Source organism: Denticeps clupeoides, chromosome 13, assembly GCF_900700375.1.
Source record: "Denticeps clupeoides chromosome 13, fDenClu1.1, whole genome shotgun sequence".
NCBI classification, from domain to species: domain Eukaryota; kingdom Metazoa; phylum Chordata; class Actinopteri; order Clupeiformes; family Denticipitidae; genus Denticeps; species Denticeps clupeoides.
The window spans coordinates 5,374,006-5,445,816 of record NC_041719.1 but is presented as its reverse complement, the minus strand read 5'-3'; the positions used below and the strand labels follow the sequence as shown (position 1 = coordinate 5,445,816).

General features: G+C 43.1%; 4 protein-coding genes across 10 annotated transcripts in view; 2 read left to right on the top strand and 2 right to left on the bottom strand.

The window, feature by feature from the left end:
- Positions 1–2,591: 2,591 nt before the first annotated feature.
- kcnj5 (potassium inwardly rectifying channel subfamily J member 5) lies at positions 2,592–21,973 on the top strand. Of its 2 annotated transcripts, XM_029001048.1 has the most exons (5): positions 2,592–2,853; positions 12,031–12,113; positions 16,271–16,946; positions 17,057–17,144; positions 20,421–20,556. In XM_029001048.1, exons 2-4 carry the CDS (start codon positions 12,051–12,053, stop codon positions 17,104–17,106), a joined length of 789 nt encoding a protein of 262 aa, XP_028856881.1. In that variant the 5' UTR covers positions 2,592–2,853; positions 12,031–12,050; the 3' UTR covers positions 17,107–17,144; positions 20,421–20,556. The 2 variants fall into 2 exon arrangements, with proteins under 2 accessions (XP_028856881.1, XP_028856880.1); XM_029001047.1 differs by having other exon boundaries at positions 2,595–2,853; positions 16,271–17,144; positions 20,421–21,973.
- An 18,966-nt stretch (positions 21,974–40,939) lies between these two features.
- On the bottom strand, positions 40,940–63,568 carry st3gal4 (ST3 beta-galactoside alpha-2,3-sialyltransferase 4). Of its 4 annotated transcripts, none has more exons than XM_029001879.1 (11): positions 63,251–63,563; positions 51,775–51,843; positions 50,889–50,961; positions 50,547–50,636; positions 47,938–48,035; positions 47,750–47,813; positions 45,953–46,048; positions 44,844–45,033; positions 44,104–44,241; positions 41,457–41,609; positions 40,940–41,344 (listed from the first exon to the last, which is right to left on the bottom strand). In XM_029001879.1, the coding sequence occupies exons 2-11, from the start codon at positions 51,800–51,802 to the stop codon at positions 41,255–41,257; spliced, it is 1,020 nt and encodes a 339-aa protein (XP_028857712.1). In that variant the 5' UTR covers positions 51,803–51,843; positions 63,251–63,563; the 3' UTR covers positions 40,940–41,254. The 4 variants fall into 4 exon arrangements, with proteins under 4 accessions (XP_028857712.1, XP_028857715.1, XP_028857713.1 ...); XM_029001882.1 differs by having other exon boundaries at positions 47,938–48,040; positions 63,251–63,562; XM_029001880.1 differs by lacking the exon at positions 63,251–63,563 and adding an exon at positions 52,090–52,125.
- Positions 63,569–66,313: 2,745 nt separating this feature from the next.
- Positions 66,314–69,167, bottom strand: tirap (toll-interleukin 1 receptor (TIR) domain containing adaptor protein). 2 transcript variants are annotated; one of them, XM_029001543.1, is made up of 3 exons: positions 68,782–69,167; positions 67,885–68,532; positions 66,314–67,070 (listed from the first exon to the last, which is right to left on the bottom strand). In XM_029001543.1, the coding sequence occupies exons 1-3, from the start codon at positions 68,786–68,788 to the stop codon at positions 66,985–66,987; spliced, it is 741 nt and encodes a 246-aa protein (XP_028857376.1). In that variant the 5' UTR covers positions 68,789–69,167; the 3' UTR covers positions 66,314–66,984. The 2 variants fall into 2 exon arrangements, with proteins under 2 accessions (XP_028857376.1, XP_028857377.1); XM_029001544.1 differs by having other exon boundaries at positions 67,885–68,397.
- A 1,400-nt stretch (positions 69,168–70,567) lies between these two features.
- The window catches only part of bcas3 (BCAS3 microtubule associated cell migration factor), a 180,301-nt gene continuing 179,057 nt past the window's right edge, over positions 70,568–71,811 (top strand). For both annotated transcript variants that reach the window (XM_029000655.1, XM_029000656.1), the window contains exon 1: positions 70,568–70,703. The gene's annotated coding sequence lies outside the window, so the exon portion shown is untranslated. The remainder of the gene's footprint in view (positions 70,704–71,811) is intronic.

Sequence of the window (71,811 nt, the reverse complement as noted above, 5' to 3'; positions counted from 1 at the left end):
CATAAGGAGACTTTTCCTAAAGCTTCAATTGTCTGCATTTTTTTTTGTTGTTGAGAAATTGGAGCTATACATTTCAGTGAGCCAAAAGGTGGTCCCTAACCAGTAAACAAACGTGATCCACTTCTCCACAATTGCAGATCTACAGTATGGTCCAGCACAACATTATCTATGTATTATACATTGGTTTAAAATAAAAGCATTTACAATGTTTTTTTACAATATTTATTTAATTTTACAATATTTACAATATATTGTGTATTAAAAATATCACAATAGTATTTCTAGGCTATATCGCCCAGCCGTAGTATCAGGTGCCATTAAGTCCCCATTAGGCAGTTTTTAAAGATCTGTGCTGAACACTTGACGATCAATGTTAAAATCATAGAGGTATCACATCAAAAGTGTGATGCTTCTCCCTAAAGCCTGTTCACATGACACTACTCACTATGACAATGTGCAGTCATTGCTTGTCATGCTTTTTTTTTTTTTAATGGAAAAAATAAATAATTAGTTAAATAATTAATGTTGTGGTCCGTTTACAATGCAACATTGATTTTGTTGAAGTGACGAATTGTTTAATGTGGAAATAATTATTGCTTTAGGGGGAAAATAACTCCTTTATTCACAAACTTCCCTTTGGCAGTGGAGTGAGTTAAAAGGGTTTTTTTTTTCCTTTGCACAGAATGTACCCTTTAGTGGGAGTATAAAAATTGCCCATTGGCTGTGATGAAGTCTCTGATCAATAATGCTGCCTTGGTTCTTGATGATGCATCTCTTCTGAGGATACTGCCATCACCCAGGCACTGCAGCTATCCTCTGTAACCTGTGGTGGCACATGCTCCACGTTCGGGTGCTAGTGGTGTGGTTACTAAGGTGAGTGTGTAGGATGCACTTGCAACACCAGCTACTACCACTATGTCCCTCATTAACAATCCTGACCCATTCTGGCTGCAACATCATTGTTGATCATTCAGAAAAACTGAGCATGATGCATGCCCGCATGCAACTTGCATCCTCATCCCCATACCCAAGTGTGCTTATCGATTTTAACCCATACCAAAATGTGGTGTTTGTTCTCTCTTTGGTGTATATTAGATCATTTCATCATGCAGGAGTCTTACACCCCCCAGGAGTCTACACTTCCAAGACGATTCATTTAGGCAATTTAGACGCTGTGAAGGTTCAGGTCTTGTGTAAATAACAGAGGTGAGAGGTAAGTTATCCGGGCTGTCAGTCCATCCTTGCAATGAACCTAGCATTATGGACATTGGACAAGGTGGCAAACTATACGAAAGTATAGTTTGTAAAGCATCCATATTGTGCAATGTTGAACATTTAGCATATTAGTGAAGATAATAAATATTGTAAACAGTTACATTCATAGCGTCAGTTGGAATAATGAGGAGTAGCTGCATTAACTATTAAGGTACCATCCAGTGTCATCTGTTGGTTAAACGTAGAATGGCTGGATGTTAATGATTCATTGATATTAATGAATTATTTTACATGCAGGGAAACTAGACTCAGAGGAAACAAGGATTCAAGTGAGGTCATAACTGAGCACATAATTACAGAGAATTGTTTTTTTTTATTCTATGAAAGTTGGCACACCACATCACCAAAAAACTGAGATGAGCACTAAAGCTGCTACAGATTCTCTACTTTTACAACTTCCATCACATGAAATCCTGTCTATTATGCAATGCACCATGGAATGTTCAGGAAAGTTAGAATTCTCACATCAGACCAAGTCGATTTTGTAAGATCCTTGTGGGGGGAAGGGTGGTAGGGGGGCCGCTGTGTCCCTCGCCTCATTCTCACACACACACACACACCCTTCCGTTTCACGGCTCTGCACTGTGGTGCTTTGATCTCGGCATGAGCGTCCGCTGGAGCTCGCTGGCCCTCGTCTCTGCAGACTGAGACCTGTTCACGGACACAGGGGGGTTGCAGAGTCATAAATCACCCCCTTTTATTTCCATGTGAAAGGCGTGGTGACGGAGGCTCGCCGGGGCTGCGCCACTGTCCCGCTCCCCTGCCTGACGGTTAACCTTGCTGCCATGTTCCTCGGCGGCTTGCGGGGAGAGAGTTGGGGAAGGAGGGTGCGCGGGTATAATGACCTTGTTATGGAAAACGGAGGCGGAATACACTTTGTCCTACCTTCACTGATCCTATTAACATGCCACTGTATTTACATATCAGACCGTGGTGCTTTTACTATGCCCCCTCTCTCTCTCTCTCTCTCGCTCACTCGCCCTGTGAAACACACTTCCCTCAGGGCTCTTCCTCAGCTGCAGTATTAGAGTAATTGATTATGCTCTACTCCTCTCCACTGCTTCGCACTGTACCGCTCCCTCTCCCCTGCACCTTTTTCACTCCTCTGAGCTTTTCCCTGCAGAAAGAAATGAGCGATGTGGTGGAGGAAGCCTCGCTCGCCCTGCTTCCCGGCACATGCACACGCATGCAGGAACGGGGGAGCACTTAACAACACGTATGAACCCCCCCCCTCCCACCTAACACTCACTCGCACACACACACACACACACACACACACACAGATAACAAAAAGGACAAATCCTAAGAGACAAGAGCTCTGTGTGGAATTGAGATAGAAAAGGAAGGGGGGGGAGGAAGAGCTTTCCCTCTCTCACTCACTCTCTCTCTCTCTCTTACACACACACACACACACACACACACACATACACACACAGAGAGTGGAGTGAGGAGATAGAGGGGAGGCAGGACAGATATTGAACAAAGCCAGGCAGGCGGTGTTGGAGTACAGACGGCAGCGTTGCAGAGAGTGCCATGCCTGCACTGGCGCTGTCCAGCTGCTACTGTGGCCAGCAGAAGGTAAGCAGGGGATGGGAAGGACGGGAATAAGCCATTTAAGGGTCTGCGCTGCTACTTTTCCGGCTGGAAGCCTCCGTTTCATCTCCGAATGGTGATTTACACCCGAGGCTTTCGTCACCGCGGGCGCAACGTGGGCGCTGTGGATGCATCTGAGAAAGTGACCTCTGTCCCGCCAGAGAACACCCTGTCCGCTCCCTCTTGGCAATTGTCACTGAGTTGGTGATCAGTGATGCGTCCTGAACTAGATGAGCATTTCTCACTCTTGGGTTCTGGCTAGAGCACTGCAGGAGTTTTACGAGTGGCGGTGATGGCCACGCAGCGGTGTGTCTCTCCTCGCTCACGTTCCTGCGAGAGAAAGCCTCCCGCACGCGGGCTCTAAAACACCGGAGACAGCCGAAATAGAAAAGTGCGAGCGGACTGTTCACATCGATTCCCCGGCTCGCGGTGACATGGAGAATAAGCTGTTGTGCCTGGGGGCCATGAGGGGTGTGACGCATGGCCAATACGGCTCCTGTAAAAGTTGCATGATGCTGGACTTCCTAAGCTCCGGTAGGTTTCTATACGAAGGGATTATACTTCAACATATAATGGCTGAATTTCCCGTGAATCTGCCACTTATTTTCCTGTTCTTGAAGCAACCACCGGGCAAAGCCGTCACGGTCTCACTGCGGTACGAAGCATGCTACAGGGCTGTCGTACAATCCCTGTTCCACCACCAGCAGCTCGTACGCCCCCCGAACAGCTGAATCAGTTCGCCTCGGCAACAGCGTGCAGTCGAGAGGTCGAACACTCCAGTCAAGTTATGCCGGTGTGGGCTGCGGAGATGTAACAGCCCGTGATGGGGTTGACCTCTGACCCCACAAAACGTATCAGCCGTTGTTGCTGTTCCAAAAATAATCGCTCCATCTCAACCCCTCTCCTGGCCAACAGGCTCTAGCAAATGCAACCAAATTATATCACAGCATGAATTATTAATTGTGGCCATTTATTTAGCTAAGGCTGAGTTTTGCAGCGCTGTAAACTGTAAATGCTTATCGGACCAAGATGAACCTTATTTTTATAGAGCATTTCCTCTGTGTTGCAACAAGGAGACCTGGACTCAGGTTCCTGCGGTGTGGAGTTTGCATGTGCACCCCAGGTATGAGTGGATTTCCTCCCACAGTCCAGATACCTGCAGGTTAGGTGAATTTGCAGTACTGCATTGGCCCTGCTGTGTGGGTGTGTGGACAAGTGCTGTACGAGCACAGTGCGGTGTGTCAGTGTGAAAGTCTGACTCTTCCCCAAAGTGAAATGTTGTTCTTATAGTTAATTGTAAGCATTCCACTAATCATTTTAAACATGTTAATGCATAATTTTTCAGTTGATTTTAGTGAGTCAACATGGAAGCTGAGGTTACCCTTCCTTAGTGGAGCTACTATTTTAATGTCTATTAATAGTACATGAATTAATAGTGATTGGCTGAAAGATCATGATGATTAAATAAAATCCCACTCCGGTGACCCTAACCAGGATTAGCAGACCGGAAGACTGAAAGAGCATATTGTAACGCAAGGCAATTGATTGCTATGTTCTTTTAAATCCTGGGTCTAAAGCCTCAATGCAGTCTCTCAACTTGTGCGGTTTAGCACTACCGTAGCTGCAATGAGCTGGGAAAGAGGAAACAACCCGTGGTCCTCAACTATAAACGTTTTGAGCACAGCCCAAGTTACGCTACATAAAAACTGACGTCCCATGCATTTTACGGCCCTGAATTAAAGCATCGTGTAACATCATTTTCCTCTGGGATAAATACTACTGAATACAACGCGCAAGGACAATGATGAACGGACAGTGAAAGTGAAGTGATTGTCATTGTGACACACTGCAGCACATGGTGACACAACGAAAAGTGTCCTCTGCTTTTAACCCATCACCCTTGGTGAGCAGTGGGCAGCCATGACAGGCGCTCGGGGAGCAGTGTGTGGGGACGGTGCTTTGCACTGTGGCACCTTAGCGGCTAGGGATTCGAACTCACAACTTTCCAATTACAGGTCCGTTTCCGGACCCCCTATGCCACCGTAGAATACGGTGGAGAATACAATTTATACATTTTCCTCTTTCCTCTCATTTTCCTGTATGTGGAAGAGTTGAGCTTCGCCTTCTGTGTTCAGCTATGCTGCATAATGCGGCCATCTGTCCTCTATATGGCACAGAATTCCAGTAAAGGCAGAAAGAACACTGTCCGGGCTAACGACTAATTACAGACATGGATGCACCATTTTGCCATACCATGGACAATAAAGGGAAAAGAATTGCGGACATATCGAAGTGCAGCTTCAACACACATTTACTTAAAGCTGCAACAGAGAGGGGCACCGAGGAGACATTGCGACAAGACACCAGCGCCCTTAGGAATCCTTCTCGTCCCGATAACGACTCCCCCCCCCCCCCAAAGGTCAGAGTGATCATCGCCCCTCCGGATCAATGCGGCATCAATCTTCCAGCCAGAAATGGAACAGAGTCAGACAAAGGATACTTGAAAAGTTAAAGAGCAGACGTGTTAAAAAAGAAGTGCTGTGAGTCAACGTTTAATGTCACTGACTACTTTACATTGCAAGAAACAATCTGGCAGCGTGGACAATTTCTGTGCTTATCTTCCCATCAGATCCATTAAAAAAGTACTTTAACTTATGTCTTATAAGTTAAATACATTTTGTTGTTAATGTGTAAAATTAAGTATATTGTAACCATGTAGTTTTAAGACATTTATGTATTAAAATTATACACCATTCTGTGCTGTCAGAAATAATTATAATGGACACCCAAAATGAACAAAATAAATTTGTGCATTGTATTCTAATTTAATCAGCAGACTATTCTGACAGTCAGCTCTCTAGGAATCCTGATAGCACCTTGGGTCGTGTGGGGAAGAACACACACAAAAGCTGTCATGAGGGCCGACAAAGGAAGCATAAAATGATAAGGAACATAAACAGACCTGAAGGCGTGTGTGGCGGTTAGGTCAGGCACTGAAACATAAACCTGCACGTCAGGTAAGGAACATCCAGTCCACATCACTGCAGCAGCATCGTCTCGCTGCTCGCCTCTTCCTTTTACAGGGCTCTAATCGTGGATGGCTTGTCAGTGGCTGGCCTATCGGTGCTTATCAGTGTATTTATGCCTAATTATTAAATTGCGAACATTTTTGATTACCAATTCCAGACCTAGACAAAAATTGTTGTTAATATTGACCATCTGGCCTAATGTCCCTAGCACATGGCTTCATTGACGCACATGTTGCACATCATAACTTTCTCTGACCTCTGACCTGGTGACCCCTAAAAAGACAGAGATAGAGAGGGTTAAATGCCTTCACATACAAATTCAGTGGTTCCTGATAGAGTAGGTGGCGGTTGTCTGTCTCCTTCACCAATATGCACTCATCGCTGCTGCAGCAGGGCTCTCCAAAGGCCGTCCCCTTGGCGCCAGGGCACAGGAGGACGTGGCAGCAGCTATTCTTGACAGCAGCCTTTTTTTTTAGGGTTCCTGGCTGGGTGGGAGGGTGTGGATGTGAGCAAAGCCTGGCGTTTCATTAGGGTAATTGTCCTTGGTGAGGATAGGACATCTGGTACAGGCGCCTAGGAGGAGGTGATCAGAGAAATATGATTGGGACTGTGAGAGCTCACGCTCGCTCAGAAATAGTGTCCTCTGGGCCTATGGCCAAGTTGAATGCTGCTGGCCCCAGGGACACTTAAGGACATTTGTCCTGACCGACCTCTGGGTGTGAGGATTGAGGGGAGATAGGGACAGAGTGCTGCATGCAGACACACGTCTCACAGAGCCTGGACACACTCAGAGGAGTAGGTGTGTCCTAAAGTCTCTGAGATCATCTCTGACTTGTTCGCTTGGAGAAGAAAAATAGGAAAGCGCTGCAGGCTCTGAACTCCTGGCTTGGAAATAAATGCCTGCACACACGTTTTAAGGGTCAACCGTGGTTTACTGCAGCGCTGGCGGTTTTTGTACTTATTATTAATCACTAGCAGCGAGGCTGCACGGTATCACCGCGAATAATCGCTTAACTTGTGACACAGCTTGTCAAAAACCCATGATTAACCATCACACAGAAAGAGAAGCAATTATACCAATATTTTCAACACATTCATATAGATGAAAAAAGAAAAGAAAGAAAAACTCCTTGTTGCTCGACCCCTTGTTCCTTTAGATGCAAGGGTCACGGCAAATCGATATAATGTGATTATGAATGATCGCCTTTATCCTGTAATGCAACATTTTTATCCCAATGGGAGTGCTATCCTCCTGAATGCTGACGTCCCCATTCACAGCAGACGGGTGTCACTGAACAGTTGATGAGACTAATAATGTAAACAGCCAGTTGGGTAAATAAGGGCCTCATCTCATGCCCAGAATACCATGTAGAATTCTGAGCTGTCCCAGATGACAGATGACAGCAGTGGTGACATTGAGGTTGAAATCCAACCATAGTCTATTGTCTGGACTCCATAGACGGCAATCATTTTTTTAGGGCAGCGCTAGAAATTTACGATGACGGTGTGTGTGCTGACTAGCCAATAAAAATGCAACCGGAAATGACAAATTTCCTTACGTGACGCAGCACATAAAATGCAAAGCAAAAGAATACTACTGGTGCATGGGACATATCAATAAATAAGAAATGCCTGTCGAGTTCCTATTCTGCCACACTTCTGTGCATTTTGCTTCACACACACTCACAAATCACAAAATATATATATTTTTTAGATTTTTCTTGTTTTGTTCATGCATTTTTTTGTTTTGTAGCCAATGATAAGTTTGTTCATGTCAAACAGCGGGATCTGAAATGACATTTGTAGATAACATTAGACAGCTTCCGCACCTCAAACATCATATTATATAGTGTATATACTATATGTACTAAATATACATACACACTGATATAATTTCATAGTACTGCTACTTGTTCATCTGGTTTGTCTCGACCTGCACTATAATGTCCTTTGTGATAATGTCACTTTGTCTTTTCGCACGCTGTGAATCCCCGTCTTGTGCAATCCTGTCTCTCTTTGTACTTGCATATGGTGAGATGACAGTGCACTTTGACTTTGACTTTGATCAAGACTCCTGATGAGGGTAGAACATTTGGAAGAGCAACACTCCCATCCCTTCAGCTGAAGAATTTGTGTCTGTATCTTTGAGAAAGAAGTTGTTGCAGTAGAAAGTCTGGGACTCATTAGTATGCTGGCACAGCAAACCCTTAACAGCAGTAGTATCTGACTAAGAGGTGAGCTTACACACTTTGCAGAACGTTCTTGCATTTGTGGGCATTTTCTCAGTGTTTTTCCTCTAACTTGTCAGTTTCCACTGGGTGACAGGCTCCAATTTTCTTCCCAGTAGCAAAACACTGTATAGTAACATTGCTGCTTTCCACAAACATAGTGTCTTTTTTAAAGTGTGCAGGTGCTTTGTTCCCCTGCACAAGGCTCCATTTGATTATCCTCAAATGATTATGAAAGAATTAAAGGTGATCCATCAAATGATGGACATCCTGCGATCATGTTTAGCTGACTGTTCTCGAGGAGAGTAATTATTCAGGTCGCCCGTGAGGACTGGGGCTCTTTAAACCATCCCCTGGCTGTGTTAGTGGAAGACTAATCACCACGGATACAAGCACACAACTGGCACAGCCTAAGAGTGTTCATACCCATCAGAAGATAAGCTCCCACAGTGCTCTCTTACATCGCTGAAAGCATTTTACACATAGCCAACACACACCCTATCAATCACTGAAAACCCATTTGCTGAGTAACCATTGATTTGGTCTGGTTAGTTTGGATGCTGAAGTTCTGTTTTCTGGTTGGTCAGCCATGTACAGAACAGGCCAAAAGTTTGGACACGCCTTTGCATTCAATGTGTTTTCTTTATATTCATGACCATGTACATTGGTAGATTCTCACTGAAGGCATCAAAACTATGAATGAACACATGTGGAGTTATTTACTTAACAAAAAGTGGAGACCTGACCTCCACAGTCACCTTACCTGAACCCAATCGAGATGGTTTGGGGTGAGCTGGACCGCAGAGTGAAGGCAAAGGGGCCAACAAGTGCTAAACACCTCTGGGAACTCCTTCAAAACTGTTGGAAAAGCATTTCAGGTGACGACCTCTTGAAGCTCATCGAGAGAATGCCAAGAGTGTGCAAAGCAGTAATCAGAGCAAAGAAACTAGAATATAAAACATGTTTTCAGTTATTTCACCTTTTTTTGTTAAGTACAAAACTCCACATGTGTTCATTCATAGTTTTGATGCCTTCAGTGAGAATCTACCAATGTAAATGGTCATGAAAATAAAGAAAATGAGAAGGTGTGTCCAAACCTTTGGTCTGTACTGTACATCAAGGGCATGGTTTTCAAACTGGCACCAAGCACATCAAAGGTGATGCACATGTTGTAAGGTCAAGAAAGAACCACTTGGTAGTTTTCTGCATCTTGACAAAAAGTTTGTGGTTTTTAATTACCCCCATCACCCTGAACATTTCACCCATTTACTCTGTTGCTACAGTCCATCCCGAGACACTGGGTGCAGGGCCGGGAATCACTCAAGATGGGACGCCAGTGCACTGCTTGGTGCAAAACTCACTCACACACTCACATCTACAGACATTTCCATCTACAAAAGTCGCCAATCCACCTAGTGAACATGCCTTTGGGAAGTGGGAGGTAATTGGAGAACCAGAAGGACACATTTGCTAACACAGGGAGAGCATGCGAACACCAAACATTAAAGGTCTGATTCAAACTCACATGCTTGGAGGAGTAAGGCCACGTTGCTAACCGCCAAGTTGTGATTTTTTGCAACACTCAAAAACTTTTATGTTTAAAATGGACAAAGCCTGATGATCGACAGCAGTCATACATGTCTGTCAGTACATGCCTAAAAAGCATTAAAGATTGTGTTTCTACCAACAAACAAGCCCCAAGCTTTGCACTCAGCACTGTATTTTGTTCAAAAATAGTGCCCCAGTTGCGTCCTCATTGATCCGTTGATTCTCTCTTCCCTGCCTGGCCTTGAATCCCAACTTCAACACCCGGCGCTGATTCTAAAAAGCCTTCTGATAAAACACATGCTCTCCTCTTAGAGGAACAAGATAAGCCTTGTTTCTCACGCAAGCTGCCCCCACGTACCACTTCCATGCAATGCAGTCCTGGAGCTCACAGGCACAGCTAAATATGAATTGCATGCATGTAAACCCTCCCCCCCAGTTCCATACACACACACATACACACACACACACACACACAGGGAGGCGATGACTGAAATATGTGCACAGTATAATCGTCCGCTGGCCTGTATTGGTCCAGCGCTCCTCCGGGTGTATTTATCAGAGTAAATGCCTGTCACGTCACCTTGCCCTTTGCAGTAGACCCGCCAGTGTCAACACGGGATCCCAGTGAGGGCTACGTTTGAGACGCTGGCCCTCTCCACCGCCCCCGTCCCTTTCATCTTAGTATTCCAGATATGAATGAGTGACGCCACAACCGACCAAGACATTTAAAGGCCCTTGTTGTTTCTGTGATCCGCTGTCAGCTTAATTTGTGCCTGGATGGATTCGTCTTCATGCTACAGCAGCAGTGATTTAATTTGGGGCCCAGATCAATGTCCCCATTTGAAGCCTTATTGGGTAACGACAAAAACAGATCGGAGAACATGCCACGCATGATTTCTTGGCCTGTCTGGGTCCATTAGACTACAATGCACACTCAGTACAGCACCATGTCCCTTCATATCCATGTGTGATGAACACAGAACCCTCGTGTGCTCTGAGGTCCACGTGACTGCTGGCACATTATGTAAGGATGTTCGTGAACGCAGGTGTACACGAAAAAGAGGCGGAGGGACTAAAGTCAGAGGTTCTAAAATGGAATCTATTACACACTGTCACCGACTCTTGAAGTTAAACTGAGAATTAAATCAGACCAGGACCAAGAACAGTTTGTTTGTCTGAGTGAAGAAAAGTTCTGGATTAGATGGTGAAGCCCTGAATGGCAAAGCGTGTGTGCAAAAGTGTGTCATTTCCTATCTAATATCTGCTGAAGGTGCAAGGAATGGTATAACTGGAACAATCTTAAATCCAAACGCTTCCAAGATCAAAAGAGCTTCCTGTGAGTGTCCACTCCTGTCCTCCACGCTCTCTCAGCTTTTAAACGCTCGGCTCGCCTGGATGGGCTTCGGTTGCATGCTGTGATTCGGCCGCCGTGGCCGACTCCTTGGGGAGCGAGAAACAGTGGCCACACACAGCTGAGACTGACTGCTTGTTTTAGGCACGCATTAACACACAGATCCTGCACAGTTGGGCGGGCAGAAGTGCACATCCCAGTCGGGCTCTGAGCACTAATCAACAGATTAGTGTGCCGACAATCTAGAGAAGGTGTGCAGCAAGCCGCTTCTTGCCGAAGCAAAGGTATTACTGTCATTACTCTGAAGATCCTCTGACTGTAGCTGTACAACTCTTCCTTGGAACGTTCCATTTGTTGTGCACAATATATCAGTGACCTTATTGGTACTGGCAGATGTTCGTTAACAAGCAAAATGCTGCTATCGGCCTATGCTGCCAGCTGATTACATGCCAACATTTTATTCTAACACTTGCAGCACATCTGCTCCATTATATAAACACTTGTAATGAGAAAATAATTTTTTTAGACCAAATATGTATTGGTACCAGATGATCCTATCAGTGTGTATACTCACACGATTGAGCAGGATATACATTTTATACCAATCATAGGGGTTCTACAGCCCTTCTGTGCTCTTCTGGTTATATCTTGTATGGACATTTTGGTGAATCCTATTATTATTAGAAAAAAGACAGACGATTGGCTACTGATGTTAAGATTTGGGTTAGGTTTGCTTTAGGGTATGAGATGTCAAATCACATTGGTGTTGGTACATGTATAATACATATTTTTGTATCAGTTCAGGTCCCCATAAAAATATAAAAGCATGTGTGTGAGTGTAATTGATTACTACCAGGTAATTAACACACGTCGGCATTTCTACTTTTTTTGCTTAATGAATTCATCAATAGAGCTGCATACTCAGATCAACGTAATTACAGGGTGGAATTAAGTTTCAGTGTCCCACCAGGCCCTAATCCCTCTCTGTCACTTTCTCTCCCTGCAGGAGTGCAGCTGTAGCTGAGGATGGCAGGTGACTCACGAGTCCACATGGACCACGATATGGAGATAGGAGTGACACCCAGAGAGGTCAGAGTTCACATGCAACCTCATCATCACACCTGCAATCTCCCACTTATCTATGGCTTCGGCGTGTCTATACGGGCGGAGCTGCCCTGGTGGTAGAGGAGGACAAATGATTCTTCCCGTGGCTGCTGCAATTATGTGACTTTCACAACCCTCATCTATTCTGGGTAAATAAGGCTATAGGGAACAAAAAAGCCAGCAGTAGGGGGCGGGGTGAGTATAAGTGGACATGTTAAAAATGTCTACTTTCTACACTCAAATATTCAAACTCTTACTGCAGGGTACATTCCATGTTTCATTCAGTCAATAACTGGTCGATCTGTCAATAAGGTGCTTTCTTTTGACAATTCATCACTGTCAAACAGTGTTGTGTAGTCAATAAATAGATTTACCTGAAATGGATAAAAATCCAAAATATTCTTAAGAGAACAGCAACTTGTGAAAGAAACTTGCTACTATGTGTGCATGTCATAATTTTATACACTTTTAAAAATTGCTGAATCATGCCTTTGCAACCTATTCTGAGCACTAGCTGTCACAGGAAAATTCAGGTGTTTATATGGGGACGCAGGGGGAGCACAGAGTGCTGCTGGTGAGCTTATTGTCCAGGAGAAACATTATGGCTTTAATACGAAAGAACTGAAATGCATCACTTTAGTCTCTGAATCACATTTGAACACATTTTAAGATTTAGATACATTAGAAAGATTTATGATTAAATTATACTTATGCACCTTGCATAGCTGCTATGGTCAATTCAGGGATGGCGATTCACCTGTGGTACAGGCCTCTTGATGGCAAGAGTTAGCCAGATAACCAGGAGGAAACCCATGCCAACACGGGGAGGGCATACAAACTCACGAGGTCCAAGCTGGGATTCAATCTCACCAGCTTGGAGGTGTGAGGCCACATCGCTAATAATTGTAAAAGAAATGCAAACATTTTAACAGTATATATAAAATTGTCTCCCAGCAGTCAAATGGAACTTGACATTTCCTGATGTCACATCTCGGGGTGCGAAGAGGAAGGAGGCGCTGAAGCAGGACATTGGGAACAAAAGAGATTTTATCATAACAGAAAAATGAAACACAAAAGAAGCCTCCCAGCAGCCTCTGGGCTTCACACTTTGCAAAGTCTTCTAAACACACCAGAATCCTTTTGACTAGAAATTAAGTTAGCATTAAGTTAGCATTTGAGTGTCATGATTTAAATCCAATATTGACTTGCACAGTCACAGACATTACACAGAGTTTCAAATTAATATTAACATTAATTAATATTAATAAAGATGAGGCCTGGTCACTCTGATATCAAATAGATATTTTTGAATGGCAGCATCCTTAGGTGAAAATGGCCTCATTCAAAATGGCAAGAAAAATCTCTGGAATACCGGAGTGCAATGTGTCTGTCTATTTTGACAGCAACCAGTTGACGTGTCCCCATGTCCAGCCATCCCACTCTCCAACCTAGTGGCACCATACATTTCTGAAGAGCTGTGGCTCTCCACTGATTTGTGTGGCTGTCAGTGGCTATATTAAATTATCAAGCCCCGGCATCAGAGACGGTCCACTGTCTAGTCTTGCTGTGGTAGAGGGCCTGTACTGCACGACTGATGCCAAGCAGAGTACAGATGGCCGGTGAGTGATTTTGAAGGTGAGGCAGGAAGAGCTGCCACGCAACATTCAGGTTGGATGATTGTGCAGCGTTCTCTCGAAGGAAATGAGGCAGGCATAAGGCACTACCAACTGGGCATTACAGTTTCCTGTAATAGAGCTAAACAATTCTTCCATCCTCAAAGCTAGCAAGGTAATTGTCAATACTTATTCTATTCTAAAAACACACTTTACTTTTGTTTCAGAACAATATTCTATCAGCACATAGTTCATGTTCTAGGAAATTAAGGCATATTTTCTGCTTGTGACATGTGTGTGTTTTTAAGCACTATGGTCCTAAGAGAAGCCCGACACACTGTACATTTCAACAGCACAAACTGTATGAAAAAAATTACAGTTCTGCATTGCAGTATTCTCAAAATTCCATAAACATGAAATAGCAAATTTGCCAGCAGCTTCATCTCCATGTGATGTTGCTGAGGCCACAAAACGACAACCACTTCACATTGAATGTTATCACCTGTCAATTTCTCTACTTGTGTCCTACATAAATGTCCTATATACTTGTCACATGCCTTGCATCACCATGCGGAGTACAATTCCTCAATGGGTTTGAAGAATGAGGGGGATGCAGGGAGAAAATTCGCTGCGTGTTTGCTGAAGCCTTCATGAGCCAGAGCAGTGCACCAGAATGCTTTATGAACCATGATGTTTCTTCCTCGTTGGCTTCATCTTTAAGAATGCTAACTGTGCCATTCATCCAGGGGGCACCACAAATGAAGGGAGGAAAAAGTGTTTCTTAAAAATTAGTTGGTATTAATATATATTTTTTTTTTTTCTTTGGGCCACGTAAGAGTTGGGCCTCCTTTAACTCTCATTATTGGAATTACTTTCCCATCAATCTTTCACCCCATTTATATTTTTAAAAAAAATTGAACATTAAATTTAACACCCCGCTCCGTCATACCAACGTACACCTGGGCCTTGAGGTACAGGTCTGTCACCAGGGTGCAGGGGTGGTATTCTTCTTCTGTCCCCTTGTGACTGTCATTATATATACATATAGGACCTTGGGGGTGGGCACACTGAATGGCATCCAGAGGGTGGTCTGTTCATTCAGAGCCCAGAACCCACTTCTCAATTTTAATTGCACTTAGACATTGAGAGTTCTTGGGACCAACTGCGGTTTGGCAAAGGGGTTGACAGCTCCATACCCCACATTTGAGCAGGCAAGTCTGCCTGCTTGTGAAAAGTGAAGGGTGATACACAGCACAGCACAGGTGACACAACAAAATGTGTCCTCTGCTTTTAACCATCACCCTTGGTGAGCAGTGAGCAGCCATAACAGGCGCCCAGGGAGCAGTGTATGGGGACGGCACTTTGCTAGGTGGCACCTCAGTGGCACCTTGGCAGATCGGGATTCGAACCAACAACCTTCTGATTACGGGGCCACTTCCTTAACCACTAGGCCACCACTGCCTTTTTTTGCCTATGACTATATGGTGGATCAGGTCCTGGACTCCACCCCATATCTCATGGCTTCCCCAAGGGTGGGATCCAATTTCCCCCCTTAACACTCCCTGCTGGTGGATGATGCATTGGTAGTTTTCACCATGTGGGGCCAGCTTCCCAGTAGTAGACTGCTTGGGGACTGCTTGGCGGGACCTGGCCCTCCTGGCTCCGTTGGGTCCTTTGCAGGGGTTGCGGGTCTTTGGATCTCTGGGATGCTGGGCCCATTACCTGGTCTGCCCGGGTGCATCTGGCAATTGGTGGAGCCATTGCCGTGGCCCCCTGGGGCAGCTGTATTGTAGCTGCTGGGTGCCCCCTCCCCCCCTCCAGGGTTCTCCCATGCCCTTTTCTAGGTGGGGGCCACAGTTGTTCTTACGTTAAGAAACCTTGTGGGCATGGGAACATTCACACACAGGTGTGCACTCAGGGCTACACATAAGGGCTCAATTATTGTATTATTATTGTCCTGTATTATTAGTTCTTTTAGCTGTTAATAATACTCATTATTTACTGTGATTTGTACAGACGTGGCTTTTTTGTGCTGTTTCATTTTTGTCTGTTTAAGCAGTTACAGCAGCAGATGTTTGCTGTTCATTCCCTTTCCTTCTCCAAACCCCCCAAACAACTCCTCCTTTTCTCCTCCAACTCCTCCCTTCTGTATATGTCAAATTTCTGTCCAACTTCTCTTGTCCCCTCTCCTTTTTTTCTCTGTCCACCAGTCATGTCTGTCATGACTGTAGCAAGTTAAATATGAAAAATCGAAATATTATAATTTATTTTTTAAAAACAATGACAGCGAATGACGACAGCAAAGATTCACATACACACTTTCATGTGTCAAGTGTGTTACTGACAGGCTCTAAAAAAATATCAATACAATTTTGTTATGTTGTTATATTAATGATTAAAAATGGTATAATTTGTGTGTAAGTGCTAATCTACTGAGAGCTGAAGAAAGGATGTAGAGGTTTAAGGTAGTAAATTATGTAACTCAGCTTCTTTACACTTTACACAGAAGTCCATTTCTTCTGCCCTCAGGTGAAGAAGCTTCCCAAGCACTTAAGAGAGCCCCAGATCCCCACTGATCGCACGCACCTGATTGCCGACCCAGTGAAGAAACCCAGGCAACGGTACGTGCAGAAGGACGGCAAGTGCAATGTTCACCATGGCAATGTTCAGGAGACCTATCGTTACCTCAGTGACCTTTTCACCACACTGGTGGACCTGCGCTGGCGCCTCAGCTTCTTCATCTTCACACTGGTCTACGTGGTCAACTGGCTGTTCTTCGGCCTGCTCTGGTGGTTGATTGCGCTCATTCGAGGAGACCTGCTCCATGCTGATGAGGAGGGCTGGACCCCTTGTGTGGAGAACCTCAACAGCTTCGTCTCTGCTTTTCTTTTTTCCATCGAAACTGAGACCACCATTGGTTACGGCTACCGCGTCATTACAGAGAAGTGTCCAGAGGGCATCATACTGCTGCTTGTACAGGCCATCTTAGGCTCCATTGTCAATGCCATGATGGTTGGCTGCATGTTTGTTAAGATCTCGCAGCCCAAGAATCGGGCTGAGACACTTATGTTCTCCCACAAGGCCGTGATCTCCTTGCGTGACAACAAGCTGTGTCTTATGTTCCGTGTTGGAGACCTTCGCAACTCGCACATCGTGGAGGCTTCCATCCGGGCCAAGCTCATTCGTTCAGAGCAGACCAAGGAGGGTGAGTTTATCCCACTCAACCAAACAGACATCAACATCGGTTTTGACACCGGTGATGACCGCCTGTTCCTCGTGTCACCGCTCATCATCTCACATGAAATCAACGAGAAGAGTCCATTTTGGGAGATGTCACAGGCGCAGATAGAGAAGGAGGAGTTTGAGATCGTAGTCATCCTGGAAGGAATGGTCGAGGCAACAGGTAAATCAAATCTCATTTCTTAACAGTACTGTTGCATGCTGGGTCTTTAGAAGCTGTTCCGCTTTATGGTTTAATGAGAGGTTTGCACATCTATTATTAACAATAATACAAAAACATGTTATGTGCAAGTTTAATTGGATTCTCTAAAGTGAATAAAATATGTTTCAAATGTTATTTGGGAATAGTATGAAGCCTGTGTATTTCTCAGACAAATAAAAGTTTGATCATTATTATATTTCTGAACACATTACAGTTAAACTTTTACCAAAGTCTACCCTCCACCAACCTCAAATTCCATTACACGGTGAAAGTAAATCAGGCTGATATTTCAGTTTTAGAACTTGGATATAAATTTATTCACCCCTAAAATACTATGCATGAACTCTAAATAATTGAATTGAATAACTTCTCAAGTAAAGCTGAGGACCACCGGATTCATTATGGAATAACGAAGCACATCCTAGAGGGGCTCAGGAATGAAATGGCTTTCTATAGATTCCAAGGCAATGTGCAGTTAACCTCAGACTATAATATATGGAATATTGATTGGGGAACTTTTCTATTTGTCAGGCTCATACAGAGAATAACAATCCTTTTATCGCCTTACATCTTGCCTCTAATTGCTATTCAGGCCTTGCCTAATGTTTTTTCCTTGGGTATATTAGATCGTTCTGGTAAATATGTGCAATTCAAGTAGTTTACCCTCTGCCAAGGCCGGCTTTGTGCTGAGGTAATCTACATGAGAAATACATTCTGCCTTGATATTGCCTCCCAAGGCAGCTGCCCTGCACTGAATATAAATGCTCAGCAAAATGCACAATGATCAGAATTGCATTCAGCAGGAGACTTCCCTTTTATCCTTTGAATGGGACAATCAGGATTCAGGGATTTACTTAAAAACAAGTGACTGGTGTTTGGCATCCAGTGCTCAGCCATACTGGAACTGGCTCTGAGGTTGCGTGATATGCTGAAGTACATCCTGGTTTTTGTCTGCTCTTGCCATTTGTTTTGTCTAAGGGTGTGATGGCAGATTTGATGCCAGCCAAGAAATATGGATGTCCCCTGCCATTGGAATTCAACATAAATTACTCAGTAATTAATAGTTCACAGCATCTGATATATGATGAGAGTCATAACAAGGTTTGCTGGGACACTGCTACAAAATTGTGCACAACGGGTGCATTAGTTCAAGGAACCCCTGAATGTAAAAAGCTCAGATAGGACAAAATTCCCAGTTTGTCTGGCATTGCTCATCATTGGTTAAAATATCGTTACCAGGATTTACAGAATGTTCTGCTGGTTCAGTGTTGACTGAAGATATCGCTTCTGTCTGTTGGCAGCATTAACAGGCCAATACAGTTAGATAGAGTCTAAAATTATTTTTATTCATTTAATACGAAGTTCTGTGCCGTGCACAAGTGCAAAATAAAATGCATGCATTTAAACATATGAATAGTCGTTTTTCCATGTTGTTGAAAATAGAAAAAAAATTAAACCAACAGAAAAGAGAGCTGTCTATGGTGCTGATTCTGCTGAGTCTATGGTGCTTTTTATCAAACGCAGAAGGTCTGCGTGGTTTGTCTATGTTTAAAAATATGCAGAATTCCAAGTGATTGCATTTCAACTATGAGCCTGTTTCTCGGCTCTCTACACCAAAGCAAGAATGTTGCTGGTGTGAATCAGTGCACTGGGCATCTGAGCTCTGTCACTGTCGATGGCGCTGGCATGATGTGTGGGTGCATAATCTACAAGACTTCACCAGTACAGACTCATCTGCTGAAACTTTGTGATTTCATCAGAATACTTATTAAAAAATTACAGAGCCCAGTAATTTTTATGATTACCCAAATGTTTTTCATGTGCTGATTGTCAGAGCAGTTCTAAAGCAAGCAAGATAAATGTGATGGGTATTTTCACTGTGATTCCAACATTCCATTTGCCAGGGGAGCTTCTGCACTATTTCATCGCATGTTTTACTGACAATCAGTAGAAGTGAAGAAGGCTCCTCAAACACACACACATGCATAAGCATTGCCACGGTTCACAATCTGCAGGAATAAATGCAAAGTGGAGACACAAAGGCCCTCGCACTCCCACACACTGCACTTCACGTCTCCCAGCAGGTGTCCTGAGCACCTGGGACAAAGAGGGAAAGCCTGTTTAAAAATGCACACCATCAAAATGGTCACTTCATACTAAATGCTTTAGCTGTGTAGGTATTATTGCCAAGTCCTCAGGAGCAAACTTCTCTGCTCAATTGTACAGGAAACACCACTCTTTTCATTTTAAATACGTGCTCTCAAAGCAAAACATAAACCTGAAAAAACTGGGTTCATTCTTGTTAACAAAGCCTGAATAAAAAAAAAATTATTTGCTTAAAAAAGGCACTGCCATCTTCCTAAATAAATGATGCAGTCTATTTGCTGAACTTTTGCTAATTCAGGCCCATCGTGAGACAAAACGTTATCACGAACAACAAAAAAATCATTACTGTGAAAGAAATATAGAGGACTACTTAAGCCAATGCGATGAAAAACTTCTTAAATTACTTAAAAACAGTGGCAGGGACTCTGTAACACCATAATTTCACAATCCACAAAATAAATGTAGATTTTCATTTCAAGGACTTTTTCTTGATTTTTCTTGATACGACCAGGACCCATTGATGGGTTCCATTATTGTCATTTCAGCTGCATACATGTTAGACAGTACATAGTGAAACGAATGGGACACCCATCCACACCAATAAAATGTATTTACTGAACAATAAAGACAAGCTCTCTGTTCAGGGGTTAGAATTTGTTTCAATCAATAGGTGCCACCTCCACCAGAACGATGTTTTATTTAATAGGATTAAAAAAAAAAAAAGAGAGAAACCGCGGCACTCCATATTCAATGGATTAAGTGGTGATGAATCAGGTAAAGAAGCTATTAAAGATGTTTTAAAGCAAGCAAACTGTCCCCATTTCCTCCCAAATCATTTTATAAGCGTGTAGAAGAACTTTCAAAAAATCTGGCTGCCTTTGGCTTTAAAAAAAAAAAAAAGCACAGGAGCTTGTTTCAAGACGTCTTGTCCTGAGGTGCACTGTGGCAGAACACCATACATATTTCACAATGCCCCTGTCCTGGTAGCTCATTGCGGATTCCTATACATACTTTTGATCTGTATTGATATTCCAGGAAACAAGTCTTCAGACTCTCTGCTTTTAAATAATTTCTGATCTTCATCCCCGCTTGCGTTACCTCTCTGTTGTGTCTGTTTGTGACGTTCACCAGGGATGACCTGCCAGGCTCGCAGCTCATACCTGGACACCGAGGTGCTGTGGGGCTACCGCTTCACGCCCGTGCTCTCGCTGGAGAAGGGCTTCTACGAGGTGGACTACAACAATTTCCACGACATCTACGAGGCCAACACGCCCTCGTGTAGCGCCAAGGAGCTCGCCGCCAGGCTCAGAGACGGCCAGCTTCTGCCACACCTCCCGCTTCTCTCTCCTGAGCCGCGGGCGCACAACCAGAACCGACTGTCCTTCCGAGACCCCCTGTCCGTGGAGGACGAGGAAGACAAAGCAGGGGAGGCCAACAACGGCTCCGCTGCGGGCCTGCAAGAGAACCCGCCCCCGAAAGACTGAGAAAAACTCATTCGCTGCGTCAACAGAATTTATCCATGCAATACCTGTTTCAATACATTAGCCGACCTAATGTAACAGTAGGCAGAGGAATAAAATATTCAGTATTTCAACCATGTATGCACATAAAAAATTATATTCACACACATAAATGCAGCATATGCTGTATTGTACCTGTGGGCTGGTTGGATTTATTTATTAATTTATTTTTTACTCAGCCACAGATTTTTAATCTTACACCCTCCCTCAGTGCTTTTTACAGGCATGCTGCAGTACAGGCCACACACCTCAGCAATAGTGCGTGCCCTGTTTCGTGTGTTCTATCTTAGGCCGCTAGCACCGTACAGTACCTCGTCTAAAACAGAAGCACACTTCAGGCAGCAGCCGGCCTACCTGGAGGAAGAGAGCACACGTCCAACTTATTTCTACTGAAGGTGTCTGGATGGCAGCAGCCCTTCAGAAAGGTGTCTACCTTTGTGCCGACTTTTCTTGTCCCATTTCTGTGTCTCTGATGCTTTCACACTGTGTAAATATTGAGCCTGTCAGACCATTAAATTTTTGATTAGACGATCTATGCTTTCATTATATTAAATAAAATTTCATCTTTGCACAGTTCAATTTATATATATATATATATATATATATATAATGAGTTTTTTTTTATCACAGGAATCTGACTGACTTTTCAGATTAATTTTTTTTCTTACTTATTTTTGAGGGCATAGAGAGAGCACTGCCTTTGCCAAATAAACCCGCTAGACTCTGTCTTACTCTAACACATTTTCCGTACCTTGTTCTCCTCAAGCCAACACTGTTTTGTCTCAGCATGAAACGGATCTGCTCCAGCTTCTGTTTGCTGGAGGAGGCATGACCATTTTAAATACAGGGTATTTTTAAGGCATGTACGTTGCAGTCAAGACTCTCTGCAGACACTGTAAATAAGTATAAATATCAAAATAAAAAACTGGAAGAAAAATATATATAAGATTTATATGAGAACTGCACAGATTTTAAATCTTCAGTGGATGATCCAACGCCCTGTACATCTTTTCAGCAATACAGATGAGCGTTTGTTCCTTTCTTGTATTTATTTTCACTGTGACGGTGTAGCATAGCATTCCTGTCCTCAATATTTAGATAAAACTTCACCCAAAGACTGCATATATCATCTGTTTCTGTGTTGTCATGGAAATAAACTGGGAAATGGCCTAAAAGGATTCTATTTATAGTGTGTGCGTGTTTTGTGGATACTTAAATCAGGCCGGTGGATTAAGTACCTCACCTCACTCTTGAAAAAATGCAAATGATTATGCGAAAGATGTGTCCTGGCCGCTGATGAGCATTTTGGAAAGCACAGAACATTCCCTTTATGAAATAAAATGAAACTTGGACAATGCAAGTGGGTGGAATCGACTTAGCATTTGTTATGGAAACGTGCACGGCGTGCATTTGTGCAGATTTAGCCAAGATCACATAAAACCATGAGAGCTTGTGCATTACATCTCATAATGTCTTAATACAGCATGTAAATACCGAGCATTAGGGCCAAGTAGAAAAGATGCTAAATATATTTCTTGAAAAGGAATCAAAAATAGGCATCATAAGAGAGGGACCTTGTTTCTCATCCTAGTCTAGACTTGAATGTATTACCTAAATTGAGCTGGAACAAACAACAGCCCTTCCTTGTGTCTTAAGAGGCAGCCTTACTTCTGTTTACTGCTATTGAACTTGTGTAATATGTATCATTGTTAGTTTGGGAATGTGTGGGAGACCGGATCGACCTTCCCAGGGCTGCATAAATGCATATAAACACAAGCCTGCAGGAAATACACAGCGTTGGAGTCAAAGGCCGGTGCCCTTCCAGGTCGAAACATCTGGGTCGGTGGAAATTTCAGAGAACTGGACCCATGCAGCACTTCATCAGTGTTTATTCGTCTTTTTGATATGTAAAACGTCTTTCTAATTCTTCATCTAAAACTTTAATCAGGTAACAATCCAGTGTCTACTAATAGAAATAAGAGTGCAAGAAGTTTGAAGTCAGGCTCCATCACACAGCAGCTCGATAGAGAGCCGATGGCTTCAATCGGATGTTCATTGAACCGTGTGGCTGTGGTAACACCCCTGATTTTAACAAACCCGATGCAAAAGTTATTTTGTTCAAATGAGATGTTTTTGAAAATTAGCAGTGTGGGGACTGTGGGTGCTGTAGATGATGGGGCTCTTTATATTGCTGGCAAAACCCATATTATGTGTCATGTTCCTTATGATCTTTTCTCGTGATGAACACCGCTTGACACGAAGGATCACTTTGGTTTGAGGAGGAGTCCGGTAAGCCTCAGCTGAGACAGAAAACTGGAAACGTTTCTTCAGGTGTAGGACTAAAGATGTCCGTGTCATCACTCCGGGAATGAGGTAGCAGCCTTTCATCTGGCCCACATCCTCGCTTTGATGAAACATCATGTTCTCCTTCATCTCAGGAAAGTGAAATCATTGCAAAATGAGTGTGTGGAAGCTGGGTGCAGTGAGTCAGCAAACAGTTTTCATTATATTATTCTGGAATATCACTGTTTCCATCACTTGGCACCATCCTAAGAGCCAAAGGGGTCAAAATGTGAACCGAAGGTCCGTCCATATGCAACAATATGCAAAAATCAAGCATTACCTGCCTTCATGTATGTCCTTATTAGACATTTGCACCAAATGAGTTCATTCCACTTTGGTTCCAGAGCACGCAATTAGATCAGCACATCCTGAAGTTTAAGCATGAGGTTATAAATAAAAATTCAAACACACACACACACACACACAGGTTGACAGACAGCCACCTCGTCTCTCTGGGAAGAGAAGTTCACCAAATTTTTAGCTCAGCAGAAACAGATTTTTAGCTCAACCTGAATCCCAATATTTGTTTTATTCGGGTAGGTGTGGACGACTCTGCGTGACCAGACATGAATAATGCTCGGTTTGTTTACGCGGCAGAACGGGGGCTTCGCCACTTCTGTCTCCTGCAGCGCACCTTCTGTCAAGCATTTTGTAGAATTCGGCAGGGGGGCGGCGAGGAGGGAATACAACCGAACATTTTTTAACTCCCTGCTATCGTATTACACTCGAATGCAAGCAGAATCTCAAACAGTCTGTACAAATCAGACACGATTTCATCCACAGAAGCCATTGCAAGTGTTTATTACACACAGTTACAGTGCAAATAAAAGGTAATTACTGAAAAATGAAGAGGAGTTGTAAAAAAAAAAAATTGCAGCTACAAATCCCATTTTCCATAAAGGTGCAGAGCTGCAACTCCACCGACTGATTCCTCCTCCGGGGCTATTTAATTATCCCCAGTTTTCATTTGGGGTGGGGTTCTGGAGCGCACAGTCACTAAATGTCCTGCAATCGTAAATCAATGGCTGCCATCGATATGTGCCCAGATGAAGGTGTCGGTGGCAGAAACAGATGTTGGAGGGGGGGGGGGGGGGGGAGAAAAGAACTTTTGTGTCTATTTCAGTATCTGCGCTGCACCTTGGCGGAGCTACAGAGGGAGAGTGAGGCGTATCTCTCCGGCTCAGCAGATCCGGGATCACACAGACTTCTTTATTCCATGACAGGCTGACGTGACAACTTTCATTGTCCTGCTTTCAACCGACGTGCAATCCTGGCGGAGCCGATGGCTCACTGTCGAGAAGTTGCAATTTCTGAAATAGTTACCAGATCTCAAGTTGAATTGGACGCAGGAAGTGAAAGCGATTTTTTTTGTTTTGTTTTGCTGTTTATCACTGAACTCGGTACACTTTCATCCCCAGTGGACTCTGCAGCTCTCTCCACTCCTACGCCTAAACACACACACACACACACTCGCGGAGAGAACAGGGAGTGCTGTCCTAGCCAGTGACGCACTCGCCGTCGTACTGACTCACCGTCCCATAACTCAAACAACTGCCCCCCCCCAAGATCCCCAACTGCTCTCCCTCCACTGGAGCAGCCCTTCTTTTTTTTTTATATCGGCGTTATAAAACCCGATCGGGCCCATTCCCTTTCTGTGGCGCTGCCATCCCGCCCCGTTAGCAGGCGGCTCTACCGCCGCTTAATTGGCTTTCGCGTCGAGTCACTGGCGCTAACCGATCCTGCGCCGCAGTAGCAGATGCCATCGCAAAATCAAGTAATTGATGTGTTCTAACATCCATCGAGACAGACAATTAAGTTGCCGCCTATGTGAGCGGCAGGTCCTCAGGCAGATGTTGTTAGAATAACCCGCCCATGCGTGCATTTACATTCCCAGAATCCCCAGCACTGCTGTCTTTTAATTGGTGCCTCAGAATATTCCAAGGAGAATCATATTATGGCGGTAAATGGGAACGTCGCAACCGTTGGATTGGCCGACTGGCCCTTAGGATGCATTAAATGTAAGATACTATTTTTGTATGGTAATGACCTTGCTGGCGTAGCTTGGCAAGTCCTTGCTCATCCCCTCGCGGGCCCAAGTGTGTTGCCGTGATCTAATCTCTCACATGAGTGGGGCATTATGTAACGCCGCACATCTGATCGGAGTGCTGGAGCGTGAAAGCGAAGCCGTTTTTTTTTTTTTTTTTTTAACAGGCTGCGCAGAACACAATGCTGCAACACTTCAGAGCAACTCGACACCCTTGATTCCTTTCATGAGTCAACGCCTGAGCACTCTTGATCTCCATGAAAACAAAAGGGAAGGGTGCCACGCTCCCGCCGAGTAATATTTACACACACGCAGAAGCTCAGCAAAAGCCGTTCAGCAGATCTGAAAAGGGGAAAAAATCCAGCTGATTTGAACGTCATGTGCTGTGTATGCAAATGCATGCATGCAAAGATCTGCATAACTGAACAGGCTTCAATCCCCCTTGCTCTGCGCAAAGCTGAGATGTACGGACGCGTGAGACCACATTCAGAAGCAACCCCCGTATTACAGTAATTGCTGACAGAAAGCAATTACACAACAGCACTGGCATTCAGGTAGAGCTATTTATCTAGTGCAAATAGAAACGTCCCTCTAGACTTAACCATTGCAGTTCTGACAGGCTTGGAAATGGGCCGAGGCAGCTCAGCTGATACAGTCCCTGTTCCTCTGGCATGCAGCAAAGCATGCCTGAAAAAAAAGGTCTTTTTAGGTGGGGTTTATTTGTTGAGCCAGTAAACCATTAAGGACCTTCACATAATGAGCACTCATGCAATGAATACTCAATTAAGGGTCTTTTTTTTACAGGTCTGTTGTACACTTGGGTAGGTGTCAGCATTTTTGAATATGTAAGAGATGAAATATGGAGGATCCTTTGAGGATTAAATCCCAACACACCGGGACATAATGGGAGTAAATTTACGAGGGTTGGCTGTTGCTCGGGAGATTTTATATTATATTACATGCAAAATGTAGCGTAGTTACGTCTTGAAAGTAATATGCTGATGCACTGGAGTCGCATAACCAGCCAACACAGGAGGTGGCGTGCATTAATCATATGGAACTGTTATATGTTCAAGTTTGTCCTCGAAAAAAAATTACAGCATTGACCTTCACTGTTTTCAATTTATGTGATAGCCTTTTGGTCCACTCACCAGGCAAACCACAGTTAATTTGAATCAAGACCACCTCTTTTTGTGGGTCTTGGTGCGGATGTTGATGTGCACTTGAGTGCGATTACTGTGTTCACACCGGACAAAATGAACAACACCAAGGGGAGGAAACGAAGTTGAGTTCAAGCACACTAAAGCCTGTAGGTGTGAAGTGTCCTAACATTTGAATAATGCACCAGAAAAAATGGAAAGTTCAATAAATGATGTTGAATTATATTAAGAACAAAAGTAAGAATTTGTACAAGAATTAAACATCATATCTAATCATTACAGAACCACCTGCCTAATTTTGTTTAAACCCACATCATCATAGGAAGCTAAGATATCTGACATTAAGATACTTTTGAGCATATAAATAAATCCTCCATAGATAGGACTTTTGCAAGACTTTATATTTTACATTATAGAACAGTAGTATAGAATAGTATTATGAAATAACACATGTGAGGTTATGTAATATATTTTTAGGCTGTCCAATGCTTTTGATGTGATGGCAGAATTTCACACACTTGGCTTATCACCATCACCTTAAGTTGGACAACGTGCCCTGAACAATTCCTTATCATTAACTCTTATCATTAACTCTTATTAACTGTTAATGAGCATCTCATGAAGCAACTTTAAATACTAATTATTTTTAAAAAATACTAATTTTACTAATTTTCTTGCATTGATTCTAAAAAATATCCTCCATGTTAGTCTCCTTAACCAAGACAGAATATGTATGTCCAAATTTTTGACTGGTAATGCATATCCAAATGTACCATTGCAACTTGAAAATCATATACATTTCAGTTGCCTGTGGATCTCTAACTTTGTAGTTGTTTGATGTACATTTAAGATGAAAATAAAATGTTTTTGTCCGACTCTACTGACTCTACAGATTTGTCCATTTCCACCCAAGTTAAAGAGGATCTGTTCAGCAAATGTGGTCACTTATAAGTTGTCTTGCTCCTTTTTTCTTTTCTTTTTTTTTTACAATTTTTTCTCCAAAATCATCAGTACTACATCTTACATCATCAATCATCTTTCTCCATTTAAACTTCTAAAAAGTTTTTAGCCAGTAGCTACCACTGCTGCTGTGCCCTACTTCTTGATAATGGACTATGTGGACCATAATGTATTTATCTAATCATTTCAATGGCCCTTACTGCACCATTCCAGAAGTAAGGATCCATCTATACACACGCACACACACAAACACACACACACACACACACACACACACAAATATATATACTTAAGCTGTGTGATATATATACATGTGTGTGTGTGTGTGTGTGTGTGTGTGTATAATATATGTGTGTGAACAAGTAGAGTGCCTTACAATTGGCTGGGGTACAGTTACTAAACCTTGTTGTGCTGCCCAGACAGAAACACATGCAACCATGGCACTGACTTTTTTCTTTTCCTGCCAATATATTTAAAAAAACAAATTTAATGTTGTTTGTTAAGAGACAAAAGCTTTTAGCCATGATTTGTCTTGATTTCACTCTTTGCGTCAGCACAATCTGAAGTTTCAGCACTCCATTGATGTGCACTGTACACATGGCACTGCCAGCTGCAGACAGAATTAGGGAGTGCCACGAAAAAGCAGTAAAGCAGGCAATCATTACCTTGGAATAATTTCTCTCTCGCCATTCCTCATAATTCCAGACTGTTTCTTAACAGGCATGAATCAACTGCAAAGGAAACAAGGAGAATACATTTACAAAATTATTTTTTTTTTAAATATATATATATATATACACACACACACACAGTGGGTACAGAAAGTATTCAGACAAAAATGTTCCCTCTCTGTTATATTGCAGCCTTTTGCTAAAATCATTGCATATGGACAGAAAAACACGGAATTGTTGATATTTTTGCAGATTTGTTAACGAAGAAAAACGGAAGTATTCAGACCCTTTGCTCACCCATGAGTCTTTTTGGGAAAGATGAAACAAGCTTTTCACACCGGGATTTGGGGATCCTCTGCCATCTTTCCTTGTAGATCCTCTCCAGTTCTGGCAGGCTGGATAGTAAACGTTGGTGGACAGCCATTTTTAGGTGTCTCCAGAGACCTGAGTTGGGTTTAAGTCAGGGCTCTGGCTGGGCCATTGAAGAACAGTCACAGAGTTGTTGTGAAGCCGCTCCTTCGTTATTTTAGCTGTATGCTTAGGGTCACTGTCTTGTTGGAAGGTTAACCTCCCGCCCAGTCTGTGGTCCCGAGCACTCCGGAAAGTTTTTTCGTCCAGGATAATCCCTGTACTTTGCCACATTCATCTTTCCCTGGAATGCAACCAGTCATCCTGTCCCTGCAGCTGCAAAACACCCTCACAGCATGATGCTGCCACCACCATGCTTCACAGTCTGGATTGTATTGGACAGGTGATGAGAAGTGCCTGGTTTTCTCCACACATACCTCTCAAAATTAAGGACACAAAGTTCCGTCTTGGTCTAATCAGACCAGAGAATCTTATTTCATATCCACAGTTCTTCAGGTGTTTTTTAGCAAACTCCATGCAGGCTTTTATGTGTCTTGCACTGAGGAGAGGCTTCTGTTGAGCCACTCTGCCATAAATCCAAGACTGGTGGAGGGCTGCAGTGATGGTTGACTTTCTACAACTTTTTCTCATCTGCCGACTGCATCCCTGAAGCTCAGCCACAGTGATCTTTGAGTTCTTCTTTACCTCTCTCAGCAAGGCTATCCTCCCCCGATAGGTCAATTTGGCTGGACAGCCAGCTCAAACAAAGTGTTCTGGTCATCCCATAAAAGAATTATGGAGGCCACTGTGCTCTTAGGAACGTTAAGTGCAGCAGAGTTTTTTGTAACCTTGGCCAAATCTGTGCCTTTTCCACAATTCTGTCTCTGAGCTCTTCAGGCAGTTCCTTCGACTTCCAATAAGTATAATCAAACACAGCTGGACTCAAATTAAGGTGTAGAACCATCTCAAGGAGGATCAGAAGAAATGGACAGCACCCGAATTAAATATATGAGCAACACAGCAAAAGGTCTGAATACTTAGGACCATGTGATATTTCAGTTTTTCTTTGTTAATAAATCTGCAAAAAAAAAATTCTGTCAGTATGGGGTACTGTGTCTACATTAATGTGGGTAAATTTTAAATATCACAAAGAGTGAAAAATTTAAGGGTGTCTGAATAATTTCCGTAGCCACTGTATATATTGAACCTTTTATGTAAGTGTCATGGCCAATGCGCCTCCAGCCCGCTAGAGGGCACCTCACCTGCCTGGGAGACGACGACCCGGAAGAGGAAATGGAAGCGAGCGGTGGCAAGTATAAAAGTGAGGTAACCCCAAGGAGACAGGCCCGCTCTTTGTATGAGTTTTCTCGCCAGAGACGCTAGCTCTCTCACCCCCGACCTAAGATAATTGTGATTCCTGAAATACGACCTTCGCCTGCCCAAGACTTCGAGAATTGCTCGATCCCCTGGAAACCACGAAAAGAACCCCGACCGGAACTTCCTGGCTACCACCTCTATCTGCCCCTGACCTTGAACCTACCTGGCCCATCGGTTAAGACGGGATTCCATGCTCCCCTACCTTCCTGCCGCCCAAGACCTACTCCCGTCCAGTCCAAGATCCCGGACCATCCTGAAACCCGCAGTCTTCCGGTTCTCCTCTGCCACGGTCCTTCCCAAAGATCCCGAACTGACTCCCTGCTGCAGCGCGTCCATTGCGTCCTCATTCCTCGCCGGCCAGGCGCCCCCGGTCCTCCTGCCCCGCTCGCCCAGTGTCCTCTACAAAGTATGTCTGCAAGTACGTCATCGAATTCCCCCTGTGACAGTAAGGTATAGAGGTGATGATTCAAGTAATTTCATCTTCAGCTTTACAAATGTATATAGACCCTCTGTAGATCCGACCATGGCCTACTTCATAAAAGAATTTCAAAAGCATGAAGTACACCATGGGCCGCACAGCCATTTATGAAGAAGTAGATGAAATACGGCACCAGCAGGACAAAAACGGGACATCACCCTAACATTGAGGGCTGGGAGAGGAGAAAACTCATGAGGGAAGCTGCCAAGAGGACAATAGCCACTACTGGTAACTTCTTGTACTTTACTTGACACCTCAGAAATGTTTCAAAGTTGCCAAAAACATCAACCAAACAAGGGCATTCCTTTTTCCCGGAAAATGTGTCAGACATAAGTGCCATTATTAAGTGCCAAAAAAACAACTGAAGCCGGAATATTTCTTAAAAGAAAATCACGGCTGCATCATATTTCTGCTCTTGGGAACTCTACCCTGATGAATACAAAGGGGTCATATAAACAGTCCCAAACACCAACTTAGCCTGCACATTTTTAAGAGATGCAAATCTCTTAAAAATGTTTTTCAATATTTAATATACTAATGTATTGAAAATGGTTTTAATTTAATTCATTCAGGGTCAATTTTCCATTTATGGATAAAGCATAGCCCTAAACTAAAAGAGAACTTCAGTGAAGTTCTCCATTTAGAAATGCTTTTAGTCCATTACTAGATCCATGGGAAATTACCCTAATAGTATATTCAGTGTGCTAACTTCACATTCTTTTGACTTTCTTTTGAAACTGCTTGTGTTCATGTAAGCCCCAATCAGTGTTACATTAAAATCAGTATTTAGGTTCAGTGTGCAAAATTGAAATAGTTTTAAACGCTATCCAGTGTTCATAGTTCTGGATTGTTTCATGTCTATTCAGGTATGAAATAAGGTGGTTCAACGGAATGTTATCACTTGATATCGTATATCGTTATCACGTCTCATGTGTATTAAACTGGGTTAGAAGAGCCTGGTTGTGAGTATACTGTAAATGGACAAAGCCTTCTGGCTCCTGCCTGAAACATGAATTAAAAGCCTTCAGAAAAGCAAGGTCTCCGTGCTGGAGTGGATCCAGCATCAATGCTACAGGAAATACTGTGACCGGTGAGTGGAGGAATACCCTCGCCATTCACCCTGTGGCATGTGTGAACAAGAATAGACTGGGGTAGAGTTACTAAACCCCAGTGTGATGCACAGACAGAAACCCATTTCCACACCAGCTTTCAGTACACTGAAGCGTTTTTTTCCCTATTTATTATTTTTTTTTAATCTCAAACTTGTTTGTTTAGTGACAAAAGCGATCGGGCACGATTTGTCTTGATTTGCGTCAGCACAATCTGAGGTTTCAGCGCCCCTTTGACATGGACTGTACACATGGCACTGCCATCTGCAGACGGGGCGAGGGGGAAAAAAATGTGGCAAAGCAGGCCATCCTTACCACAGAATAAAAAATATTTCGCCATTCCTCATGATCCCAGACTGCTTGTGAATGAGCGTGAATGAACCGGGAAGGAAACAATGGCGTTTGTTCAACACAAACAATAGGCGAATAATCCCTTCAAAATCCCTGAGGGGAAAAGAATTGGCCAGGACAAATTACTGCATCTATTTTAAGAATTATTGAGGCCGCAGATGTAGTAGGGATTAGTATGCATCTTCTTCAGCTTGTTACAGCATGTTATTTATTTATATTTTTTTTGCAGCGATTCCCCAATGATTCCAGTCAACACGCTGTAATCAGCACCTTGTGCTTTCACTCATCTCACCATCTGTCAAAAAAAGAATCCTATCTGCACTCATCATTGCATCCCCAAAGTAGGAGCAAAATTGAACCTGTTGGTTATTTTACTGTCCTTCAAAGGTGTCGGGGCTAATGTCACACATCTCAGACATGTTCTTTGAGCCCTCCCTCTCCCAGACTGACGCTTATTTTTTTATGAAAAACGAGAAGACGAAGCTCTTTTGACCATTGAGTCACGCATGTTCAGTTCAACATCAGTGTCAGAACTCACATCTTGAGGACAGGTTGGAGGATCACCAAGCTTACTTGATTCCAGAGATATTTTCTTTGCCACTCTGAACTTCTGGAGGGGGCTTCACTATTGAACAATACTAACATCTAACATCAGTAGACTCTGCTAGGTAGGAATCAATTACTAAAAAAATTATTGTTCTATAATCTGTTCTACTACTTCACATTCTTACATTTAAAAAAGTGAAGTGAAGTGATTACATGTGATACAGCAGCACAGCACACAGTGCACACAGCGAAATTTGTCCTCTGCATTTAACCCATCACCCTGAGTGAGCAGTGAGTGGGGACGGTGGTTTGCTCAGTGGCACCTCAGTGGCACCTTGGCGGACCAGGATTCGACCCATCAAGCTTCTGACTATGGGGCCGCTTCCTTAACCACTAGGCCACCACTGCCCCGGATCGATGGCCATATTTTTTCGGCTCTAAATGAGACACGGGGTGCGTGGAGTATTTTCATCAATGTAACAGCATTTAATGTCTTCTGGGTTCACAGACATTTCTGCTTGACTGTATCTTGGACTGCCCTTTTTGTTGGTGTATAATTACTTCACACACCAAAGATGAACTTTGAATACATTGTCCGGGAACAAAGTTTAAAGTCAAGCTCGTAGTCATGACTGACAGCTGTCATGCTCCTTTTAGATCATTTGGATGATTTTCTCCCTTTCAATTCCAATGTATCTCTGGGTACGCAGGAGTTGAACTAAGTCACACATGCTGGTTGTCAGGGCTTTAATTCAAGCTTTTTGATGGGTGAGATTCTGTTCCATTTGCAGACACACCCCACTTGCCATGTCTAATTTTGTGCTGGGGAAATACGTCTCTCTATGCAACCAACTTCAACATGAGGACATGGGAAATGGAATGGAATTGAATGGAACCCCTCAGCAGCACTGAAACGGTTAACTGTTTGCTTTATTAAGCAGCAGCTCAGCTGTGATGGGTCACTTGCGCGTAGCTGTAAAAGTCAAGGACGCTTATCCATTCACCACGTTAAGCACGAGCCTGCCCAGCATAAATCCCGACAAGACGCCTCGGACCCGCGCGGCTCTGCATCACGTTCACTCGGGTGGTCGGCCCAGAGCCAGCGGCGGTGGCAGGATATTGGCAAAGCCTTTCCTCAATTCCCGAACCGCTTGATGATTCGCGCGACACGTCGTTACTGCCCATCTACTCTGATACACCTCATCTGACGGAGCTGCCCACTTCACTTTCACAGGCAGCTGGGCTCTTGGCACCGTTCCTGTGGAGAAAAAGAGAGAAAGAGAGAGAGACGTCGGCTCAGCCCCTCTTTTTGTCACCTCCATTGTTCACCACGACGCCGGATGAATTACCTTCTTGCTGACGTCTTCTGCCCACATGACTGTAGTCGGAACTCCAGATAACATCTGACTTTTCTTAACCCAGAAAATGGAACAAAAGGATTGGGTTCTAGCTGAAACAATCACTTCATTTCCCTTCTGGCCGCTGGTGAGTCGCCGTGGGCCTGATCCAGTCAAAGCCTGTCCTCGCAGATTACAGCTCCATACCCCCGTGGCTGCAGCACTGCCTATGGGAGCGTGCTGACTCGGTTGTTTTTCCCGGCCTTCATTGTGAAACCGCGCCCATTCAAACGTGAGCGGAAGCGGCGTACGGATAATAAAATAAATAAAAATGCTCAGCATTAATACTCGCGTGGCTCTCGGGGGAAGAAAGATTCTCATTGTTTCATTTCACAGCACACTGTCTCCATAAACAGATTGATTGTGTCCTGTAATAGAGTGGATGTATGTTGAAATGTGTGGGGAGAGGTGTGAACTCAGCAAACAAAATGAATGCGTTATTCGCTGCAATTAATTTATGAATAATTAACATGTTAAAACAAAGGGACCCAGCTGCATTTTATTTACTTCAACCTAGCCGGATAGAATCCCTTCATAAAGATGGAGACGGAGATTGGAGATATTTAAAAGTTGATTCAGGTGATGCAACTATTGAGTGTGTAAATCGATCCACAGAGCTGATTAAACACCGGAGACAGTCAGAAAGATATTTCCATTTTATTTACTGTCAGAATCCGCAGGGTGTTTTCTTTAATAAAAAAATGACCAGATCATCTCCCCTTCGCTCCCTGTCTGAGCCTCTTCCTCATAGTCATCTTAATCATGATTGATCATAGTTAATCATGATCGATTCATTGCTAAATAGGCAATTTGTTGCACAATTGGCAGTCCTAAATGAACTCAACAAATAAGAAAAGGACAGAGGGCAAAGATGCTACTAAAGCATGCAATTCATTTTCCACCCTAATCCTAAATCTTTTAATCTTTTAATGGTTACTTAAAGTCTTAAAGTCTTTTTTTCTGTTCACCCTCCAACCAACACACACACACACACACACACACACACAGAGTTTCTGAGTGTTTGCCTCACTGCCTCATGAGCTACCAGCTCCAGGGAATTGCTGTCTATCAGCGAGAAATGGCGAATGAATTCAGGAGGCCAGCAGTGTTGGTAATTTAATTCAATCTTGGCCCCACACTTTCTCCTCTAATCATCTCAAACTTTAACTTTGTCAGAGACGGCCTGCACTCTGCAGGCCAAAGAGAATCTAGATCAGCTGGAGCAAATCGTAAAAGATTTGTGGGTGTTAATTCCAATCCAGTGCAGTACCTACGTGTTCAGGACACCTCAGTGAACGCCTCAGTGAAATACCTGCATGCTGGTACTTCTAATCGGTAGGTGAAGATTACATGTCCAAATGGAAATGGTTTGATGAAGATGCAGTTGAGATGAAACTCATTTCCCAGTTGCGACCAGTCCCTCACTGCTTGGTCAGCAGTCAGAGGTTTATTCAGGATATTTTCCCAGTTGCCTTTTAAACCACAGTTTCCTAGGTTCAGTTCAGTCCACCTACTGATTTATGAAAACTCCTCAAATACCACGAGAACTGCAGAATTGAGGTTTGCATAAAAAAAAAGAAACAAATAAAAGAGAAACAGCACATAAAACAGCTTCATAATCCTGCACTGGAGGATCAGCCAGAACAGGGACAGTGTGCACCAAGGCAGGATTGCCTCAGGCAACAGAATCTATGAGAATATGAAATTAGCACCGTTTGCTTTTTTAAAAAAAATACACTAAATAGCATGCAGCATAGAAAGAGCGTAGTCATGTAACCGTTTTGTTCCTGTGGTAAAAGTGACGGTCTGGGTCTGCAGTTGTAAAGGGTATTAGAACATTGTATACATTTGGTTGTTTCTTTTGTAGTGTGTAAAAGTATGATTGGATTTTGTTTCAAATTGAAGACACAGACCCAAATCATCAAACAGCATTGAGCCACATTTGCCGCCTCAGGCCAGTAACTGTATGTATGAAAGTTCAAAGTATGAATGGAGTATTCCCATTCAGGCGGTTTCATGTCCAGCAGCGGCATTTTGAAGGAATGCCGTTAAAAACATTCCGATGGAACCTGAAAAAGCCAAACGTGAAGCTGAACACAACCCCTGTACAAAATTACATCAGGCTTAGGCAACCCAAAGACTAAGGTACAGCAAGCCCCCATCAGGGCTTTTGAAGAGGTAAAGGCTGACTTGCTAGTTAAATGTAATTGGGGGTAGGAACTTCCCTGATTGGCCTTTTAAAGACGAACGAGGACATCAAAATCAGAACAGTATTTATTGGCCAAGTAAGTGCAAGCACATACAAGGAATTTGATTCCGGTGTCTCAAGTACAATGTAGGAAAAAAACAACAACAACAATGTGCAAGGATGTGGTAAGTGGTATTGTACAAGTTGTGGATTTGTTTGTGATTTATAAACAACTATATCTACTTTTTATGAAATAAATAGGCAAAAAACTAAATCCTATATATAAGTGTACATAAAGTGCATTGTGCAATGATGGAGGTGATTTGCAGTATCAGCATCTGTTAACATGAAATATGTGTAAATATTTTATTGTGTGGGCAGTTTATTCTAAAATTAGTTTTTACTGCTGTGCCGTCTAAACTTTTGGTATGCTTTTGGTTTGGTGTGATGTAGGCCAAGAGCTGAGGGAGTTGAGTTTTCCAGCTGCTGCGCTGACGTTCCGTTCCCAAGGGTGACCTCTCCCCCCTGAGACCGAAGCCTCCAGGTCACTCCTGTCCACTGGGGCACTTTCAACATGAAGAGCACATGAGCCTGGTCTAAAAATTACATGCAGTTGTAACAGACCCCAGTCCTGGCTTTGACTTGATGGAATTGCCGTCTCTCTGCTTGGAGATGTGAACAGGAATGCGTTCACTCAGTTTTCCTTTAAGGCTTAGATATGCATACTCACAACAACCTCTGCAACACCGGATCCATAAAAAAAAAGCCTCGCAGCATGCAGCAGCCAAATCTCTGCTTTCGGACTCCTCTGGCTAGTACAGGATTTCGTGTGTACGTTCAGAGAAAAGCCTTTTGGCGTGTCTGTCTCTGAGCTGCCCACTGTTCCTCAACACAACACTTAGTTACCACATGAAAAATGTTTTTTTTTTCCATCTTATATATATACACTAAATTCCCAAAAGTCTTTCTTAAGGAACTCCTGCTTCAGGAAAACCATATATATATATGCACATTAATACATATATACATAATTTATATATATACACACACACACATTGATTGCGCATCTCTTGTTTAGGGAAACGGGAGCGCCCGATGGCTCGGCGGTTGTGGCTTCACACCTCCAATTCATAATCTCTGTGGAGTTCTCCCCATACTGACATGGGTTTTCGCTGGGTTCTCCAGTTTCCTCCTCCTGTCCAAGGGCATGTACACTAGGTCTACTGGTGAATCTTGTGTGTAGGTGTGAATGGGGTGTGTGCTCCAGTGTCCCGGGATGGGCTTCGTCAGCAGTGACCCTCAGTTAGACTAAGCGGTTATGGAAAGTGAGTAAAATAGAAAATTGAAACCCAATTATAATTTTTATTGTCATTGTCACTTCTCAAGGAACAACTTTTTAGGTGAACTTGACTCATATAGTTAAACATAAAATAAGACAGACAAAAATTTCACAAATAAAATAGTAGTACACATACACAAATAACACCAAAATATAATTTAAAAAAATGCACTGCAGTTTTACAGTCTATTGCAGGAATTGCACATTGCTGCACATGCTGAGATGAACAAGAATAACAGGTTATTTAGGGTTTAGAGTTTAGTGGTAGGTAGTAGTAGTGATGATACAAAATCCCTAGAAGCCTTTAAAGTCACCTTCCAAATGTTGGAATTAAGCAAAAGTTTTTAGGAAGTAATTTGAAAATATGAATTTTCTGGGTTTATCTACAAGATTTATATATATAATGTGTTATATAAATAGCGTTATATATATATACACAAGTTATACATATATATATATAACGTGTGTAAATTATATATGTAAGTCAACATTGTACTCTTCTCCAGCAGACCCCCTGTCCAGGGAAGGCGGGAGTTAAGGTGAGCAGGATGCTTGATGGGTAGCTGTCAGGCTTGCCGTTTCAGGTCCATTGACTGCGTCGTTCATCACTGCCATCATCTCAAGGCTCTGTGAAGAGGGCGCGCTTCTCTGATCCATCTCTCCATCCCTCCCGCCTTGCTGCAACTTAGTGGAACTGTGGAGCCGCCCCCAGCCCTGTTCCAGCTGTAATGTATGCAGGCATGAGGAGCAGAATGTGAAGCACAGAGGCTCTTTGCCTCTCGCCTAGGTGCATGGTACGGATTCTGCTGGGTAAGCAGTGATAATGGGACCGTGATGGCCTGGCACCATTTCAAGGCGAGTTGTGTGTACCATAAAAAAATAGTAGAATGCTTAAATAAATAGATGTTTCTCCATGGTTGCTGCAATAAATTTATATGAAGGATTAAGAACTGTAGTCAAGAGGAACTGCAATTTAATATTATATTAGCACCACCAAGGCTAAAGTAATAAAATATAACCATGAATATTTGAGAGCCTTAATATTGCAGCATCATTTATATATTGTATATTGTTCCTAAGACAGTTACTTCTCACTCAGCTCAGGTATGTATTTATCATTCTGGTATGATGAATAATTAATACGGTAATTATCAGATGAAGATAAGTGCATTGCGGCAACTGTTAGAGCATATCATAATCAAATCCTATTATGCTATTTTCAGTTATTAGATTGTATTTATTAAGTGTGATTCGTGGGTTTCTAAATGTGTCCTCTTTATTTAACCATCACCCTTAGTGAGCAGTGGGCAGCAAGGACAGGCGCCCGGGGAGCAGTGTGTCGGTACGGTGACCACAGTAAAAAAAAAAAAAATCTTTGAATTGTGATAACATGATTGAGTTATTATAATTTAGAACTGTTTTAATTGAATTCTTAGTTCTAGTATGAATATAATATGAATTTGATTGCAAAATATAACTCATTTTTTACTGCATTAGATTTGGCAGAGATGCCATCCTCCTTTTCACACGTCATGCTTCCCCACATCATTTAATAACTTTTTTACTTTCTACTCTTATTCACTTACTGTCAAATAATTTAAAAAATGTAAAAAACACATAGACAACAAAGAAGACAGACAGTGCTAAGAAATCAGTGAAATGAATGAATGTTTTAGCGTAATGATTTATTCCTAGTTTCTGTAGTAACAAAAAGTGTTCATAACAGTGCTCAAACCAGATCTGGCAACACTGACATTAAGAGACCCTGCACACTGTGGCGATGTCCTCACATGCATTTACAATTTGCATTCGCTGCTTTCATTATGGGACACATAATTCTGCAGGCTTGTCAGGCCACACCGAACACCGCTGTTCCGTCGGCGTGGCAGGAGGAGGCGAGCCAGGCGATGACTTTTAAAAACTATATGCGGTCTTCAGAGAACAGGTACAGCGTGGAGATACTTGGAATTGAAAAATGATTTTCTTTCTGCAGTGAGGAAAAAGCCCAGCGCCTCCAGCAGACTCTACCCACTCGTGTGCCCCGAGAACAGAGGCGGAGACAATTGAAAAAGCAATCGTTGCACCAGGTCCCCACTGCCCTCTTGCTCATAACACCTGAATTCACATTCTTCCAGTGCCTGCACGGCCTGTACGGCGTGACCTCTTTAACATCGTTATGCAGTGCACGGCTAATGAATGAGCTCGGATCTTACCTGGGGATAAACGTGCACTGGACGAGCTCTGCTCAGGCAAACCCAGGCAAGCAGATGGCATCAAGTAATCGCGGCCGCACGTCCTATCGGCCGACCAAATCCTAATAACCTACGCCTTTTCAGATCTGCCTTTCCATAATTTACTACAGCAAAATATCATGCTGTTCAGAATGCTGCCATATGTAGCAAAGAAACAGGTGACTGATTTCAGCACATAAGGCTAAAATATCAGGCAGTCATATTAAGACAAATATATAGAAACTTGTCCACATCTGACAATGTGAGTACTGGGAAATAATATATATTGCATATCTTTCAGATAAACCCAGAAAATTCATATTTTCAAATGACTAAAAACTTTTGCTTAATTCCAACATTTGGAAGGTGACTTTAAAGGCTTCTAGGGATTTTGTATCATCACTACTACTACCTACCTCTAAACTCTAAACCCTAAATAACCTGTTATTCTTGTTCATCTCAGCATGTGCAGCAATGTGCAATTCCTGCAATAGACTGTAAAAATGCAGTGCAATTTTATTATATTAATTTATTTTTATTATATTTTGGTGTTATTTGTGTATGTGTACTACTATTTTATTTGTGAAATTTTTGTCTGTCTTATTTTATGTTTAACTATATGAGTCAAGTTCACCTAAAAAGTTGTTCCTTGAGAAGTGACAATGACAATAAAAATGATAATTGGGTTTCGATTTTCTATTTTACTCACTTTCCATAACCGCTTGGTCTAACTGAGGGTCACTGCTGACGAATCCCATCCCGTGACACTGAGCACACACCCCATTCACACCTACACACAAGATTCGCCAGTAGACCTAGTGTACATGCCCTTGGACAGGAGGAGGAAACTGGAGAACCCAGCGAAAACCCACGTCAGTATGGGGAGAACTCCACAGGGATTATGAATTGGAGGTGTGAAGCCACAACCGCCGAGCCATCGGGCGCTCCCGTTTCCCTAAACAAGGGTTGCACACTCAGCCACTTCTACTGTTAACAGATGCTATTTTTCCCATATGCGTCTCAGAGCATGACTGAATAATGGCAGCCTATCAGCAATGCCGCAGTTGTGATAAAGGGCAGTTTACCTAAAAGCTGAGGCACTGCTGGGATTCGAATGCCCAGCTGTACTGCACAGAAGAAGATCAAACAGGACTGCATCACCCCTGCACGAATGGCAGCAACTTCAAACAAATCTGCGCCGATAGTTTTGAGGGATTTTCCTCAACAAATATGATGCTGCCATCTACTGGACACAGAGTTTCCTTGAAAATGACAACTATAACGCCCCATAGCGGTCAAAACTGGAACCTCAGCGGGGCAAAAAAAAAATCTGATTAAAACCAAAATCACATCGCAATTAATTTCTGTTGTCTGGTTATCATCTTAATGATATTATTAATATGCATAATAAAAGTGAGCATAACATGATCACCAGCTAGCAGACTAAACTGAGTAACATGACACCAGATGTTTATTAATGAGTTTATATCTGATCTCAGATTATTATCCTCAAATAATAAAATAAATACATTTATGTTACAATGATCATCACATATGCACAAACCCCCAAAAGAAGAAAAGAGACCAATTTGATTCCACCGTTTAATATAAACTATTTTTTACAATTTATTGGTCATAAGTCATCCAGTGGCAGCATTTCAATAGAAAATACTCTTAAAGAAAATTAAATTAACAATCGTTTGAAGTTCTCTCTGATCTCATATACAAGTGATGTGTGCTTGTGTGTTTGCACACACTGGCGGAATATGTGAGACAGAAGTGAGGGATGCGAGAAAGAGGCACTTCAACAGAGCAAGCGGTCCTTATCACCATGGATGAAAAAGAGAGCAGACTTTGTGTGTGTGTGTGTGTGTGTGTGTGTGTGTGTGTGTGTGTGTGTGTGTCAGGAATTATGATGAAGAAATTTTATAGCTCCTATGTCCTCCAGTCTCTTTAGAGCTTCAGTCTCTTGGCTCAGATCATGGTAAGAATTCTGAAAGATAAAAAATATATACAAATCAATGCAAAATATTAAGGGATTTGTTCACGTTTTACCGTATTTAAATAAAAGTAAAACCATAATTTTCATGCTGTAAGATCAGTACCTTCATTGATTTCATAGTAGTAGACCCGTAATAATGGATAGGCTGCTTGACATTCTGGTCTCCTGGGTATCCGAAGCCTGCGACGTGGACCTCGTCACAGTAGTTGAGAGCCATGAACACAGCCAAGATCCCCGTGGTCGGGTGAATGGGCTTCTGTGGGTGGTGTAGAGCGAGGTTGAGCAGGTTATGAGAGGCTCAGCCAGAAGAGGGCAGCAGAGGGTCATGCTGTTAACTCTCCCTCTGAACACTCTCTGAGATCTTCTCAGATCATAGACATGGAGAAAATTGTGTGCACTTCTATTTATCCAGGAAATGCACTGGATACACAAACTCACGTGAGTTTGAGTACATGTCTTAAGCACAAACACACACACTGCTCCATGCGTACATCCAGAAAAAAACTGAGGGCTGCCCAAGATTCCTCAAATATTAAAGTAAATATACAGATTATTAAACAATGTCAGCATGTTTAACAGGTCTGCAGTGTTTTTTTGGGTGCATTGTTCATATGATTATAATTTAGTCTGTTTTTAGGATAGGTGCACTGGGCATAATGACATCTGCCAAATGCTCAGAACTCAAAAGTAAGCAGGTGATCAGTTCCTCCTCTCATTTTTGCTCTTGAGTATTTCTTACCCACATACACACTGTGGAGTTTATGTTACAAGCCTCAGTGGATGGCCAAACTTACACATGATGTGTGACTGGCAAATAAGCCATCTAAACGTTCTTTCGTCAGCTAATCGTGGATGTAGTCAAATACACATATGCACTTAGGTAACTCTCAAGTATTGCCAATCATAAATCACTTACATAAAGGAACTGAAAATGTTAAGTCAGTTCAATAGTTCCATAAAAACTACACCCCATACAGTTACATTTAGAGCATTTATTGCCTCTTACCAGAGCATCTTAAAATCCGTAGTGACAGGGACAGTCACCCTGAAGACAACCAGAATTAAGTGTCTTGCTCAGGGACACAATGGTAGTAAGTGGGATTTTAAACTTTCTGTGGTGTAAGTGACATTTTGGGTGAAATGGAGATATACATATTAAATGAAAGCTCCCAATCAAAAAAATTAATAATTGAATAATTTAACAACAAAAAAAAAAGACAAATGACTGGACTGAACAGGATCGTGAGACTATTTTATTAATTGTGACCGTATAAAAATAATGTTCACTATATAAATATATTAAAGTTAAATCAACAACCCAGCCATTGGGGACACATGACAGTGTATTTTTATACGGTCACAATTAATAAAATAGTCTCAAGATCCTGTTCAGTCCAGTCATTTGTCTTTTTTTTTTTTTTTGTTAAATTATTCAGAATTTTTTTCTATCCTTTTGATTGGGAGCTTTCATTTAATATGTATATCTCCATTTCACCCAAAATGTCACTTACACCACAGAAAGTTTAAAATCCCACTTACCACCATTGTGTCCCTGAGCAAGACACTTAATTCTGGTTGTCTTCAGGAAGACTGTCCCTGTCACTACGGACTTTAAGATGGGGCAGTGGTGGCCTAGTGATTGAGGAAGCGGCCCCGTAATCAGAAGGTTGCTGGTTCGAATCCCGATCTACCAAGGTACCACTGAGGTGCCACTGAGCAAAGCACCGTCCCCACACACTGCTCCCCGGGCGCCTGTCATGGCTGCCCACTGCTCACTCAGGGTGATGGGTTGAATGCAGAGGACAAATTTCACTGTGTGCACTGTGTGCTGTGCTGCTGTGTATCACGTGTGACAATCACTTCACTTTTTTTTCATTTCTTGGTCCCAAGCCTGGGTAAATGGGGAGGGCTGCATCAGGGAGGGCATCCAGTGGCCTATGCAGTGGTTGTCTAGCGGTTAAGGAAGCGGCCCCGTAATCAGAAGGTTGCCAGTTTGAATCCCGATCCGCCAAGGTACCACTGAGGTGCCACTGAGCAAAGCACCGTCCCCACACACTGCTCCCCGGGCGCCTTTCATGGCTGCCCACTGCTCACCAAGGGTGATGGGTTAAATGCAGAGGACAAATTTCACTGTGTGCACCATGTGCTGTGCTGCTGTGAAACTTTTACCAGATCAGTTGCATGGAATTGCTCATCTGCTGCAGCGACCCCTAACGGGAGCAGCCGAAGAACAGAGGAGGGAAAAAAGAAATTATCACACACAAGTGCGTTATTTAGGTCATTTTTATCCAAAACACAGAACAAATCACACGGAATAGGCAGCAATTAGGAACATAAATAGCACACAAAACTGGGTGTGCACGTGCCAAAGACACTTCAAGTCCTGTGAAAGCAAACATTTTACAGTAAGCTGCCCTCCGTCCACCCGCCACATTTCATTATCAAATCTTCACTCGTCAGTGCAAGACAAAATGGGAGACAACAAGTGACTGCACGTCAGCAGTGAAAGTGAAGTGACTGTCATTGTGACACAATAACACAACAGTGACACAACAAAATCCGTCCTCTGCTTTTAACCCATCACCCAGGAGTGGGCAGCCATGACAGGTGCCTGGGGAGCAGTGTATGTGGGGATGGTGCTTTGCTCAGTGGCACCTTAGCGGTTTGGGATTTAGGTTACGGGTCTGTTTCTTTACCCAGGGGCAGTGGTGGCCATGGATGTAAAGAAACTACAATGGTGTGAAGCTCACCTGTTTACCCCTAGAAGTCAGCTGAATCTTCAGAAGTTTGCTGGCTGTGTGCTGCAGGAAGTATGGGTCCAGCACACGGATCTGACTGCTCGTGGCCGTCCAGATCTGTGGAGGAGGCTTCCAGAAGCCTTTCCTCATCTGAGACAAAGAGACAGCAGTTCATTTTTACTCACCGGACTAATCTATAACCTACACCTAAACTAAACCTTGAGCATCTGGCTAACTGTTATTAAATTATTAGGTTCATTGCATAGCATTTTTGTGAAGCCCTGGGCTCTATGAAACTATGCCATTTTTTGTATAATAATGATTCTATATTAACATTAGGTTGCTTTTTCTATTAAATGGACACAAAATTCAACTAGTGTCTGTACTAGTTGTTACCCAACAGTTGTGGCATGCAGCACAAGACTGATGCAACTTGTTGACAATCAATATTTCACTGAACATTGACCAAAATCAATTAGTTTGTTCTAGCAAACTCCAGCTAGGGTAAATTTTGCAAATAGGACTCCAAATAGGAAGTTACCAAAACCTTAAATTTTTCATTTATGTATAATATTATATTTATATATGTATGTGTGTATCACAAAAACATACAAAACATTCACTTTTCTGCTCTCTCATTGTTACTTCTTCACTCATTGTTAGAAAAGATCAACTTAAAACACAACGGAACACATACGAAGCCAAAAGGCAACAGCACGAGCCAAAAGACTAGCGCTTCAGACATGCCGTACCCTTTTCTCATTATACAGGATCTCTTTGAGCCAGCGCAGGTCCTGCTGTTTAAAGGGCACCAGAACCTGCAGGGTGTCTGGGTCGTTATGAAGGTTGGGGTTGTAGAAGGCCGACTCAGGGTAGAAGAGGCGCATGGTGGTCTTGCTGCCCACATCTTGCTCATAGCCTCTCACCGGGGCATCATTGAGTCTGCGAAGCACATGAGAAAGATGAGAGGGAAGGAGCGACTCTACAATTTCACTACCTTAATTAAACTTCTGCATCTACAGCAATAGCAACACAAACGCAACCAGCAGTGATATTGAACATAGAAACTATAGGGGCTACTCTCCAATCATCTCATCATTATTCTTGTGCAACGGAACCTGGATTATATCGGTTTAGATTTTTTTTTTGTTTTTCAGTCCTGCATTTTAGCCTGGTTATCCCATATTTATATAGCAGCTCAAGATTCTGCTGTGGAAACTAAAAAACTGGTTGACCAAACTGCAGCATGGGAAAAACGTGACCTGAAAAATGCACAATTAACCCAAAGTGATTAAGCTGCAACCCCATGTCCACCCTGCTGATAACAGCATTACAACAAAGCAGGATTAGCTGCATTTTGGTATGCATTTTGGAAAAATAAGTATTTTAACAGATGAGTTAATGACCTGCAACCTGCAACCAATACTCTGGTTGGCCGCCAGGCAGCCAGTATAACCAGCAACAGGTTATAGGTCGGCCGTCTAAACTAGCATGAGACAGGCTGACTGGCAGAGCCCGGACTTCGGGGCCGTCTGTGCTTTCTCAACCGCCGCTCAACCCCATGGTCATCTGTGCTTCCAACATGAAGCCAAAGTCAATGAACTCGGTTTGCTTCGCCCAAACATGATTAGCTTCCGAGAAATGAGGGAGTTCGGCCTGTAAGAGGCTTAACGACAATTAAAACTGTGGGTCGTTTCTCAGGAGAGAAAGGATTGTGAAAGAGTGCCACTGCCATTTTTTTTCATTCCGGTTTATATAACATTTTTTGGACGTGGATGCTGTATAAACTCTGCGGCCTGCGTGCAAGCCGATTTTGATGAACCTGGATGTGTTTGGAGGTCAGAGGTCATATCATGCTTACCTAATAATAACGTGGTGTTCGTCAATAATAGCCCCTAAGGAATGGTTTCTGATGCCAAATCCGTTTCCAATGACAACACAGGTTCTGCACTCCAGACTATAACAGAGGACAAAAGAGACATATAGAGAACAGTTCACGCAGCCTTATAGCCAGGTGCATTCACAGCCTACCGTTGTTATTTCAATATCAGTTTCACGTTTTCTACTTTCAGAGATGCTAAAAATTCATCACATGCAAACGGGTTACAAATGAAAGGAAGCATCCAAAACAGCTCCTTATCACAGGCTTTCCAGTTTCTGTCCTGCACTCCAGGACCCATGGGCCTCCGGTTTAATAATCTACAAAATAGCCAAGGGCGGAAAAAAACAAGGACAGGACAAAAAAAAAAAAAAACAAGAATAAAAAAGACGCAGAATATCAGGAAGAAGATAAGAGGTGAACAGCAGTAACGGCTTACAAATTTGGAACCGAACTGGAAAGCGGAAAAGCGAGCTTCAAAGCAAGATTCAAAAATGCAAAAAAAAAAAAAAAACAACAAAAACAGAAGGGTGGAGGGCCACTGACATGGACCCCATTTCTACACAGGAAGGTCCTACTGACCACAGAATGCTTCCCCTGTGTCTTCAATAATCTCTTAAGTATTTGTAACAAATAGGGATGAAACAATGCACTGTACAAATGAATGAGGATTGATATTGAATCATTGAGATTAAAATGAATCACAATATATGTGTTTTTACAAAAAAGTTAACCCGTAGTCCACAGAATGGGACATGGCCGACTCAGTGACTCAGTGACTCAAAAAGGCATGACGTACAACGCACAGAAATGTGGACGTTATAGCAAGACAAAGTTTTAGCCGAACTTAAGACACTCAAGTAGGTTTGAGTTTACCCATGTCACACGTTTGCTGGGTCGCATCCTGCAATTTTTGGCCTTTTTCAGCAAATAAATAAATAAAAGAATAAAAAGAATAAAAAAAAAAATGCCTCTTCAAATGAATCTGGATTCAAACACATCAGTGTTATAAGATTCCACTTCAGTTACCGGTTTGATTGATGAAAGGGAAACAAATGAATTTTGCAGAGTTCATGTAAATAAATGAACATAATAATTTGTCTGCAGCTCATAAAAAAATCGACTAATTGAATAAACATTCCTGCTGATTGACTGATGTAATAAATATTTCATGTCAAACTGCAAAATCAAATGTTTACTTTCTTTGATCCCCTGTATTAGATGGACCAACATTCTGATTGATTGCCCATGCATGAAAAAAAAAATAAAATGACAGATGAGGAAAATTGCACTCTCTATGCCTGTCCTTTAACTGATTATAATGCTTCTGCTCAACTTTCCTTGTTTAAGTATTTTGGTGCTACTTAACTTTTAATGGAGATACGAACTACCACAGCACCAAGTTGCTTAGCATTAACAACCCTCCACGCCCACCCCACCATGGGGCAGTGGTGGCCTAGTGGTTAAGGAAGCGGCCCCGTAATCAGAAGGTTGCCGGTTCAAATCCCGATCTGCCAAGGTGCCACTGAGGTGCCACTGAGCAAAGCGGCGTCCCCACACACTGACGCCTGTCATGGCTGCCCACTGCTCACTCAGGGTGATGGGATAAATGCAGAGGACAAATTTCACTGTGTGCACCGTGTGCTATCACATGTGACAATCACTTCACTTTAAAAAGCAACATGTGCATTTTTGTCAACTGTTGTAGTGTCCCCTCAGGACAGAAGTGCATCATCACAGTATTGACAAAGGTATTCGACCTGTTCCGGTTCCACTTACTTTTCAATGCTCTCTGGCATCTTAAAACTGTTAGTTCCTGCCAAGATTTTCAGTAGGAGCGGCTCTGAAAACATTAAAAGTGTATCATTAACGAACGGAAAAAAAAAAAAAACGAAACGGCTTCTCGAGAGTACTGTTTCATTTATAGATGCATCATGCAAGATATCACAAACATAAATGTAACATACCCATGCCCTTGATGCCATAAGGCAAGCCGAACGCTGAATTATGCTGGCGCCAGAAAAAGTCCTCCATTCCAAAGAAGAGCTTCCTTTTTCTAGTAATGCTGTTCTTGCAAAAGAAGTCAGATCGAGACGATTAATAAATTAAAGAAATCTATACATTTTGGCGCAGTGTGCGAGTTTCCAGCCTGCACCACGCGGGATGGTCGACAGTGTGCATGCATAAGCCGGCCGGCAATTATCTCTCCCCCCCCCCACCCCCCCCCCCCCCCCCCCCCCCCCCCCCCACTCCCGAAACACGGTAAAGGCCCGGCGAATAGAGTTAATAGCAAAGCTGACTTCCATTATCGCACCCGCCCCCCTCCCCGGCAACGCGGCGTGCTTATGATGTCATGGAGAAATAACGCGCGGCTCCTTCCTAGCAGCTGCGAGGGGCGTGAAAACCAGGCCAGCGCCGACGCGCATTAACGCCGCTTTTAACGAGCCACGTTAGGGTGGCTTCTGATTCGGGCCCTCCTCGGGATTGGTTTTTCGTTTTTTTCTCGCTTTTGCCAGCGACTCTCACTCACCCCCCGTAGCAACCACACAATCGGTGACGGAAAAAAAAGGGAGGAGGGCACCCGTGAGCAGCCTGCCGAGGAGATTCCGACAACGGGCCAGCGGCTTTTAACACATAAACTTTTACGACCCCGGTATACCAGGGCAAGACGCCACACACGGAGATACTCGGGCCCGGCCGATGGTGACCACGGTGCAGAAGGGTCTGGAAGGGGGCAGCTACACCTTGCTAGTAGAATAAAACAGATTAGGAGGCCTTCCCTCTCCTGATCCCTATCTTCAATCTTTCGTGCGCCGTTTCCGCTCAGAGGCGCTGCGGCATTAAATTTACGGCCTGTTTGGAAGTTAACAGGAAAGCCTGTCATGGTTACCAAACTCCCAAGCTTTTTGACAGTTGGACATTCATAAATATTTTGTTAATGATTAAGCGTGCCAGTGCCATAAGAACGCCATCAATCAAGTGTTTGTACAAGTGACTGTAAATATTGTCTCACGGCTTATCCTATTTTCTTCAGAATCACAAAGTCTTGACATGTCAACTATGCCGGGCAAGAAAGCATTTAGAGTCTGAGTATTTTATGGGTTTGACTGAAATAAAGGAAGCTCACGACAAGGAGGATCTGTGTGTGAATATTGACACTCGTGGCAGTGTGAGACGCCGATAAAATGCAAACAGGATCTCTGCTCGTGTGAAGTTTAAGTTAAGGGAGGGTGTGCTGAAGAAACATAATGTCTGTAACTGTCTAAACATTGTGCCACATTAGAGTTATTTTTGGCCTTAATATGTTTTAGTGTAATGACTGTCTCGCTCGTCTGGTCGCGGATACCAGTCCCGGGACACTGAGTGCAGGCCACGCCCGCTCCTGATTCCCCACACCGTTCCGGGTCTACGTCCCCGCTCTGCCGTTGTCTGAGTCGGTGCGAGTTGTGTGTCACGTCTGCACAGAGGACAGCGTTTTCAAGTCTTGTCCTTGTCCCGTTGCCCGAGTCGGTGTTATTCGGGTGTCTATGTTAATGGCTCGTTATCAGAGTCCTGCCCGCGTTCCCTCCATCCCGCTACGCCGTGTGCATTCCTGCGGTGTGGCTGCACGGTAGAGCGGACTCTGTTGAGGACTATGTTTTGTCTGGGTTTCTTTTCCAGGTTGGTTGTTTCCCCTCACGGCCATGTGTCTGTCTTTCCCACTTCCCGTCTCCAAGTATGTCTGATTTCAGTTTGATGATTGCTCACAGGTCCCCTGCTCCCTTGATCAGTCTTATTTCTAAATGAAACCAAACTGGAAACACACCTACGCTTGGATTCTAACCTCTCTGTCATGTATCTTTGTCCCTGTGTGTGTTCGTGTTGTGCCACAGTGTGACATGATCAAAGTATACAAGATTCTAACGGGTTCACTGCAATTACTGCTTGAAACATTTATTCAAATTGAAGAATCTTTGGCCATAGGCTGACAAGATTCTAGCTATTCTAATTGCCCATGCAAGCTTGATGGTCCAGATCGCCTCTATGACAGTGAGTGCCAATATTTTTTTTTTTTATTAATTCAAGACAGACACCCCAGTCTGCCTTGCAGTGATATATATATATGGAGCCATTTTATGTATTTATTTTGTATTTATAAGATGGAACAGTTTATATTTATATTTAGTATTTTTTTTGCAGGATAAAGTGAAGTATGTTTGATGAATCTGTTATTTCAGATGCTTCAGATGAGTGAATGATAAGAAAGTGTTCATAATAAATCTTCAGGACTGTTGGAAACCAGAAGCGTTGTCTAACCTAAGGTGGTGGAGAGAAGCCAAGAGTGAGAAATGCTGCCATCACAGCAAAAGCTGGTTTGGAGAGATGCAAATCTTCAATGTGTTGCCTTGATTGCTGTTTTTTGTTGTTGTTTATTACCATTATTACCATTGTACCTTGTCTGTACAGCTGGCATGATCACAATCCTGATATTTTAAATGTATGTGTGTGTGTGTGTGTCTGTGTGTGTGTGTGTGTGTGTATCTCTTCTAGGTGTAGTGCACCACTAACCGTCATCAGTGCAGTCAGAAAAACTTACTTGAATTTCAGGCTCTCCCATCTATTTTGCATTCGCCATTTGTCACACATGGGTCTGGAAGGCGGTGGAGGCTTAATGGATCCTGTTTTGCTGGAGCAAACAGAAATTTCACAAGAACGCATGAGCGTGATCGTGGGGCGGTAGTGTTGAATGTGGTTGTGGCCTGGTGGGTAAGACACTCGCCTATTAACCAGAAGACCTAGGATCAATCATCACCTAATACCATTGTGTCCCTGAGCAAGATGCTTAACTCTGAGTGTCTCAAGGGGGACTGTCCCTTATAAATGGCGTAAATGTAAATGTAAATGAATGTCTTCGACTGCAGGTTGTGAGAAGACCTACCGCTGCAGGTAGTAGGAGAAGCAGTAGAAGAAAATGATCAACAGCATGAGCAGAGTTATCCTAATGCACCATGCTGTGGAGAGAAAAAAAAAGACAACGTCCTTTTATTTCAGTATCTTCCTGCTGACAGACTTTCACACACGAGTAGAAACCACTGTTCACCCTAGGCTCACCCTACTCAGACCGGAACACATACACTTTTAACACATGAGATGTGCACAGACTCTAACTATGCACACACCCCAGGCTGCTTTGCAGCGATAAGACCCCCCGGCCTTATCCACCCATTATGCTTTGTCATTATCTCACTAAGACCCCCGCTCCCAGATGCGAGTCGCATGAGAACGCACAGGATTGTTCTAGAAGGGGCAGCCATGGTAAACACAGCCTGGGCGCCCTATCCTCATCAAAAAACATGCCAGGCTTGAGACAGCTGAGGCTGTTTTATAAAGGTCGCGACCGCATCGCCCACTGTGGTGTTATTAGTGATGGTATGGTCCTTATGACCGTGATATAGTGGTGAACACTGGTATGGTCCCCTAACAATCACTGCTTTGTACTTGGTGTGCGTACCGATAAATAAAATCACACCCTGTTACACATCCACTGAAGCCTTTAGGGTGGTACTGTGTATAGCAGGGGATGTTCAATAAACTATACATCTCTCATCAGAATGTATAGATTATGGATACTTTTCACTTCTTTTCAGACTTTAAACGTGTTTGTGTCGATGGAGCAACTTGACACCACAGCCTGAGACATGGCGGGGCCACATGCTGGTCACTAACCTTAGCGGGGCATGATAGAGCACAAAACAATCATATCCACTTCCTGTGACAACTTTACAGGAAGCTAACATCACCACAGCCCCTCCACGTGTGCTTACTTTTTGTTCCTGTTTGGCACATTTTCATACACGCCGCCGCCTTCTCATCCCTGAACTGCTCATGTTAACCTAGAAGAAAAGAGGAAAAGCACACAGTGAAAAAGGAGCCGAACAAGGGCTAAGTCGTTCGGAGGGAAAGTCATACTGTGATACTGTGAGGTCAATACTGTGATATGTAATATAATAAATAAATGCTATTGATATTGCTGAATTAAATAGTTCTCAACTCAAACATACATCGTATACATTATATACAAAATTACTGAAAACTTTTCTGAATAATATAGTTCACTTAAAATCGACATTCATCCTCACCGGCCCTTCGCTGCACACTGGAAAGTCATGTGACCATAAATGCCACAATCCCTGAACTATGGAAGAACTCAGGAATCAACTTTTAACAATCCTCAGACAGTCAGGCAATCGTGCACCCTGGAATTGCTCAGGTGCAGACTGAACCAAAAATAAGCCCTTTTTTTTTATGAAAGCGGTATAGTGACAGAGAACTGTGGAAACTGATATTGCATAAGACAGAATTGCTAACACTGCCTTATCTGCAGTGACCAAATAGACCCTGACTCAAAAACCACACAACTGGTTGCACAATGAGCAGGACGTCAAAAATGAGTGTGGCTTTTTCCCCTGAAAGCATTGCATCACGCCCTCACGATGCATCACACAGTTCAGGTAATCTTCTCCATTAGGCTGTGCTTTAGACGGATCAGCATACAGATTGTGGATTATTTCAGATTATGACGTTACTAATGTGACCCTGAGAGGCCAATGGAAGCAGAGGATGAAAACGACGGATGAGTCCCCTTTGATCTTTGATCTGTTACCACAAGAGTCTGAGAGACTTGCATGTAATGATCAGCCTAAAGAATCAAGGGAAGCTATGCACTGAAATGTACATCTGTCACTTCCACCATTCGGCTGCCCATTCGGGTCCCAGGGGGCCTGTGGCCACTTTTGGACTGTACATACATGTAGTGACAGTGTCATCACGACCTGGAAGCGTCAGAAGACTGGGTCAACACTTAAAAAAAAACCCTGGCAGCCATCTTGGGTGTTGCCCGCTCTTTGAAGAATTATCTTTCGTTGGCGCTTGCCTTTTTTGAATATCGATTGATTTCTGGATCCACAAACCTTGGCCTGTTTGCTGATGTTTTGCCCCACACCATACACAAGACAGCCGTATTCCTGTTCTCTCCTACCCCAGTAACGCAAAGCACATCTCCCATGAAATATTTGCTCACGGTGTAAAAAGTAGATTGTTTCTTCATTCTACAAGATTTAAAACCGCAGAAAAGTAACCCAAGCAGGTCACGATGTAGGTCGATGTTGGTCACGATGGCCGAGCGGTCTGAGGCGCTGCGTTGAGGTCGCAGCTTCTCCTGGAGGCGTGAGTTCGGATCCCACAAGCAAAGGACACATTTCACCGTGTACTGTGCAGAGTATCACAATAACTTAACTTTCACTTTTCAAGTAATTTTGCCAGATTGTCCAAAAATGGCCCAAAACACACACAAACGTATTTCATAAGTATTTAACCGCAGACATTAATAAATGGAATTACACATTCCGTAGGTGATCTTACAGAATTCGTACTCATCAGTAGTTAAATGAATGTTCCCCCTCTTCACATGCTTCTAGCTCATGTATTCGCGGCATAAACCAGTCACTTTTCATAACTTGCATTCTAATCTGTTAATAGTTATTTGTTAATTTCTACATATTATTACATAAATTACATAAATAATTTGTTATAGTTAGATATTTTGTTAAAGTTAAAATTGGTCTCGAGGTAAATTAAGTTCTTCTTATCTTCTCTTAATACCTGTTATTGACAGGACACAGTGGACACAGTGTGAAATTTCTGACTTTTTTTTGGAAGTCCAGGTCCATGTTCCATGTTTGTCTAACGTACTTGGGCGCATGTGTGTTCATGCGTATAAATGCATCCTGATGTGTCATGTCTGTGTCCGGTCATTGATGTTTTAACACTGTTCTGTACCACTGCTTCACTGGGCGTACTTCTGTGTATTTTAGATTTCTTATTTTGCTAGTCACTCACTTCTGTCCTTTTTTGTAACTTTTTAACTGTGCGTCCGGTAAAAACGCAGTCGATTTTTTTTAGTAACATTATACCAAAATTCCCAATCCATTCAAGCAGGATGCAATGGTACAGTTAGGAAGTGCATCCTCTGGATTTCAGACACCAGGAAAAGGAGTGGAGTGATCTGAAAGCTCAGCTAGGAACACACCCTACATACATGGGGAAAAAAATTAAAATATCTTGGCACACACAGAGTATATTAATCGGCCCCGACACCCACTTATCTTCATGCATCAACACTATCTGACCAAAAAGGTTAACAAGCGGAAATGCAATGAAACCAACTTCAAACCATTTCCTGTCTGTGGAAGTAACTGCCACAGCAGGGGATTTTTCTGATCTCAAGAGCTTCCATTGGATCTTTCAATTTAATTCATATTATTAAGAGTTTAAGTGTTCACTGTCCAAAACTGGCTACAGTCTGTGTTTATTGTGTTAACCTGTGAACTATGTACTTCTTCTTTAGCTATTTACACAACTACAATTTGCAAGAAGACAAAGGAAAGTACTTATAGGAAAAGTATATATATACATATATATATATTTATTTATTTTTTAAAGCTTGTGATAAACGTGAGTGTCAAGCGCATGAGTGTCAAGAAAAAATGGGACCCTGGGTGAAGACCGTGCATGCACACATACCTGTACTTTAAAGGTTTAAATAGACAATGTCACTGGACCTTAACCTAAACCCTTGGCCTCATTAACTGATTTACAGAGTAATACACTGAGACAGTGATTGCTCTCACAATGAGGCAAACATTTTTATTTTCTCCACCACCTTCAACAGACAGAAACTATTCAATACAATGCCGTACAAGTTGTGACTGTTTCAATACATCATACTTCATACAATACAATCATGCAGGTTGTTATTACTCCTTTCTTCCCAACGAAGTCACATTTTATGACAAGCCCTATATCATGGTACCTATATAAACAACACTGAGAAGGCGGGGCTGTCGTAAATCATGCCTCTCACCTTTTTTCCAGTTTTGTTTTCTGTCCTAATAAAGCACATCTGAAATATACAAATAAGCCATACATGTGTCTGAATCGGAAATTTAAGAAAAGCATGGCATTTAACAAAAAAAAAGAAAGCAATAGTAATAACACTGCGTCCACAAATGTCCATAAATAGCCATCATGGACAAACAAAGTTAATGTTCAAAAATGAAAACAATGTGTTGAAACTGGTCACAGTATCAAAGCAGGACATTCATGACTCAACTTCTGGAGAAGAATATTATAGATCATTTAAACCTAGGCAAGAATAGCGGTCTATTGTCAACATTTTGTCATATTCTTAATGGCCTACAGCATTTCATCTGTAGTGAGATTAATTATTATACATTTACAAAGTTAAAAGCACCTGGTAGAACAAGAAAAGCATGAAAATGGGTAATTATTAACACTGTATACAGTACAATGCAAAAGAGTTCCCAAAACATAAGGGATTATCTACAAGTGTAAATCAAATGTTGATATTTAAAAGGTGAAATATGTGATATATTCATTTACAATATATTACATATAAATATATTTATAATTCATATTTTACAATGTGTAATTACATTTGATTTCAGCAAAAAAAAAAAATGTTTCTATCTAGACATCTGCAGCAAGAATCAGGGGTTGGTCTTCGTAAAATACAAGCAAAAGTCTAGGATTAGGGGAAAATGTTGTTTTGCTGCTCAGAGAACAATAGGATAAGAGTCTCTTTATCTACACACATCATGTCCTTATTTCATAAAAATAAGGAAATTCAACATTAAACAGTTAAGGTAAATTCAATATTTGATTAATGTTTGTGTCACGCACAGTGTGATTAACATAGCCTGTAATATCCATTCTGGGCTAAATCCTATGCCGCTCAAAGCTTTCCTATTTTCAGTCAATTTTCTAGTCCTTTTCTTCTCAGCATCTCCTAGTCTACAAAGAACTCCAGGAGAAGACTGCTTGCTAAAAAGCAAAAGCTTGTGATAAATGTGCATATCGTTAGTGGTTCGGTCTCTGTGAATGCATGAGTGAGACCCGAGTCCAAGCCCCCTGACCTAAAGAATGGAAGGAGGGTGTCTTGAGTTCCCGGGCACGCCTGGTGACAAAGGAGAACACCAATGATGCCAGGGCTTGGACAGCATGGGTCCTATTTCGGCCGCAACCTGCCCCATCGCTGCCCTGGGTGTTCCTTGTGTGTGCCGATTCCTTTCTCCAGGCTCTGGTGTTGATATATATACACAATACCATTTGTATATTGTCGGCAACAATTTTTTTTTGTCACACACTCAGCTCATATGCTCTGTCTGCCTTCAACTGTCCCAATAATCCATTATCATGCCACACCACTAGGGGTGTTGAAATCAATATCATTATGTTGTGGATGATTCTGCATCGATGCACTGCAGAACATAATTAATTATATCATAATGATGTTGTTTGGTGATTTTCTGGCAGCTGTATAAAAAATGTAGTTAAAAAGTTGCGCCAGTAGAAACATATTTGAAAACCTAATGTGAAGGAATGTAAAAAGAAAAAAACTGATGGGATGCATCGATAATCGAGCAATTGATCCTTCTGATCATGAAACTAGTGAAGGTTCACACCTCTAACCACCACTGTGTATTTAAAGGTCCCATGACATGAAAATGTCACTTTGTGAGTGAAACTGTGAAAATGTCACTTTTTTAACATTAATACGAGTTCCCCTTGCCTGCCTATGGTCCTGCAGTGTCTAAAAATGGTGATAGGAGTGCTTTGGTCATTCTGCTTCGCCGTTCAGAAAGAGGCAGATCAGATAGTCGGATTTGGAATTTGTCCCCTTATGTAGTCATAAGGGGACAGGCTACCTCCTGTTTCTCACAATGACCTCCATGGCTTGCAAACGTGCGACTGTCTGAGCCAAACATTGTGGTTGGTGAATGGTGTTGATGACGACATTTCTGCCCGCTCACTTCTATAGGCCGCTCTCCTCCTCATTATCATTTAAAGCGACGCACACCAAAATGGCTTATCCTGGGAAAAACGTCAATTTGGGACTGGCTCAAAGTGCCTGTAATTCTGCACCATGGCTGAATTTCGCAAAAGAGACTTCAGATATAGTATTAATGGACCACTAGGACTATATAATAGCACTATATATAATTCTTGCGTGTGAAGGTATGAGCCAAGATGTCATTCTGCTGAAACCTGTGTTGCCTGTTTTGGGGCCTTGACGCCTAAGACTTTTGCACAGTACAAATGTATGCAATTTACCATAAGGATCAGTATTTCATAAGGTCAACAATGCATTTGAGCATTCATTCATAACACTTACAGGTAGTGTCAGCAATTTAAATCCAACGTGCTCTCAACAGTATGTGGTTAACAGTATGTGGTTTCCCTTCGGTTAAAACTGCGGTGCCAACGTACCAGTTCAAGATTTGCAGGCACTTAAATAACTCAAATTAAGCTCAGCTGCTCAGGGTGAAAAAAAACCTGGCAAATGCTGCATATTCATCACCTTTGAGTTGGACAGAGTCCTGTGATCGTATTACCGCACGAACCTTTTCCCATTTTCCTCCGTGCGCTTTCCATGATGCTGGCCATGAGAGAGCTCCATTGAAAGTGGGCTAACTAGCAACACATGCCTCCCCAAAGGGAAAGCAGGGTCCGCGCGGCCGTGCCTGCTCTTACAATGCCGGCCTATGTGGCGCAGACAGAGATGTCTGACAACTACAGACAACTCCACAGTGAGGTTACTGAGAGCCAGGTCCCCGAGACCACCGAGCTGCACTCACGGACGCTGCCGAAACGGCAGTCCAAAACTCACACGATGCCAAATGTTTTACACAGAGCGTTCGACGGAATGCATGAAGTGTGTAGAAGAAGAAGAAGAAAAAAAAAAACCCTGATGCAACAATACGACTGGACGGGGCAGCGTTCAGTCTCATAAAACCTACACAAACCTGTACTTATTCACTGCGGCCAGCGTCTGCAGTCTTTGCCGCATTACTGGGCAGTAAGTATTACTGCAAAAATACTACATGTTAGTTCAACATACTGGTACCTTTCAATGCCGAGGCTGCAGAGAAAATGATATTAACATACCGGAAAATGGCATTTATCCCGGAAGCATAAACTACTAATGCAAATGTGACATGTGGAATCTATAAATATATATAGTCCCAATATTTAACTGTTTATGGCCACTACATACAATGATCAGCTGCTGCCTGAGTGACGTTAAATCCGAAGAACACCTGTCACCAATTACAACTAAAACCAATATTTCTCTCATCCGGTTCAAATACAACGCTGGAAATAAATGGCAATAAATACTACTAAATATTATCCCGTCACCCTGTCTGAAAACAGGCAACTGCGTAATGTGCATTGCTCTGTAATAAACGCATTATTATTACGTTCTGTTCATAGCCACAGGGTTCGGCCATTGCAATCAATAGTTCAAAATCATTCAAGCAAGAAAAGTATGCATGCAAAATGAATTTTTTTTTTTTCTTCAGCAGTTCTGCAAATCAGTGTTCTAAAGAATGAGGGTATACACATCTGAGGAATTACATAGACCATCGGAGCACTGGAAGATGCCTAGTTTAATCAGATTGTAGCACCCTACTTTGTCACAAAACCTCATTAAATCTGTAATTACGCCACCACTTTATACTATTATCATTTCTGCATTTTGCTTTTTGCAAGAGTGGCTCATGTGGGAGTAATCGTGGAAGTCTAAAAAAAAAAGTGAAAGCCATTATTGATCCTATTCATTGTCATTGTCTAAAGGATCACAAATGATGATGACATTTCACCAAATGAAAAGACAAAATGGCAACTGCACAGAACTACTGTCATTCTATAGGTTTATGAAATCAGAATCATAGAGCATTTCATTATGAAACTTGCTCTTCAACATCTGGTATTAGTGCTACAGATGTGGTATAGATAGCGGTACAGATGTCTCCTTACCAAAAGAGTTGTGATTAGAGTTGTGATTCCTCTTGTAAGTCGCTTTGGACAAAAGCGTCTGCTAAATAAAGTAAAGTAAAGTAAAGTGATTATAACTTGTATTCTTGGCTCTGCCTAGTGTGTGTTGACCCCGTGGGACTCGATGCTTGGTCCTATTTTATTTTCCTCTTAGTTAGATTGTAAAAAAAAACAGTGGGTCCTTCCATTGTTTCACAAATTGCTCTCAAACTCTCAAATTTTTATGGTTGTGTTGTGAGATGTCTTAAAGTTTTATGGCTTTTAGGCAACTAGGCTTCTTACTGGGAACAGTTTAAGTACACCAACGCCATTTCAGTGCTTTCACAGGCAGACAGTGTTAAAAAATCTCAATTTTAGACTGGATTTAAAAGCCTTATTGATTGTCTACAAATCCTTAGCAAATTCCTACCTAACCACCCCCACCCCCACCCCCCTCAATGTCCCTTGGTCGTGGATAAAATGAAATTAGCGTGGTCCAGGGTGAAAATAAAGACAGCCTTGCTTCTACCGTGGTTGTTCCAAATCAGGCCTGCTTCTACCTTGGGCACTTTTAAATTCAGACTGAATTCTAAATCCAGACATCTTTTCTGCCCTGCTTTACACAGTCTGAGAGGGTCGGCTGATTTAATTGTACATTTTGTTCTAATTCTCATTTAGGCAGCAGCATGTGGCATTACAGTAACCGAAGAAATGATGTTGGATCCAGTCAGTCAAGAAAAAAAAAAATAACATGGATTAAATTGAATTAAAGGAGTTAAAATACCACAAATTTCATTTGTTGTTGTACATATATGCATGTGGTTTAATTAAAGACTAAATGAAGGCTTAATTTTCATTCTAGTTGTGCAAATTCTTAATCGAAAACCACAGGCTATTTGAAGCAATGACATTGAAGGTAATATGAGGGTCAGACATAGACTGGCCATGTCTTCCTGTCCAACTGCAACCAGTCCTGGTAGAATTTGAGCCATCCTACATGAAAACCTAATATAATAACTCTGTACTGGAATTACACCATTTGAACTCCTTTACAGTGTGTGATAACCTCTGGGCGGACCCGCTTCTGCTGGACTGGGAGGCCCGGGGAGCACAGAGGGCTTGTCGGTTTCCAGTCAAGGATATTCTGGGACCTGATCAAGGACTTCCTAAGGGAACCACCCTGTTTACACACCCCCTCACAGCGTAGCGGTCGCTTGCCTTGGCCTTTTCACATTTCATTGTGATGCAACGTAGAAGCACGGTGTTTTCCTTGATCACTCACTCCCTATAGATGCCACAAGTGTCAACCGATGCACTTTGTCGGCGGCTGAGAACAAGCTGTTGTGCAATTAGGCCTCGTTCCAAAGACATTATCGTGTTTCACTGTGCTATTTTGAGAAATCACGTATGCATCGCATTTTCTTAAATAACCTGGTCAGGTTACTCGATTACTGATTAAGTGCATTCGTGGATAAAGCTGACATTAAAACAATGTGAACTCTGTATGCGAATGAAAATAAATGTATTTCAAATAAATGTATTTCAGACATGCATTCTATATTGCTCTTGTGTCTCTCGTTGTGTTGCGGCAGTCATTACATAAGCACATTTTTTTCCAAACATAACCCCCTATGCAGACTCTCACGAAAGGCCGAAGGAAAGTGGAAGTATCTTTCCTCATAACTAATCTTACCCAAGCCCCAGGCATGAACTCTTAGCACTCAAAATACAACCAACCGCATCCCCGACTCTTCCAGAGACGGTGCAAGGGAAACCAAAACGAAAAATACAGATACTTCGGAAAAATCAGATTGTGATTCAAATGTGAAGACAAATATCAATTCAGTGAAGCTGTGGAATAACTCAGGGAATCAGTACTAGACAGCATTTTCAATGGCTGACGTGATCTGATCAGTGATTTGAACCCGTTTGTAATTTGGAGTTCAATGAACAGCTTGAGTTGATCACAAGCAATATGCTAATGAGCATAACACTCTGTACGATCGCTGCGAACCATGGCTTTTGCTGTAGCAGGCAATTGAGCATATGCGAGGAAAATCCTACTTCATTTACGGCATTTATCAGACTTGAGGTATTTATCCAGAGCGACTCACAATCAGTGTTTACAGGGACAGGTCCCTCAGGAGCAACTCAGGGTTAAGTGTCTTCCCCGGGTACACAATGGTAGTAAGTGGGGTTTGTACCTGTGTCTTCTGCATAATAGGAGAGTGTTGGACCTGGACCTGTTTAATCAAATCTAAAGGGCCTTCTACAAAGGGAGAGTTCTGGGGAGTAAAAAATGGACAAATACATACATGTGTGAGACACCAGAACCAGATTTCCGGATTCCGGATAAACCAACCTTTAGCAATATGTATTACTGGCTAAAAATAGGCAAATACATTTAAGTTATTGGTAATTAAAACGTAGCAATAAGTCATTTTAGACGTATGTAATATTTAACATATAGAACCTTGCTTTTTACTGATGTATTAAGATTTTGCTCAAATTAACCTTTTTTTTTGGGGGGGGGGGGGGGGGGGGTTTATATTTACAGACCTCATGCAGAACCTCTCCATTTTGAATCACATGCTCCGGGCCGCATTGCATGAATGTTGCCTGGGGTTCAGTGGCCACAGCATACAAAATGCACGGCATTATGCAGCAGATAATGTCCTCTGTTTATGATCACTTTTTACGACTTCTCATGCAGTGCCTAGGAAGCAGGCAATGAGGAGGAAATCTGAGATTCACTGATCACATGACCCCTCCACATATCATGTCATATTAGCCTTAAAGTTGGTTAGCTTTTCTCCCTTGGCACACAAAAGAGATCGAAGTGCGTATATATACGTCAGCATGGAGTATTGTTATTACTGAAGTTATTACTGTCCCCTTAATGATTAATATTTTTGAAGATAAATAAATTCCAAAACAATGTCGTATTAATTTACAGCCTTCATGAAATGGGGGGGGGGGGGGGATTCAAAGGACAAAGGCCTTTCACATTGGATGGCACCCCGGTTGATAGCACACGGACTGTTTGGAGAAATCCGTAGCTATCGTGCGACCATAAACACAAACATTTGCTTCCAGATTAGTGATCCTAACAGTTCGTATGTCAAACTGCAAAGCCACGGCAAGAACAGAAACCTGCCCGACAACGTACATTTACAGCGTTTACCAGACGCCCTTATCCGAGCGCCATTACGAGCATTAGTTACTGGGACGGTCCCCCCCTGGAGACACTCAGGGTTAAGTGTCTTGCTCAGGGACACAATATGGTAGTAAGTGGGGTTCGAACCGGCGACTTTGTGGTCTCCTGGATCGTTTAAAGGCTGCTCAAGAATGTTCCTCCAGGAAAATGGATTTTCTAGCAGAGGTACACTTTCTAGGGCCACACAGTATAAGAAGATATATATATTTTTTTAAATGTAAAAGAGAACAATTTACCGTATTTTAATGCTTATGTTACCTCAGCTCGTTTAAGAGCCATGATGCATCACCCGCCAGTGTGTTCTTGCCCTGTATCTATTGCACCGCCGTGCCGCCTCGGGGGGCATCTTTATCTGCCCGGCCGTGGAAAAGAAGCCAGTTCGGTCACACTTTGTTTGAGCAGGTGTAAATTCGGTGATTTTCACACCGGAAGCCTCGTGCGTTTGTAGAGTTCGAGATTATTGGAGATTTCCAGCTGCTGCGGGCGGCTTCTGGACACACATGGACGGACAGGAACTACACACAAACCCAGAATGTAAGGTGAGGAAGTGCTTGGTCACCTACTACTCTGACACACACACACACACACACACACACCTATCTACACTTTCATGAGTTCAAAGACCTATCAAGCACCTAAAAACTGCGCTTGAGGGAGTAAACGTTCACAGGTTTAGAATCATTTAGAAATGTTCTCGTTTTTTGGGGGGTCAAATGGGTCGAAGCTCCAGTCCAGACATTGTTCATATTGTAATCGACTCCCTGGAAATGTCTGTGAACGGTGGTATGACGGCATGGACGTAACGATGAACCACCTCAGCACCGCGTTAACCCAAGTCCGTGACTTTAAAAGCTACGATGAGTATAAAAAAAAACACCTTTCAATAATTTTAACAAGGCACGAAACGACTGATCGATTGATTAAAGCAGCAATAAAACGGGCCAAATTCACACCGATGCAAGTATCCAGAGCATCAGCAGATGCGGGCCGGTCGGTGCGGCGCACGGGGGTCCGAATGACAGTTTTTATATCACACCGAGACCTCCAGCCCTCCGTCATCTCCGGCCGCGGTGACTGACAGGCAGGGGATGAAACGCCGCGGAGCGCGAAGGAAGACCGCGCCTGTCGTTTCCATCTGCGGCGTGGCGGCAACGCGAAGCGGGATAGCGGGATAGCGGCGCTCTTACCGACGCCGGCGGTGCTGGTTCCCCCGTGAAGCGGCGTTCGAGGCGCTGATATGAAATGAGGGGTCGGGATCCGGCGAGTGGGAGGCGTCCCTTTTTCTCTCCGCCGGATTCCGCGAAGGACCGGCGACGAGACCCCTCCTCCTCCTCCCGCCGCCGACCCGGTGCCCGGCGGCTCCTCGCAGGCGCCCGCAGCCCGTCCCGGGCGTCCCCGCCACCTCCCCGGCCGGCGAACGGCGTCCGGCTCCGCGGTGCGCAGGAATGTGGCGGATCGGCGCGGCTCGGCTCGGCTCGGCTCGGCGCCCGAAGCCCCGCTGGCCGGAGGGCGCCGACGCGCATGCGCGGGGCGAGGTGCGAAGTAACTAGGTCCACATCACGAAAATAAAAAAGGGACTTATATGGAACGTTTCTGCCAGTGTTGCCAGTTTCACTTCTTTCTTCATTTAGCCGTCTTTACGGAAAATTGTGTCCAGTGAATTCTGATACCTGGGTAGCGTCCACACTGGCCTTTGGTCAGAGAGGAACCCTGGACGAAGGGTTCGGTGGGTGGGCGGCATTTCCTGTAATTGTAGGCCTCAAAATCGAGGACATAAAGGTAGAGGAACCTGAACAGGGTTGTCAAAGGCGCGTAGCGCTGAAAGGCGCTATTGTCTGAGTGTCTGTATAATGATTGCAACAATGTGCGTCGTTTGTTCTTGGCTTGGCCCGAATAAATGCATTAGAACCGTGTTTCGCCAAATATTAGCACAGTTAACGCGGTTTTTCTTGCTCAGCCGCACAGCAGGAAAACTCAGGCTTGTTAATGTGGGCAAAAGATGGCATCAATTAATATGAATGCAAAACGCTAGATTATATTAGATTAGACTATGTGGCATCATGTAACCGTGTGTGTTGTGGTCGTCTGTATGGTGGAGTTCAACCACACTGACCACTTGGCTTCTGCCCCCTCATCTTGTGGACCAACAAAAGTCCAGTTCGATTTTTGTGTCTAGCGCTTTTGTTTTTTTTAGTCGCATTGTTCTTTTACAAATGCGTTACAAATGATACAAATGCGTTCGCTCACAAATGCGGCCTGCCGGAGCCCATCCCAGGACACGGGACTCTGGGCAGGGACTCACCCAGCCAACCACAGGGTGCATACACACACACACATACACACACACACCATTAACTCACACCTATGGACAATTCAGAGTCACTAATTCAACCAGTGTACATGCCTCTGGACGGCAGGAGCTTCGAATACACAATCTCGGAAGCGTAAAGCCAAGTTGAGAAATACAGTATAAACAAATCATTGTGCAAGGGTTCAGCAAATTGAGGTCTGAGCAAATATGGCCAGTCCGCTCCCCCCGGGAATCACTGCAATAATAAGCCGAATGACCAGCACGCAGCGGCATGCCGAGTGCTGGGTTCCCAGCAGAGTGCAGTGGCCTAACTGCAAGGGGCAACCCGTCCTCCCCTTCCGAAACTGAAACAAGCTCCCCGCTGTGTGTGAATCCCCTTCACTGGTGGCCGCGCGCAGCTGCAAACGCGCCCTCCCCGGAGAGTCCAGCGGCCGCAGTCCCGCCTGCGCCGTTCACTTGCGATTCCAGATTATTATCAGCTCGGAATCACCGCGGTCAGCGTGTTGTAATCGCACCGTCCGTGGGGCTATAGCATCTGCGCATCTGTTGACACAGGGAGGCGGCCCGTCGGAGTGTCGCTGGGGTCGTTTTGTTGTGTCTGAACGGTGTACCTTGCGTGCAGCGACCTTTTAATAATCAGATGCGCCCCTGATTGGCGTTTGCAAATGTTGTTTTGTCTGCCGGGGCAAATCCTGGTCTCTTCTATTACAAGGCGTCCTTTATACAAGTCAGCAGGTGCATCAGGGCTCCAGGCACCGCATGTGGTGAGTTATTGTTGAGGAAATTGGATGTTTCTGTGCCACACCACACCAATCTGTCATTTTGGAACCTCTGACACTTACAACAGAGGTCTGGCAAATTAATGAAATGTCTTCTGGATTTTTATATATATATATATATATATATATATGGCTGTCATGGCTGCCCACTGCTCACTCAGGGTGATGGGTTAAATGCAGAGGACAAATTTCACTGTGTGCACCATGTGCTGTGCTGCTGTGTATCACATGTGACAATCACTTCACACTAACCAAACCGACAGGGCTCATTTAACACATTTAACACATCTTTTCATGAACAGTCCATAATCTGAAAGCTGTGATTTTAGTACATTGACATTTTACAATTACAGCATTTATCCAGAGCGACTTACAATCAGCAATAACAGGGACAGTCCCTTTCTCAGTGTCTTGCTCAAGGACAAAATTTACATTTACATTTACAGCATTTATCAGACGCCCTTATCCAGAGCGACTTACAATCAGTAGTTACAGGGACAGTCTCCCTGGAGCAACTTAGGGTTAAGTGTCTTGCTCAGGGACACAAGAGTAGTATGTGGGATTTGAACCTGGGTCTCCTGGTTCATAGGCGAAAATGGTAGTAAGTGGGGTTTGAAACGGGGACTTTGTGGTCTTCTGGTTCACAGATGAGTGTGTTACCCACTAGGCTGCTACCACCCACATTTAGTAGTGTTGGAAAACTCCTGCAATCGTACGCTCTGGAGAGCTGAGCCCTCAAAACTTTTTAAACACACCAGAACTTTGACTGTGTGCACACACACTGTACTTACACGATAAATCATCCTTCTGTCCGGCAGCGTGTTTCTTGTTGTGTGTTATAAAGCTACATCAGCGGTTGAGCATCCACTCAAGACTATTAGAGCAGTCTCTGTGGTTGTGGCTGAGAAATGGGGAAACGGGTGAAACGGAAGCGCTTGCATGAGCTTTCTAGCGAACATCCTGCAACTGAAAAAAAAAATCGTTCTAATTTAGTACTCCTGCATTTTTTTATATCTAAAAAATACCACTGGACATGTGGCAAACAGCGCAGGGTGAAAGTGAAGTGATTGTCATTGTGAAGGACAGCAAGCACAGCACAAGTGAGCAGTGGGCAGCCATGACAGGCACCCGGTGGGGGCAGTGTGTGGGGACGGTGCTTCACTCAGTGGCACCTCAGTGCCACCCTGGCGGTACAGGATTCGGACCGGCAACCTTACGAATCCGGGTCCGTCTCCTTACCCGCTAGGCCATCACTGCCCCTGGGATGCACTTGCAAAGTTATCTGTGGCGCACCTCTGCCCCCTAGTGGCAAAACTCATACAAGCGCAGACCCAGAAACAAAGAGTCCATTCCTATCTGTCTTGAGTGTTAGTAATCTATGAGACGTTTGTTTCTTCTCTACTCGTTTTTATTGAGGTATTTTTCTTTAATCGTGGTATGGCTGGTTGAGGGTAGTGCAGAAATGATCATTTCTTCCTTTCAGTGCTGTCAGGGCTGTCATTTGTTGGAATCTGGGGTACACCATTCATTTAAGGTAATCTTCTCAATCCACAGGCCTTTCATCACTTACGTATCTGCTTCATTAATATGATTATTAAAGCTTATAGGTTCCACTCTCTGGTGGTCTGTCACATTCTGAGCTATGGCTTTCCTGTGCTCCTTTAACATGTGACACATGACACTGAAGCTCCCACCAGGCTCCTGACCATATGATGGCCTTGTTCTCGCTTCCCACGAGACCATTCCTTAGCCGAAAAATCCCTTGCAGCCGAGACTGCATAAAGAGTCGAATCACATGACTCTGCTGCAGTCACCTGACTTTCAATGAGTTTTAATCGTTTTCTTTGGAGTTGCTGGGATCCACGCTGTCAGATAAATTAACGCTGTTCTCATTCTTTTTCAACTCATCACATAAATCTGAAATAAAGAAGAAAAACATAATGTAATTTATATTAGTGATGTATGTATTTACACATATTAATGCATGTGATGTCTAAACAAGTTGTTGAATGGCATATAAAATGTATTTTTAATTTTTACCAGTAAAGGCTTTCTGACAAACATAACCTTATGGTCATGACAAAATGAAAAAAAAAATCAAAATGCAAATATGTAGGCACTGAGATGCTCATGCATGTCCTCGCTGAAATGAATGGTTAGAATTGCTAAGCAACATGTGGTCGCATCTTCGTTGTGTCACAGTTTTATCACATCAGTTATTATTATTATTGTTATTATTGTTAATTATTATTAACAGTTATTATTAGCTATGTCATTCTGAAACATGTACCTTTTTATTTTAGTTTAATTACAATTTTAACAATAATAACACAAAAAATGTCTAAGTTCTCTGCTTAATTTAAAAATGTACCTTGTGTAGCAGGTACTGGAATGTTGGCACACATTTAACACTCCCTACCCTGCTAATGCACTTGGTGTCTTTCTAATCTATCAAGAATTTAGACGACAAACTATCAAGAGAGTTCTTTCTGTGGTCTGATACAGGACCACTGGATAGAGTTTCACACTCTCAGGTTTACAGCAGCCAAATTTTCAATTGTCCTGCACAGTCTTCTATATTTACACATGCGCCGTATTTTCTGGGTGTTTTTGAAATCAGAAAATGACAAAAGAGATTCAAAGCAAGATTCTCAAGAGTTACAAAAATGGATAGCAAATATTTACAGAGTTGTCTACAAGGACTAATAAAGGTAAAAATTAATGTACTTACACTGAAAAAACGTTCTGTAAACCATTTGGTAACCACATTCTCGGTTTTTGCTCAAGTCAAAACTGTAATAGAACTGAAGCTCCTTCGGGCGCTGGCTGAAGGGAAGATGTAGCATGGTAGGGATAATCCTGTTTGACATTGGGCCTTCAGCCAAGGCCTGGTGCATCTGGTAAAGGCACCACTCGTCCTGCAAGAAGTCCGGCGTGATGAGCAGGACCCAGCAATGGCTGCTCCTCACCGCTTCGTAGAGCTCCGTAGAGACCGCGCCCCCGGGAGCGCAGTCCCGCGCCCGCAGGAAGCAGCGTAGGCCTCTGGATGGAGCTTCCAAGAAGGAGACCAGGCGCACGGCCTCAGCATCGTCCGCGGAGCTGTGGCACACGCACAGGTCATATTCCCGGCTCTCGCGAAAGGCACTGAGAAGAGCCGGATGCTTGTGTTCAGACGAGCCGTCTGAAGACCTACAGTCCACTGAAGACAGGCAGGCAGCCTCAGAGGAGCTGGAGGAGAGGGTTCCTGAAGAAAGCGTAGAGGAACATGGACCAGGGAAAGTAGAGGAGGTAGAGGCGGAAGCGCCGCTCTGACTGTGGTTTGGTGAGCTCCCAGTGGATGAGTAACTCTTTGGTTTCCCTAAGAGCTTACGAAACCAATCTAAACCGAGACAGATTTGGAAAATAGTTTTTTTTTCCCAGCAGCACTGTACTGTGTAAAGGTTTGAAATATAAAATCCTTATCTTGCATAAAAAAAGGTGCGAAAAACTTACGCACATTTATTAAATGTAATTATACATCTACATAAACAAGGCAAATAAATTGTAGCAGCTATAACATTACTGTGTTTCAAACGCTATTTCAAACACAGTAATGCACAAAACTAAATTTATTTTAAACTTCACTTACCATTCATGCTGTCAGCATCATTTCCATCTAGGCTTTTTCTTTCCCCGAAATAGCCCAGATGTGTTCGCAGTCATTTCATTGTTCCAGAGGACATCCCTCATTTCATGGACCGCGGTCTAAAATATCTGTACAATGTTGCAACAGATTACAGTAAAAGTCTCACCAAGCCTCCATGTGCCGACACAGTCAAATGACTTGCACGTCTGGCTAAATTTGAACACTGACAGTTCCACCGCATCTCCGGAGAGGTATAACATCACAGAAGCATTTCAGGCATAGCATTCCCTCTGTCTCCATCCCACCAAGAGCAAACAAGAGTTTAGTGCAGTAGGTTAAAAGAGAATCTGAAAAACTTGGAGGTGAGCAAAGTGAAAGGAAAGTCTTGACACGATATGGTAGTCACTCTCAAATTCAGGAAGTGGCCAAAGCAGAAGTGCTCATCTTCAATCAGGAAGGAAGCATTAGGTCACCTTGCATCATGACCCGAGGTGGAGGTCAAAGGGGGTATTCCACGTTAGTTGTAGCATATAAAAATGATTTCAGTTCAGACAGAACTGTGCAGAAACACCAACACACATTGTTGCTACAAATCCCAAGCAATTATGGCAGCGCAATAAAAACCCTAGATAAAACACTGATCAAATATTGTTTCACTTGATTGGAAAATGTCCTTATTTTGATGAGACAATGCCATGATGAGTGTAGAGAAAGTGACCGCTCTCCTGTTTCTGAGCAGCAATATAATATTTTTCTCCCTCTCTAGACTTTTGCTTGAGATCATTCATTAGTTTACAGGGTTGGGAGAGAGTGACCCCCAGTTCTTCTAGCTCATGTCTACATATCAAGGGAAAGTGAAGTTGATTGTCATTGTGATACACTGCAGCACAGCACACGGTGACAAAACGAAACACGTCCTCTGTATTTCACCATTACCCTTGGTGAGCAGTGGGCAGCCATGAAAGTCGCCCCCGGGAGCAGTGTGTGGGGATGGCTCCTTCATCAAGGGAACCTCAGGGGTTTGGGATCGGCAACCTTCCGATTACGGAACTGCTTCCATACATGCTAGGCCACCACTGACCCCAACGTGAATATTATTGAGACATTCACTTTTCAGTCATTATTATTTATGTTTTACACAGTAATGCAGTACTGTGCATGAGCATGAGACATTTCCCTGTTTTTTATTAATAAATGTTTTAAATATTTTTTTCATTCAGAGTGAATAGTGTGAAATGTACATGACTCCACTTGCCATACAGAACAAAAAAGCATCCATGCTGTGCTGATCACTACTGACCTGCTCTTGTTATCCTTAATATCAGTAATAAACAAGCCATAATACATTACAATTACACCTTTATGACAGATTATTAGTAGATTCCCCAGTTTGAACAACAAGGTAACAGTAAATGTCGACGTTTGACTTTTTCTTGTCTAGCCTGACAACTCCGTGTTCTCCAGTTCTTCACCAGTTATTTCTGCATTACACTTCCACGAGGTTACAAATCTCGCTGCCCTGTTAGGTTCCACAGAAGTGCATTAAGCCACTATTAGTTCGCAATCTGTTTTAAATAAGCATTTAAAATAATCGCTGATCTGCATTCGCTAAAGTTCAACCAATTGCAAACCTGAACTTGATACACGTGATCCGGACAGCGCGTGTCTGGCTCGTAGGCTGTGACGCTCTCGTCTCAGGCCCCGTGTGTACTTTTTCCTGATTGGTTCAAACAGGAACCAGTCTCCGCCCCCGGCGCGAGACGATTGGTCGGCGGGGAGAACCGGAGCGCTCCGATTGGTCGCATGCGTGTTTTCTAGTCCCGTTGTTATTTTTCTGTGCTGTTTTGTAGCCTTTGATAAAGACCACTCTGCCGGATAAAGGGACTTTAAACGAAGACGCCCTCCGTATTTACCGCGCGGCCAAGGTATTTTCAGCTGACACGCTATTATTTGAACACACGTTAGCACAGTGAAATGTCTTGCGAAAGAGATGCTGTCACTAGCCTAGCTAGCGTGCAGGTTGGGGAAACTCTTCGGAAATGCAATAAGTTGAGTTATTGGCGCATCGGACCGCTGACCGTGTCGGCTAATAATTTACAAAAAAAGAAAAACATGACCCAGTTCGTGCCTGTTCGTTTGGTTAAACAGCTGCTTTTTTAGGACTGTGCAGAGCTTGGGTTGAACCAGGCCCCACAGCTGGGCTATCGCTTCTACAAACGTGTCAGTGTCCTGTGTCGAGGGTTAGGAGGCATGTTAATAAGCCCGTTCTAGTTTAAATCGTACAAGGCAGATGTGTCAACATGTACACGGAGTAAATTGAGGTAAAAAAAAGAAAAGAAATTGAAGTGGGGGGCTATTTACGTGTCCTTACGTCGTTATTACACCATTGTAAAGGTTCTAATTTGGCTGTACCTTCCTGATTGTTACTGTTGTGACTTTCATTTACTGATGCCAGCTTCCCTGCGTCACCGCCAGTTTTAACCTGGTCAGCATGAATTGTCATTGTGATACACTGCAGCACAGCACACGGTGACTCAACGAAATGTGTCCTCTGCTTTTAACCATCACCCTTGGTGAGCAGTGGGTAGCTATGACAGGCACCCGGGGAGCAGTGTGATTTGAACCGGCAACCTTCTGAATCCGGATCTGCTTCCTTATCTGCTTACTTGTTGTTTACTTGTTTTATTGACCATTTGGAAAAAATACAGTACACCACTCCTCAAAAGTTCTCTTTTCACAGGAAAAAGTTGTTTGGTGTATTAGAAAGACATCATATGGTTCAGAACTTCAGGCCAGACGTTGTTTGCACTGGATTTGTCCGCTGATGATGTAATATCTGCACACAGCTAGAGAGGAACGTTATCAGTAACAATTAGAATTGAATTCCAGTGGAATCCTGTCTTTGTTAAGTCTGTAACTTTAAAAAACTTCATCAATTATTAGAACAAACTACTGATTAAAGAAGCAATACATCTGGGCAAATACAGTACGTGCATCACCTGACGTGGGTTCAACTACATCATTATTTTAAAC

What these genes read in the sequence shown, in the direction of transcription:
- st3gal4 (XM_029001879.1), bottom strand. Translation starts at nt 51,802, where the DNA reads ATGAAAATGTGCCAAACAGGAACAAAAA. An exon ending in TTATGGCATCAAGGGCATGG is followed by an intron (nt 47,814 to 47,937) that starts GTATGTTACATT and finishes TAATGTTTTCAG; the next exon opens with AGCCGCTCCTACTGAAAATC. An exon ending in TGACTTCTAGGGGTAAACAG is followed by an intron (nt 41,610 to 44,103) that starts GTGAGCTTCACA and finishes CACCACCCACAG; the next exon opens with AAGCCCATTCACCCGACCAC.
- tirap (XM_029001543.1), bottom strand. An exon ending in TTACAGAACGTTTTTTCAGT is followed by an intron (nt 67,071 to 67,884) that starts GTAAGTACATTA and finishes TCTTTATTTCAG; the next exon opens with ATTTATGTGATGAGTTGAAA.
- kcnj5 (XM_029001047.1), top strand. Translation starts at nt 12,051, where the DNA reads ATGGCAGGTGACTCACGAGTCCACATGGACCACGATATGGAGATAGGA. An exon ending in TAGGAGTGACACCCAGAGAG is followed by an intron (nt 12,114 to 16,270) that starts GTCAGAGTTCAC and finishes TTCTGCCCTCAG; the next exon opens with GTGAAGAAGCTTCCCAAGCA. An exon ending in AGGAATGGTCGAGGCAACAG is followed by an intron (nt 17,145 to 20,420) that starts GTAAATCAAATC and finishes GACGTTCACCAG; the next exon opens with GGATGACCTGCCAGGCTCGC.